A 72,089-nucleotide genomic window follows, 5' to 3' on the forward strand; every position below is an offset into this window, starting at 1 on the left:
CCTTCATTGAGATGAAACCCAAGGAGACTTAGCCTGTTTACAGAAGCCAAATAGAGGCATAAGAGATTTATGAGGAAAACTGTTATATTAATATGAGTGAAATGCTTTGGGGGCTGTCTTCTTGATCTGGTTTTAATCATTCCAAATCCATATGTGGATTTCTTTTCTACTAATGTAACAAATGTATGTCCCTGTTTGATCATAACTCAGTAGAAAGTCAGACTTGACATTCCTGTTTCTCAAGCTTCTTGGTGTTAGGGGAATTAAAATGTTAAACACTTGCAAGGTTTGAAGATGAGGCAAACCCCCAGCTCTCTTGCTGCATTCTTTTTCTTAGCATGGGAAAAAAAGTCACTGGTAGTTATGTCGTATGTTGTGAACCTTTCTCTACTGTTCTCTATAACCTGTTTGTTATATTTGTCAGTGTTTTCCTGTTGTCCTTGAGTTTGTTGCTATAGCCATCTGTAAAGATTTATTTGCACAAGATTGAGAGCTTAAGGGAACACATATTATGAATTCAACTACAGGACTAACTTCAGTGCAAGAAGAGGCAAGAAAACATACTTAAGTCCATATTTAAGGAATTTTATGAAGTTACTTTTGCTGGATGTAAGGGTTAGGCTGAAATGCCATGAAGAAAGTGTTATATGACAGTGGGATTTTATGCAAAGATCTAAGAATATTTAAATTCTGACCCAACCAGTCCTCCTATACTACCTTCCAGGCAAAAAAGAAATGTGTGCTTGTTTGTGAATATATGAGTATATATATATATGTATACACACACACACACACATTTCTTTATATATATTCTATATATACACACAGAATATATACCTGTATTAACATATATACACACATATGTATATACACATATTCATATATTCATGCACATACACACATACATATATACATGCATATATAGTGATTATGTATACACATACATATATTTTACATATACACATATATATGCATATAAAATAATTGAAAACAGAGTCAAGTAAACCTTTACATTAATTAGTGATTTGGTCACAAGGCTCAATATAGAACTCCTATACAGTGGTGTTTTTATTTTCTTTATAAACTTTCAAACAAAAGATAGCAAATACTTTCTTTAATGTCCGGACTGAAATTTTGGATTGTACCATTCCAATCATTAAAGGAGTCAGTTCAAAGCACAATAAAACAGTTAACATACATGGGCACATGTACAAGAATGTATGCAGTGTTATTCACATGCATGCTCAAGAAATAAATAAAATCTGTTATTAATATCTGTTGGAGATCCACTCAACTCACTCAGTCTTCTCAGGCTAGAATGATAGGCCTGGGCTTAGATATTATATGAGATAGAAAAGGAAAATCAAAACAGAGAGATAAATGTCTGTCTCCTTAATCTTTTGGAACACTCTTACCTGTACTTAACTAGAATTGTTGCAGCAGGAGATAGAGATTTTGCTTTGCATATACTTTTAAATAGAGCTTTAAGTCCTCCTCTGTAAAATGGTTTTGGCTCTTTGAAAATGTGTAACCTGATATGGTCTGAATGTCTCCCAAAATCCGTATGTTGAAACTTAATCGCCAATGTGACAGTATTAAGATGTTGGGCCATTAGGAGGTGATTAACTTATAAAGGTGGAGCAAAGCCCTCATGGAAGGAATTGGGGCCTTTATAAAAGGCTTAAGGAAATGCATTCATTCCCTTTTGCTCTTCCACCTCCACCATGTGAGAACACAGCATTTATCTCCTCTGAAGCATGCAGCAACACAGTTGAGAGTGTAGCTCTCACCCGACACTAAACCTGCCAGTGCCTTAATCTTGGACTTCCCAGCCTTCAGAACTGTGAGAAATAAAATTTTTTTCTATAGATATTACACAGTCTCAGGTATTTTTTACAGCAGCATAAAAGAGTAAGACATATTTCAACAGACAAATGTGGAATTTGCTTTTTAGTGTTATCTGTGTAAGCAGAGTGGACAGAAATATCAAGTGTTTTCTGAGACCCTGGCCCAGATCTATTGGTAAAGCAAAATTCAGTGAACTGGACTTCTCAGGCCAATTGAAGATCTATAAAAGAATAAAAATAATAAGGTGTAGGGCTATGTCACTTGGAAGTGATGGTCAGTGTGAAAGTTTTTTCTCCGTTCTACCATATCTCTCTTTTCACCCCTCCCTCCCTACTTTCCTTCCTCCCCTTCTTCTCTTGTGGTATTACCATACCCTCTCCCATAGAAAGTAAAAGAATGAATTGCAGGCCTGCTACTACTTATTGCCTTTCTAATCAATAACTTTCACATTGTGATAATCACAATTGTGAAATCAGTGAATCTTATGTGAAACCATTTGTGAATGGATAATTCTATAGTCAGAAGAAGTGACTTTACTCAATTCTCATAGCTTCCTCAGACAAGATTAGGTAAGCTTAGGATTTTTATTGTTTGTACATGACTAAATTTAAATACGTATTGAGCACCTACTTGGGGTCTGACACATTGGAAGATTTCTTTTTTATTTCTTTCCTTTTTTTTTGAGACAAGGTCTTGCTCTGTCACCCAAGCTGGAGTTCAGTGACAGAATCTCAGCTCACTGCAACCTTGCCTCCCAGGCTCAAGTGACCCTCTTGCCTCACCCTCCCAAACAGCTAGGACTATAGGCGTGAATCACAAAGCCTGGCTAATATTTTTAGGTTTTTTTTTTCAGAGATGGAGCTTTGCCATGTTGCCTAGGCTGGTCTCAAACTGTTCCACTCAATCTGCCTGCTTTGGTCTCCTACAGTGCTGGGATTACAGGTGTGAGCCACCATGCCTGACCTAAAGATTTCCTACTTTCTGATATACATGAAATTACGAATGAAATGGAAATTATGAGATTCCAAGAGTTAGGGATAGATCAATCACAATGCTAGTGCCAGAAATTTTCTTGTTGCATGTCACAAATACTATTTAATTTTTTTCACACGTGTCCACACGCAGGTGTGTATATGAACACACGAATGAGATTGGTTCTATAATGTATTCCACTCTGTAGAGCAATAAATGAAACTGCAGAATCCATAATGTCACACAACTAGTAAGTGATGGAGCTGTAATTTGAGCAGTCTGTCTTTAGTGTCCCTGCACTTAATTATTATGCTGCACTTGACTGATATTCATGTATTAAGGTCAGCTATATGTAAGAAGTTTTACCTAATTGGAAGAGGTTAATAATACAATTTTTAATAAGAAGAATACATGAGTAAACAAGAGAGGGACAGAGATAAACAGAGAAATCCAAGTACTTAAATCCCTTTTATATGATAATTTCTGCTTGTGGCTGGCCCACCTGGGTAGGTATTATACACTGTTCCACTCATGTAGAACAAAAGCCCAGACAGGTTTAGATTTGAAAGTTTAGTCAAGACTTGACATCTTTTCAACCCCAGTGCTTCAATATTAAATTCCTTTGAAATGAAAACAGTTTAGACATTAGGCGTACAAAAGATAAGAACAATCTTGCAAACAGAATTTAAATGAAAAAAGTCTTGGGAGATTGCTGTTTCTTGACTGTGAAACCGTCATCTTTCATTCAGTCTAACTAGATAGCATCTTTTTCAGTGATGACACAATAACAGTTTATCTTTTCTCTGAAATCTGCAGGAATAAAGTTAGGCATTTTTTTTTTTTTCAGAAGCCCTGGCTCAGAAATGTTCATTTCCTCTTGATACAAAAAAAAGAGATAAAAAGAATAAAAGTTTGTTTATATCTTCTCAATTTGTAACAAGACTTACATTTTTGCCTCAGCTTATCCTAACAAGTAACCTAAAGCAATTTCCCAAGCCTTGTGTGTATTTTAGATTTTATTGGTGCAAAGTAATTGTTGAATCCCCAAATTAAGTCTCCTTCGATCTGTAGATAAGAGAGGTATTTTAGATTAAAAAAAATCAACTCATAGAAGTATTTTAATTACAATTTTAAAAAGGCCCATTTGAACTCAGAAGAGAATAGCATTTGTTATGATTCGAGACCTGTCTGATGATTCGCAAAAGACGTCTGCCTTCTGGAGCAGTAGCTATTGAAAATCATCCAATTAAAATGGGAGCTGGGGAAGTGAAACTCTTGGATTATACACAACACCTAGTATTCTGAACAAATGATTGATTTCTCCAGAAAAGACTATGGTATGAATAAAAACAGCTTTATTAAAACATTATTATGTATTATTAATTAATAATTTTTATTTATTATTTATTAATTAGATTGTTAACTTCTTAGTGCATATGCTGCAGAATTTGAGTGGCTGTGTATTATAGTAAGATTTTAGAGAACAATGAACAAACTGTGATTAGGGCAAAATGCACATTTTCAATTTTTGTTTACCCCAGACTGTCACTTAAAATCAAATGTAATAATATTTGATTATTGCTTCCTTTGTAACACACCATAAAGTTGTGTATCTCTATGCCTCTGCTCATGTTCCTCCAACAAGGATTACAATAGCAGCCACATCTGGAACTAACCCAGACCCCCTTTACCTGGCTGGAGTGCAGTCATCCCCAGCTGCTGCTAGGCCTGAAACGAATGGCTTACACCTGAGGTTTTCTCCACAGACTTGCCTTGGCTATTCTGAGATGCCAGGAGAGTTTGTTCTCAAAAGTTCTCAGTGGATGTGCCAAGGCTAGACTTTACTGGAGACCTCATGCTTCAGGAGCTCCTTTCCCTTCTGTATTCTGCTCCCCTCTGTTACAGGGTTTCCTGGGGGAGTACTTCAATAATAAATTGTATGTACTTGAATCTTTGCCTCAAGCTGTGCTTCCAGAGAACCTATCTAAGACAATTACCATTCCTACCCTTTTCCACTGTATAATTTGCTATTATTCTGCAAAGTCTGGCTCATTTGTATTTTCTTTAAAGTTTTTTCAGTATATTTCCTCCACTCTAGTATCCCTAGCAAAACTAATGTTTTTCCCTCTGTTTCTTAATGGAACATATGGTACTTACATTAAGCACTTTTATTATATATTTATCCCAAATTATTTATTACATACCTACTACATGCCACAAACTATTTTAGACATGTCAATAAGACATGCAAGGTCCTGTTCTCTTGAGCTTATGTTCTAGTGGAGGGAGACATAATAAATATAAGCAAATTAGTGTGCAAGATACATTTAGACAAGAATAAATGCAATAATGCAAACCAAGGAAGTATAATAAAAAGTGGAAATTTCCTTAGACTGAGTGTTTAGAGAAGTGCTGTATGAAGGGATAAAATAATAAAATATTCTAATGTAAAGCTAAGAGCTTCTCAAGATCATAATGCATATGTGTTTTGCACAATGAAAGGCATAACACCTTAAAAAATGCTTGACTTGAACTAGAACACACTATTGTTCTTGAATGGATTTCCTCAAAATAGTGTTCTGATTCTTTTTCTTTGAAACTTTGTTATTTGGTTCAATGATGCTCTAACAATGGTACATTGAGACTTTCTCTTCAAAAGGGTATCTAATTAAGAGCCCATAAATTATCCTTACTGAATTTTCAATGAAATATTCATAAAGACTGAGAAAAAGAAGCAAAGATTACAACTTGGCAAGGCAAGTCTTCCAGGTAAGAAATTAGCAAATTCTGATATACTTTATTTAAAAAGTCTACAGAATTGAATACAGAAATATTGGGGAAAATGCATGCATATTTTAATTTAAAAAGGAGTGCTGTCTTACCTAGTAAGTAGGGGGACTTTCCAGTTTGTCGTACTGCTTGCCATAAAGAGTTTCATTAGGAGGGCATAATGATACTAAATGTGTAGGCACCTAATAACAGAGCTTCGAAATATAAGAAGTAAAATTTTATGAGAGGAGAAATAGACATATCTTTGATTATCACTGGAGATTTTAGCACTTCTCTTTCAGTAATTAAACAAGCAACCAGCAAATCACCAAGAATATCAAAGGCTTGAACAATACTGTCAACAAACTTTCACATACTTATATTTACAGAACAGTGTACTCAAAAACCACATTAAACATGCCTTCTTTTTAGGTAGCATGGAGTATTTACTAAGATAGGCCACATTCTGACCCACAAAGCAAATATTAACTGGAATGGAGTGAACTTATGCAAAATAATGTTCTCTGACCAAATGAAGGTATACCAGACATAAATAAGGTGAAATCTGGAAAGTCCCCAGATATTTGAAAACAAGTCAACACATTCCAAAATCCATAAGTATAATCCATAAATTAAAGAAGAAATTACAAGCAAAACTAAGACATTCTGAATTAAATGAAAATCAAAATAAAATATATCAGTATTTGTTGAATGGAGCTGAGCAGTGCTTAGAGGAAAAATTATAATTGTAAATACTCATATTAGAAAGTAAGAAAGTACTCATATTAATGATTTTATCTTCTATCTTAAGATAGAAGATATTGTTTTCATTTATAGATCTTACATATATTATTGAATTCATTCCTAAATATTTCATATTTTCACTTACTATTGTAAGTAATATTTGTTTTCAATTTTAATTTTAATTTATTCATAATTCAGATACAGAAACACTATCAAATTTTGCATATTGACCTCATATTTTGTGACATTGCTAAACTTGTTTATTCGTTCTAGTGGCTTTTCTGCACTTTATTTTCCCAGAAAAAGAAATTAAACACAAAGTAAGCAGACAAAAAGAAATTCTAATAATAAAATCCAAAAGAATAAAATGAAAACAGAAATAATAGAGAAAAACAATGCAACCATAAGCTGTTTCTTTGTGAACATAATTGAAATATATAAAGTGTAGTCATAGTAATCAGAACAAGCAGGAGACATGAATCATGGATCCTACAAGCATCACCACAAATCCTCCAAGCATCCAAAGACTAATAAATAACATAAACAAATTTTGCCAATAAATTGATAATGAAGATAAAATGCACAAATCATCTGCAAGATAAAAACTGTTAAAGCTTACATAAGAAAAAAACAACCTAAACAGTTTTTTATATGTTAGATAAATTGAATTTAGGTGTTTAAAATCTCCCCTCCAGTGAAAACTCTAGGCTGAGATGAATGTAACCAAACACTTATGGAATAAATCACAGTACTTTCACACAAATTCTTCAGCAAATAGTCTTCCAATCTTATTGTAATGAGGTCAGACATATGCTGATATGAAATCCAGGCTTTACAAGGAAAAAAAAATTAGAGATCAAAATTCTTCATTAATTTAGATGCAATGTCCTTAACAAATTTTTGAAAATAGAATCCGGCAATACATACAAAGAATAAGGATCTTACCAAGTGTAATCATATACATATATGTATATACATATATGTGACCATCCCAAATGACACAAAAATAAATTTGGCAAGACTCACACCTTTTCATAATTAAAGGGTAAAGAGACTATCATCAAACTAGAAATTGAAGGGAACTCTCAACCTAATCAAAGGCATGTATAAAAACCTACAGCTGACTTCATAATTAATAGTGAAAAATAGAATACTATCCCTTTACAATAAAAACATTATAAGATGTCTACTCATACCACTTTTATTCTATGTTGAAAAAAGGACCTAGTCAATGCAGTAAGACAAGTAAAGCACACAGATCAAAGAGGAGGAAGTAAACTATTTTAATCACAGATGACATGATTGTTTATGAGGAAAATCCTAACGTACAGAAAAGCCACTAGAACGAATAAACAGGTTTAGCAATGTCATAACATATGAGGTCAATATACAAAATTTTATTGTGTTTCTGTATCTGAATTATGAATAAATTGAAATTGAAAACAAATATTACAATAGTAAGTGAAAATATGAAATATTTAGGAATGAATTCAACAATATATGTAAGAAAGATCTATAAATGAAACCAATAAAACATTGAAAACGAATAAAGACAAAATTTTAAAACAGAGATATATAACATGTTCATTAATCAGAAGACAGAAACTCTTCCCAAACAGAACTACAGATTCAATGTAATCTCTATCAAAGTCCTGACAGGCTTATTTTTTGAAGAACTTGAAAATCTCTTGTTTGAATATATATGCAAATAAGAGGAATTAGAATAGTAAAAATAGCTTTGAAAAAGCAGAACAAATTTGAAGGGCATACCTATCTGACTACAAGCGATATTATAAATGTTTGATAATCAAGAGAATATGGTATCAGTGTTTAAGGGTAGATGTACATATTAATGGAGAGAATACAGAGTTCAGATATAGAAACAAACATATTTGGTCAATTGATTTTCAACTAAGGAACCAAACTAATTCAATGGGAAAAAGGATTTTATTTTAATAAATGATTCGAGTACAATTAGATATCCATATAAAAAAGAAAATAAAACTTGATCCATATCTTATATCATATAAAGATCAATTTATAGGAGACAGTAGATTTAATATATTAATAAAATGTTTAAACTTCCTGTAGAAAACAAAAGAGAAAATATTGAGTCCTTGGGTTAAGCTAGTTTTCTTACATTCAACATAAAAATCACAAACCACAAATAAAAAATGGATAAGTTGTATTACACTAAAATTAAAAACATTTCTTCTTCAAAAGACACCACTAAATAATGAAAAAGCATAGCATACACTGGAAGAAAATATTTGTAAAATTTGTAATTGATAAAGGACTTGGATTGAGAGTACATTTTAAAAGCATTTATAACTCAATGCTAATAAAACTGTGTTAACAAATGAGGAAGAGATTTGCACAGATACTTCAGAAATAAAGCAATGATAATTACAATAAGATGAATGTATGTAAAACATTATGCTAAGTAGAAGACTCTAGTCAGAAAAGATCACACATTATATGATTCTATTTATATGAAAAGTTCAGAATAGGCGAACCTACAGAGACACAAGGTGGATTAGTGGTGGCCTAGTCTTTTGGGGATAATAAACATGTTCTAAAATTATATTATGGTAATAATTGTACAATTTTGTAAATATTATCAAACTTAGGGAACTACATACTTTCAATGGGTAGCTTTTATGGCACCTAAACTAGATCTAAACGTGTGCTAAGTAAATATTCTATGAATGGCAAGTAAGAATGCAAAAATATGTTCAGCATTATTGATAATTAAGAAAATAAAATTAATGCCACAATGAGAAACCACTACACATCTAAAATGGCTAAAATTTAAATTTTGGCCAATAGCGAATGTGAGAAACTTTCATATACCGCTAATTAAAACATAAAATGGTACATCCTCTTGGTAAACAGTTTGGCAGTTTCTTACAAAGTTAAATATATACTTTCCATGTGACCAAGAAATCTCACTCCTAGACATTAATCCAATAAAAATGGAAACCTTTTGAAGCGGAGTCATGCTTCTAGGATAATATCTCAGGTTCATTGCCACATGCCAAGGAAATTAAGGACAGGAACACACAGGAGTGAGGCCAAGAGTGGAGATTTAATAGGTGAAATAAAGAGAAAAGCTCTCTCTGTTGGAGGGAGAGAGGAGCCCTGGAGCAGCTCTTCTGGTACTGTGGTGATACACGCAGGGTTTTACAGGCTAGCTTGAGGAAGTGATGTGTGACTTACATAGGCTCCAAAAGATTGGTGGGACCAGTTGTGTCATTTACATAGTGTGTGAAGAAGCTGGCAGCCCCACCCTAATCTTTTATTATGCAGATGGATTCTCTACGTGGCCTGTAGGTGACACGTTGCCCATTCCCTTATTGCACATGTGGTGACAAAGAAAAGGGAAGATGGATCCCCCATGATGGATATGCCTGGCTCCCAGGAAACCCTTTCCTATTAGCACAGCTGCTGGCATTTACCTGTGCAAGCTTCCAGCTTGCTTATCCATGTTTGCAGCTCGATTTTTCAGGCTACTCTTTGTTAGATAATAAATGATTTGAGGACTGCTTTTTGTTAAAAGTGAAACCTTGAGAGTGGCCCTCACTATCTGCCTAAATAATTTCGTTCTAGGTCCTGTATAACCATGCCCCCCCCGTGCCACCCCACCACACACAAATGTACTTAAAGGTTCAAAGCAGCTTTGTCAGCAATAGCCAAAATTTGGAAAAAAACTCAAATATCTACCAACTTTTGAACAGATGGATAAATTGAGGTATATTTTTATAATGAATACTACTCAGCAATAAAAAGAAATAAGTGATACACACAACAACATAGGTAAGTGTCCAAAGCATAATGCTAAGTAAGAAAAGCCAGACACAAAGAACTGCATGCTGTATAATTTCACTTATAAGAAATTCTAGAAAATGAAAACACTATAAAGAGAAATAGCATGTCAATGGTTGCCAGAGATGATAGGTGAGAAGAGATGATTTAGTGCAAAAGAACATAAGCTAAATTTTTGAGGTAGCAGAAATATTCCATGTATGATATTTGGCTATATGTATTTCTCAGTATGTATATGTGTATTCTAAAACTCATCAAGTTCCACTTTTAAATTTGGTAAATATCATTATGTGTAAATTTTGCCCTAGTAAAGTTTATTTATTTTTATTTGATTAAACAATTGCCATCATTTTTTCTCATAAGATAGTTTATTAATAGTCTCATCTCAGAACCGAGTGACATTTTATTGCTACTAAATAATATTTTTTGTTTTTGTCTCAGAGCCTTCTGATTAAGATGGCTGATTTCCCCTACTTTGGCATGTTCAAATTACAAAAAGGATGAATGCCTTTCTTCCACAGCAGTGGTGATATCTTTTCATATTCCATCATTTTCAAGGAGTCACTTTTGTGATTAAAGCTGTTTACACATTTGAATTATTAGGAAGTTGTATGTAGTGCCTCTATGCCCCAGTTCTGAATCATAATGTCTTTGTCCAAATAGTCTATTTACTGTCTGCATAATCTGGGCAAGTCTATGAGTCTCTTCTTTTGTAAAGTGAAAAAAAAAAAATAAAAATACTTATGTCATCATGGAGATTGGATAAGTTAGGCCATTCCTGCAAAATGGTGAGTACTTAAATGCTAGTCTGTTCTTTTTTTACTTTTAATATTATTACTATAAACAAAATTCAGCTTGTCTTCCCCAAGAGTTATTGTGCTTTTCACACTTGCACTCCGTTCTCAGACATTTGACATAAAGGTATCTTACCTATAAACAGCTACATTTCTTGTGACAATAAATTAGACTCATTTTAAATTGCAAAAGTCACAGGTGCTCCTTTAACATGTTGAGCTTAACAAATAACTGTAATTCCTGAACTTAGCTGAGGTATCAAAATCCCAACAAGCAAAATAAATATTTGATGTCACAAGGCAGGTATGTCCTAATCTCTAACATTTACTAATCTCTCTCTAAATAATGAAATACTGACAGAAGTTCCAAGATTATGTATTTGTTGCTTTTATAAGTTTCCAAGAGGGCACTTAATTTTAGTAGAAAGAACTTACCAATTGCCTCTAATAAGAAAATCATCTTCATTTACGTACTTTCCAATTGCCTATTACAAAAAATTAAACAAATGAAGTACTAACCCAATATTATCTCATTCTTCTCACCCTCATAAGTAAATGAAAGATATGCAAGTGAAAACACTTTGATTAGCATAACAGAGAAATCAAAGTTCTCAAGTTTCTAAATTTTCTATAATGTGGTTTAATAATATGTTGGCCAGAAATTTTTACTGAAGTAATTATAATAGAGAACATAAAATCTATGAGATAATTTTTAAGCTCAAATATTTTAGGAGTAATCTTTCTTTCAATCCTATATACTTTTAACTTTAATAACATTAAAAAAGAAATAATAATAATGCTTCCAAAGTAAAAGAGTAGACAGAAAACTCAATAATTTACATTCTGGATGTGGTAGAGTCTTAAAGTTGAAACCTGAAAAGATAACCACAGAATAAATATTTTCAGTTTGGTAAAAATAAGTGACAAGTTTATACACAAAGGAATTACAGAGATTTAGTTAACAGAATAACTTTGAACTACAAAATAAGGTTTATTGTCTATAGCCATATCACCCTAAATGCGCCCTATCTCGTCTAAATAGGATTTATCTTAGAAGTGAATTTCTATTTTAGTGCTATGAAATATATTAATATGGAATAGCAGATCAGGTGATTCATAAGAGAAAATATGTCAAATTGACTTTAGAAAAGCATTAAATACATATTAACTCAAAAGACTATTTTAAAGCAACAGTCAATAGCATACTTAACAGTGAAACAAAATTGCCTTCTCACTAAGATCAGGAAAAAAGCAAAGCTGTTTGTTACCACTGGCTTTAAAACATTTTTTAAAATGTTATCCAGGAAATAATGGTCATTACAGTGAAGCATAGGATAAATCAAAGGAGAAGAAGAAAAGAATCCTTAAACATTTTTAAAACTAAGGTTATTAACTGAACTAATTAAAGTTCCCTAAGTTTATGGATTAAAGGGTAATTATACAACATTCAAAAATGTTTCTTTTTGTCATCAATAATTATTTAGATGACATAAAGTTTAAAAAAGCATTAATTGTGGTAGCATTACAATATGTAAAATATCCCAGTATAAATGGAGCAAGATTGTAAAGAAACCAAAATCCCACTGAGATACTTAAAGAAAAATGTAGACTAATATATGCTTTCATAATGAGCTTGGATGAATAAGCAAAACAAATTTTATGTATTTATGTATTTATTTATTTATTGAGATGGAGTCTTGCTCATCGTTCATCACCCAGGCAGGAGTGCAATGGTGTGATCTCAGCTCACTGTAACCTCCCTGTCCTGGATTCAAAGATTCTCCTGCTTCAGCCTCCCAAGTACCTGGGATTACAGATGTGTGCCACCATGACGAGCTAATTTTTGTATTTTTGATAGAGACAGGGCTTCACCATGTTGGCCAGGCTGACAGATCTTGAACTCCTGACCTCGTGATCTGCTCGCCTTGGCCTCCCTAAGTTCTGGGGTTACAAGCATGAGTCACTGCCCCCAGCCGAAACTGAACAAATTTGAAAGCTCAAATAGCTTAAATGAGTTTGGTGTTGGCAAAGTGATAGATAATAATATCAAGTGACCAGAATAGAGAGACTAGAAGTAGACTTGGAGGTATATAGTTGGTTAATGTGTCTTGAAGGAGAAATCACAAAGTGAATAGACAAACAGGTTATTTAAAAATTGGTACCTGATAAATTCTGCTTTGTTTTTAATAAAGTAAATCTCAGAAGGACTGAATAATAAAATGTACTTTAATAAATTATTTCAACAATAAAATAAATTATATACTTAGTAATTAATTTATTAAATATGGAAAGGATTTGATGGGTTAAGAGCGATGGAAGAAACCAAAAATTGAAGGGTTTGTAGCATCGATTTTCTGAATAATCTGTTAAACAATATAAATTGAAATACATTTCAAAGAAATCTGACAGAGGATTACTATTCTAACCTATAATGAAATCATACAATAAATCTATTGCATAGTTATAAACCTCAACACATGGTCAAATTAAGTTAAACAGAGTATCTAAAAGATGAACTGTGTCTATCTAACACATTATTTTATAAGTGTTTAATGTTTTAAATTAATGAAATACATAGTTCTTAAAAAATGATTTTTCTCATTCCAATCATTATACACTCATAATGTAAGTAAAAACATTGAACAAATGTAAGAGTACTTAAGACAGGCACTCTCATACTCAAATGGCATTGTACATTTTCACAATCTATAGAGAAAGCTGTTTGGTCATGTCTACCAGTTTTCAAATGTTTACCAGTTTACAAGTTTTCCATGTTTCCATGTAAAAGTTACCAGTTTACCAGTTTACTATGTTTACCAGTTTACAAGTTTTCAAATTATTCACGCCTTTTTTGCAGTAATGTCACTGATAGCAACCTATCCTAAGAAACTAATCTGACAAGTGTTGGGGCATTACTTACAATAAAGAAACTTGGAAATATCAAAATGTGTAACAATACAAAATTAAGTAAAATGTATCCACCTAAGACAGTATATATAATTGGTAAGTATTGCTGTCTATATTCCTTAAAGAGTTGGGTAAATGCTTAGGATGTAACATTAAGTGGTAAAATCAAGTTATGCAACATATACACAGTATGGCCCATCTATAAAAAACAATATAGATGAGAGGAAGGACTTATTATTTAATGTGGTTATTTCTCTTCTGTGAGAAAATGAACAATTTTCATTCTTTTCTACACTGTTTTATAGTTGACTTTTTAAAACTAGGCAAACATCAGCAATACTTATTTCTGAATAATTCTAACCATGATTCACAGTAGAACTCATATTCTCCTACTCCATAGACTTCATCTGGCAGAAGGAGTTCTCTTTGGCCAGAAGTATTTCCCAGTCTCTGAACCCTAATAATATTTTGCTTACAAATTTTGTGTTTTGCTGATTGTATTTTCCTTGTGTAGAATTGTGTATGTGTGTATCTGCCTTATGCATTAAATTATGAATAACCTGATCAGACATAAATCATGGTTTATCAGTCAATTTCTCAAACAAGGTTGAGTGGGTGAAAGAGAGAGAGCAAGACATAAGGCGAGAGAGAGGGAGGGAGCAGAGAGAAAGAGAGAGAGAAAAAAAAATAGTTAAATCATATATGAGGAGAAAACACACAATGGGTGACTCCAAGGGGCCAGTACCTATGTGGCCAAAATGTGTAACAAATTCTGCATTTTACCTTTTCCTTAGTGAGAGGAGGAGGAAGAGAAGACATTATATTTCTGCTATCATTATTCTTAAATTTATCACATAAGCCCTAACTTTTCCTTTTTGCTGTAACTATACATTTCCAATATGATCTTAGTAGTCAATCAGTAGCCCCGTCTATGCCATCTAACTGTCTACGACTGTCTACAACATCTAACACTAAAATCATTTTCTTAGCTTTATTTCTTAGCTTTATTCTCCCCACAAGCATTATACCAGCTTGTGTCTGTTATTCACACTTCAGATTTTGAAGACAAGTATTAATGTACTAGATTCTACTAATTTCATTCCCTCTTCATTCACCAGCATCTATTAGAATAATTTATTCATGGCAAAGTTTCTGTTTAATCTTTCTGCTTTTACTTATGACAAGGGTCTTGTTACTTGAATTTTGTGAGTTCTCTTTATTTTCCTGACTCCAGAATTTTTCATCTTAAATTTATTCTTCATATTGAATTCCTTCATATTGAATTAATTCTTTGGATTATGACCACCTACTCTCCAGTATTTAATTGTTCCAAGACTTAACCACATCCAGTTTCCTTAAATTAGCTTTCCAGGCCCAATGCAAATGAGACACCAATTTTCATTTTGTCATTCCCTTTGGGAAAAATGTGTAAAGATGCCTCTGCTATAGATTTTCTGTTCCTTAACAGTGCACTGAATTCATCGTCTTAGTAAACCAGACCATATAATTTTTTATTGAATTTAAAGCCCAGAGTGTTGCAATTTCACATACTTGAAATCATAATGTATCTTTTTTTCTTTGTTATCACTCTCAAGGAAAACATGAAAAATGTATCTTACAATCTATAGCATCTAGCATCTTTTTCCTTCAAAAACATATATAAAAATGTAGCATTTTGAAAGAAATGACATCTTAAATTTGATGAAATAAAGTATTTTTTGTTCCTCACCATCTATAAGCATGATTTTTTAATAGTAAATGCTCAAATATTGGTTCAACACACTAATATGTTTCAAGAAACATGTCTCATGTGCCAATAACCAAGGAATTATCCCAGTTTATTGATTAGTTATGTTTCACTCCTTGTAACAATGATGTAAAATATAGCAGCTGCAAATAAAAGACTGAAAAACAAATATGCACTTTTAATAAGTTATTCTAGCATTCTAGCATGGACAGATGGAAGCTAAAAATTTCATAGATCATAGTGGGCAGTGCATTAATGTAATAATTTTATAATCAACTGTTCTTGACATGTTAGGTATTTTATAAAATCTCATTTTTCTAACTTGATATATTTCCTGATGTTTATCTTACTCCATTCTTCACGTAATTTTAAAGTGTTTCATTTTTACAAAGAAAAAGAATTATCTCTCTAATAACTATAGTGATAGCAACAATAGAAACTATTGTCTTGCATAGCATGAACTGTGCTGCTCAAAACTGCATACATAAGCAACTGGGTAAAAGGAAGTTAATTCATTACATAACATTCATACGGTCCTTTTAATATCTGAACAAGTTAAAGATTACAGTAATTTACTCCATGACCCAAAGCAAATTGAGACAACGTCTCATGTTCTGGAATTTAAGCATCACACATTGAGGTTCACCATATTACGTATATAGGTTATATTTAAAGAGTGTTTAGTGAAGCATCTTAAAATCTTTAACAATTTGTCAATCTTCCAAATATTATTTCTTTAAAACCTAAAATAAATGACAAGGCACTCACACAGAGTTGAGCAAGTATCTTATTTACTTATTTATTTTTCTTATTTCAACCTCTATTTTAGATTCAGAAAGTGCATGTGCAGATTTGTTACATGGGTACATTGTGTGACACCGAGGTTTGGTGTGCAAACAACCTTGTCATCCTGGTAGTGAGCATAACACCCAATAGGTAGTTTTTCAGCCTTTGCTCCCCTCGCATTCTCCTCCCTCTAGTAGTCCTCTGTGTCTATTGTTCTTGTCTTTATGTCCGTGAGTATGCAATATTTAGCTCCCACTTATAAGTGAGAACACGTTGTATTTGGTTTTCTGCTCCTGTGTTAATTTACTTAGGAAAATGGCCTCCAGTTGAATCCATGTTGCAGCTAAGGACATGATTTCATTCTTCTTTATGGCTATGTAGTATTCCATGGTGTATATGTACCACATTTTCATTCCCCAATTCACTGTTGGTGGGCGTCTAGGTTGATTCCATATCTTTGCGATTGTGAATGGGGCTTTGATGAACATATGAGTTCATGTGTCTTTTTGGTAGAACTATTTACTTTCCTTTGGTATATACCCAGTAATGGGATTGCTAAGTCGAATGGCAGTTCTGTTTTAAGTTATTTTAGAAATCTCCAAACTGCTTTCCACAGTGACTGAGCTAATTTGCATTCTGACCAACAAAGTATAAGTGTTCCCTTTTCTCTGCAGCCTTGCCAGCATCTGTTATTTTTTGACGTTTAGTAATAGCCCTTCTGACTATTGTGATATATCACATTATGGTTTTGACTTGCATTCCCGTGATGATGACTGATGTTGAGCATTTTTTAAGTGTTTTCTGGCTGTTTTGTGTGTCTTTTATGGAGAAGTGTCTGTTCATGTATTTTGTCCACTTTTTAATGGGGTTACTTGGTTTTTTTACTTGTTGAATTGTTTAAGTTCCTTTTAGATTCTGGATATTTGAACATTGTTGGATGCATAGTTTGTGAATATCTTTTCCTATTCTTTAGGTTGTCTGTTTACTCAGCAGGTGTTTTACATAGTGTGACCATCATTCTAATTTGTCTAAAAAAGTGTCTAAAGACACTCTCAAGAGTGTTCTCTATTGTACAATAAAAGCATGTTTTTCCTAGATTAAAGTTTCCCAAGAATGCTCCCAATTTTATAAAATCACTAGACCATTGCTAATATTCATTCTATCATTTTTAATCATTATTTCAACTGACAGATAAAATCTGTTTATATTTACCATGGGTCTAGCTATCTCCTCCCTTTCAAAATGCAAACCTTCTTGGGTAGAACAGTGTTTGTGCTCCTCAGCAGCTGGGTGTGAATTTTATATAATGGAGTTTATAGAGGTATTCAAAGTAATGTGTGAGCACTATGTGTGTGGGGCAGAAAAGTGAGAAAGGGCAGCCAGTGATATAAATTGGTGCACTGGGATCATTGGTGCAAACCAGACATGCTTAACAAACTGGCATCTGGTTACAATGTCCAGTTCCACAGGATCCTGTGAAGCTACTCTCCATCTCATGAACTTTCAATTCAGCTACAGCACATTTTTATTTGTCATCTAGATGCTCTGTGGCATTGGACAAGCAATAATGTCTCAGTCTGAATTTCTGCTCTATAAAAAGTTGATACTAATCTTGACATTACATGTCTGTGTGAGAAGATGTATGTACTTTCACTTAGCACAGTGATTTGTATTTATATGGAAATTAGTTTACTTTTCCTGTGAGTATTTAATATTGAAGGAGTGCCATTGTTTACAAAATGGCACCACCACACCACTTTTCTTATATTCACAGATTAATGAAATTGTACTTTCTGTAATGTCACTCCATACTCAAAACTCACTATTTCACCTTCAAATCTCTCTTTTTGTTGTTGTTGCTGTTTGTCTTCATCTCCTCCTTTGTTCTTTTTTAACATTGAGTTTCTATTCTATACTACTTTCTTTTTGTTTCCTTTTTTTTTTCTTTTTCAACTTTTAGTTTAGATTCAGGGGGTTCACGTGCAAGTTTGTCAGCTGGTTATATTGTGTGATGCTGAGGTTTGAAGTACAAAAGACCCCACCACCTAGGTACTAAGCATAGTACCCAACAATTAGTTTTTCAAACCTTTTCTCCCTTCCTTTCCCCACTCTAGTAGTCTTCATTATCTATTATTGTCATATTTATGTTCATGAGTACTCAATATTGAGCTCCTACTTAAAAGTGATAACATTTGGTATTTGGTTTTCTGTTCCTGCATTAATTCACACAGGATAATGGCCTCCAGCTGCATCCATGTTTCTGCAAAGGAAATCTTTTGTCTTTTTATGGCTGCATAGTATTTTACTGTATATATGTATCACATTTTCCGTATCCAATCCATGATTGGTGGGCATTTAAGTTGATTCCGTGTCTTTGCTATTGAATTCTATCACTTTATAAGCTAAATTAAAATTAATATAATAACTATTCAAAGCATAAAGAAAATAAAAATTTCATTGGAACTTAATTAGAATTTAGAATAAAACAGACTTTTAAATATTCACATTTTTTAAAACTTGGATGTTAGATCCTTTAACCTATTAAATCATTTATTAACATATGGTATAAAATATAATGAATGACCCTATTGACACAAGATCTTAGGGTCTTGTAGAAAGATATGCACATGCAAAAAGATGGCACAGGTAGAAAGTGTGTTCAGGAATTTCACACACCTTTTTTTGGCCATTAGCCATTCAGAGGAGGGAGAGATCAGATGTGCCTGGAGTAGCAACTTGGAGCACAACAGAGAGATAACAGGAAGCTGCATGAATAAGGGAGTGCTAAAATCTTAGGGTCTGAAGGTGAAATACAAGGAGAAGGGCATTTTTGGGAGCGGGCGCAGGGAGGAACCACATGAGCAAACTCTCAATAATGAGAAAAACATAGAAACCAGAGTGGATGACTTTGGCTAGGAGGTGGAGTTCATGAAGGCATAGAGGGATACGAGCTTAATGCTGCAAAGGGTATAGAAAGCCAAACTTGTAGTTTACACATTTATGGCTACATGTACTATTGGGAAAGTAGAGTAGCAGGTTTCTGAGGATTAAATCAATTGTATAAAGTCACTAACTTGTCATCGGCACACAGGACACAGTATTTCTCCTTTTTCAGTAGGCTATGTGGGGCCACTGAAAAAACTGAGTAGGGAGTGGCCTGGACAAAGCCACGTTCTGTACAATGCTGTAGAACAGAAAAAGGAAAAAGAAAAAGGTATGCCTTTTTAATTTTTACTTTTATTTTTTCATGGTGTGATTTTCCTCAGTCTTTGGACCTGCCTTAAGCTATACTAAATGATATTTTCACTCAATTTATTTCTCTGAAAAACTTCATCATGTTACATAAGACTAGCAAGTACAAGGTCTCCAAGAACAATCTTTAAAAAGAATGTGTGACCTGGTGTAGACCAGAGCACTTACTCAGTATTTTAACACAATGGAAAAAAAAAAAAACTGGAGAAAGAAGTGTAAGGTTTGCAGCTAAAGCAGAAAATAAACATTTAGACAGGCTGAAAACGGCATGTAGTGGGATTTCTTACTCATGCTAAGAAACAGCAGTGGGAGACCAGCCAGTCATACTTCTGGTAGGCAGTGATAAGGCTGCTCTTTTGAAACAAGTATTCAGTGAGGATAGAGGCAGGTCCAGATTTCTCAGAGCAATCTGACAGTAGTGTCTTTTGCATCAGCCTGAGGCAGTGATGTGTCTTTGTAGTTAGGGATAACTTTTGTCTGAAAACCTCCAGGAAAAACAGAATGACAGTACCCACATAACACATCACTTTATTATTAATAATTCCCAGGTAGCAAATTATACAAACCTCACAGTTTTACCTGCATGAGAGAGCCTTCTGGATCCCTTCTCTGGTCCTAGTTTTGGCATCTCATTTCTTCACTATGTTTTTTTCAATGCCTGGGCAAACCTCTTACTCTGAGAACCCAGGCATCCTCTCTACAAAACATTTTGCAGGTTTTATCAGGAAAGATAGCAATGCTACTTGCCACCTGCTAATACAGGTTGTATACAGCTGTATGTCCATCATTGCCTCCCCGATGACATTTATTAAGCCTTCTTTTACATTTATTGTTCCCCAGGAAAAGGAATTCTATGCTCACGGGGAAGGAAATACATTAGATTTGGATTATAGCTTCTATTTTTAAAGATATATTGGCAAGTACATAGTAATTTGTTTCCACATAGGAAGAAGAGCATGGTGATACATTGGAGAATCATCTTATCTAATAGAGATAGTTCAACAGATTAACGAATCAATTGATAGATATGGATGTGTATACAGATATAGATATCATATGAATTAACATGTATACAGATATAGAAGTCTATATATTCAAATAAGCATATATATATTTAGAAATATATATTTAAATAATCATATATATGCGGATATATATCTTACTAGTCTTAGATCTCTCTCTAGTTGTTAATATTTTCTCCCATATATTTCCCAAAAGTTAAAATATATAATAATTTTTGTTTCTTTTTCCAATGGAACTTCAGGGTTTTAAGTTAACATAAGTTTTAAACAGATGAATTAAAATGTCAGCCAAAAATTCAGAGCTAAAAACTGAAAATGTTTGCTCTACTTTTCATTTTACCTCCTTAACATCCTTTAGGTATATTTAGTAGAATGAAGAGGCCAGGAAAAGCGCCTGTTTGAAGGAAGATCCTCCTGTATTCAAGCCTTCACCAAAGCTACATGACTTTGAACAAGTTACTTTATCTCTCTAAACAACAATTCTGTCATCTATAAAATAGAGATCTATCATTTACCTTAAATGGTTTTCTGAGGATTAGGTGATATTATGTAAAACATAATAGATAACCCCCAATGTTATTTTTCTTCTTTCCTTGCTTATGAGAAATTAAGCTTTTGGACGAGTTATTGGATGTTTTATAAGCTCAAGATATAAAACAAACAGCTTCTTTTTTCAGATTTAGTACATCTATTCAGAAAAACGTCCACAAGCCTTTTATCTGGAATATATGTATAACAGAACCAATCCTAAAGAACAGCTATGCTTCTGGAAGTAGCAAAAAAAGCCAGAGGTGACAATCTTACCACAGAGATGGGAGGGAGGAGATGAAGACTCAGAAATGACAGCACAAGGTGTGACTGGTCAATCCTCAGGTGAATCTGTTTAAATCTTACTTACCATGTCAACACACAACCAGAGTTATTTTTCTTCTTCAAAAATTCCCTTGTTGCTCTTTCTTTGTTTTATTTATTTACTTATGTATTTATTTATTATTTATTTGTTTATTATACTTTAAGTTCTAGGGTACATGTGCACAGTGTGCAGGTTTGTTACATATGTATACATGTGCCATGTCGGTGTGCCACACCCATTAACTCGTCATTTACATTAGGTATATCTCCTAATGCTATCCCTCCCCACTCCCTCCACCCCATGACAGGCCCTGGTGTGTGATGTTCCCCTTCCTGTGTACAAGTATTCTCATTGTTCAATTCCCATCTATGAGTAAAAACATGCGGTGTTTGGTTTTCTGTTCTTGTGATAGTTTGCTGAGGATGATGGTTTCCAGCTGCATCCAGGTCCTTACAAAGGACATGAACTCATCCTTTTTATGGCTGCATAGTATTCCGTGGTGTATATGTGCCACATTTTCTTAATCGAGTCTGTCATTGGTGGACATTTGGGTTGATTCCAAGTCTTTGCGATTGTGAATAGTGCCACAATAAACATACGTGTGCATGTGTCTTTATAGCAGCATGATTTATAATCCTTTGGGTATATACCCAGAAATGGGATGGCTGGGTCAAATGGTATTTCTAGTTCTAGATCCTTGAGGAATCGCCACACTGTCTTCCATAATGGTTCAACTAGTTTACAGTCCCACCAACAGTTTAAAAGTGTTCCTATTTCTCCACATCCTCTCCAGCACCTGTTGTTTCCTGACTTTTTAATGATCTCCATTCTAACTGGTGTGAGATGGTATCTCATTGTGGTTTTGATTTGCATTTCTCTAATGGCGAGTGATGAATATTTTTTCATATATATGTTGGCTGCATAAATGTCTTCTTTTGAGAAGTGTCTGTTTCTATCCTTTGCCCACTTTTTAATGGGGTTGTTTGTTTTTTTCTTGTAAATTTGTTTGAGTTCTTTGCAAGTTCTGGATATTAACCCTTTGTCAGATGAGTAGATTGCAAAAATGTTCTCCCATTCTGTAGGTTGCCTGTTCACTCTAATGGTAGTTTCTTTTGCTGAGCAGAAGCTCTTTAGTTTAATTAGATCCCATTTGTCAATTTTGGCTTTTGTTACCATTGCTTTTGGTGTTTTAGACATGAAGTCCTTGTCCATGCCTATGTCCTGAATGGTATTGCCTAGGTTTTCTTCTAGGGTTTTTATGGTTTCAGATCTAACATTTAAGTCTGTAATCCATCTTGAATTAATTTTTGTATAAGGTGTAAGGAATGGATCCAGTTTCAGCTTTCTACCTATGGCTAGCTAGTTTTCCCAGCACCATTTATTAAATAGGGAATCCTTTTCTCCATTTCTTGTTTTTGTCAGGTTTGTCAAAGATCAGATGGTTGTAGATGTGTGATATTATTTCTGAGAGCTCTGTTCTGTTCCATTGGTCTATATCTCTGTTTTGGTACCAGTAGCATGCTGTTTTGGTTACTGTAGCCTTGTAGTATAGCTTGAAGTCAGGTAGCATGATGCTTCCAGCTTTGTTCTTTTGACTTAGGATTGTCTTGGCAATGTTGGCTCTTTTTTGGTTCCATATGAATTTTAAAGTAGTTTTTTTTTTTTTTTTTTCCAATTCTGTGAAGAAAGTCATTGGTAGCTTAATTGGGATGGCATTGAATCTATAAATTACCTTGGGCAGTGTGGCCATTTTCAAGATATTGATTCTTCCTATCCATGAGCATAGAATGTTCTTCCATTTGTTTGTATCCTCTTTTATTTCGTTGAGCAGTGGTTTGTAGTTCTTCTTGAAGTGGTCCTTCACATCCCTTGTAAGTTGGATTCCTAGGCATTTTATTCTCTTTGAAGCAATTGTGAATGGGAGTTCACTGATGATTTGGCTCTCTGTTTGTCTGTTATTGGTGTATAAGAATGCTTGTGATTTTTGCAGATTGATTTTGTATCCTGAGACTTTGCCGAAGTTGCTATCAGCTTAAAGAGATTTTGGGTTGAGACAATGGGGTTTTCTAAATATACAATCATGTCTTCTGCAAACAGGGACAATAGGGCTTCCTCTTTTACTAAGTGAAATCCTTTATTTCTTTTTCCTGCCTAATTGTCCTGGCCAGCATTTCCAACATTATGTTGAATAGGAGTGGTGAGAGAGGGCATCCTGTCTTGTGCCAGTTTTCAAAGGGAATGCTTCCAGTTTTTGCCCGTTCAGTATGATATTGGCTGTGGGTTTGCTCTTTCTTTGATCTGAATTCCTACAGTTAACACAACCCATGGCATAAAAGTTCCGTATCTGCTACGTAGAAGTTTTTATTATTGGCTTGGATTGTTATTTAAATCCCACAGCGCTATTTACTCAACTTTCTTTATATCAACCACTTCCCTGCCAGACTGATTTTAAATTCTATGAAGATGAACACTCATACTTATTAATTAGTAAGTCAGTAAATAGACAGAAAATCCCAGCTCCACCACTTATTAGCACATGTTCTTGTACAAGTTTCCAAACCTGTCCACAATTTATTTGGAAAAGTTGAATAATAACAATAACTATCTTACAGGATTGCCAAAGAAGTAACTTTCTGATACAAATTAATCACTCAAAAAATCTTTTTCATTATAATGGTAAATATTTTTGTGCCTACTAAGGGTAAGTCTTGGGCTGGACATTATATATACATTATCTCCAATTCTTTAAATTCTATTGTTTTTATTAATTTATAGACAAGAACACAGAGGCATAGAGGGTAAGGATTATGCGACTTGATTCAATTTGCCACAGCTCAACCAAAATCAGAGACTACAAATTTGTCATGTACATTATACTCACTGCTTGTCTACTATTTTATTCCTGTCTTCCTTTTTAAAGATATTCATTATCACTTACTTTGTAGCAGTCATGTTCTAAGTTCTATATCTATATATTTGCCTTTAAAATGGTTCACATAAATCGTATGAGATAGGGTCAATTATTCTCACTTTCCAGATTTTAAAAACTAAGGCATAGAAGTTAATAAATTGTCCAAGGCCCCAAAGGCAGTAAACGGAACAGCCAGGACCTTATAGCTCTCTGTATCCCTGCCCATCATTGATTGACATGTATTACTGAGCACATCTATATGCCAGACTCTGATCTGGGCACAAGAGGTACAGTTGTGGACAAAACAGTTAAATTCTGGTTGTAGTCAAGTGGGAGAAGATAGATAAAACAAGTATATACATGATTTGTCTCATGGTGTTAAGCACTTTAGAAAAAAATTAAGATGAAGGTGATTAGAAGAGCAGTGTGCACAGGTCAGACTTGCTATTTCTGCACAGTAGACAAAGGTGGGCCCATAAATCCAGTGATATCTCAGGAAAAGACCAAAAGTCAGTGAAAGAGTGAGCCCTCTTGGTATTAGGGAAAAAGCATTCCAGACATAGGGAACAGCAGTGCAAAGACCCTGCGGAAGAACCACAGTGGGTCCATGTGGCTGAAATAGAGTAGGGAGAGGGAGATAATGGGTGGAGGTAGGTCAGAGGTTCTCTAGGCAATGGCAAAAATCTCTAATGACTCTAAGGACTTCTGAGCACAGGAACAATGTGATCTATCAGGCTGCAGGAATAATGGATGGAATATAAAGGAGAGGCAAAAAGGCAAAGAGAGTCAGAATGATCAGTTAGGATTTTTTCAGTTTAGAGAAGATGATAACTTGTATTAGAGAGGAAACTGTAAAAACAAAGGAGCAACAACAAAAAAACTGTCATATAGCCAAACACAGGGGCTCACACCTTTAATCCCAGCACTTTGGGAGACTGAGGCAGGAGGACAGCTTGAACCCAAGAGTTTGAGGTCAGCCTGGACAACATAGAGAAACATAGAGAAAACTCACCTCTACAACAAAAAATAAATAGTAAAAATTTAAAACATAATTTTAAAATCAATCATATATTTACAGACACAAATAGTATATGTTGAAGTTCACAGGATCTGCCAATAGATTGATTTGCAACTGTGAGAGAAAATACAAATCAAGGCCTGACCAACAGAAGGAATAGAATTGCCATTTAGTGAGATAAAGAAGATTGCAGGAAGAAAAAACTTAAAGGAAAATCATGAGGAGTTTATTTGGACCGTGTAAAACAACAGTGTGCAGGTGTTCACTAAAGAGGCAGTACGTGAGATCTGGGAAAAAGAGAGGTTTTCACCTGTCAAAATACTTCATATGCAGCAAAAACAAGGGACTCCCAAACCTCAGTGGCTTATGGCAAACACATTTTTAAATACTCACTCATATTACATAGCCACCTTGGGGCTGCTAAGGCTGTACTCCTAGTTGCTTTGACTATGAGACCCAGAATGACAGAGCAGATGTGTTTAACACTTTGCCAGGCTCATAGCACAAGGGAAAAACAACATAAGTCTCACACTGGTCATGAAGCTTCTCCTGGAGATGGACAAAATAATCCCCATTACCATTTCATTGTCCAGAGTTAGTTGCATGGTCAAATCTGAATTTTGCTTTTTAGATTTGGGGGATATAATTCTCATCTAGGAAAGAGGGAAACCATAATTTCAATCTATTACAAAGATAAAGTAGATAAATTTGGGTCATCACCAGCACAAAGACACTAGTTAAAGGCCTGCATAGGTGAATCACCAAGAAAGTAATCATAGGAAAGAGTAGAAATCCAATGCCCAGGCACTCCAGATTTTACAGGTCTGACTAAATTAGGAGAAGCGTCTGTAATGAAATGGTCAATAGTGTAGAGGAAAACAGAGAATGGTGCCTTGAATATCAAGTAAAATAAATCATCGGAGAAGGAAATAGTGATGAAGAGTTTGCTGATCTAATACCTTGAGAACTGGAAATTGACTATTGTAATAAGCAATGTGCAGGTTATTTGTTACCTTGACAGTACTGGTTTCTGTAGGGGGAAGGAGATGAAAGCCTGATTCAAGAGTAACGTGAGGAGAGGAAATCAAGTATAGACACTCTTTCGCGGAATTTTGCTTTATGTAACAAATTACGATGCCATCAGTACAAACCCTCCCTCTCCCTGTGGGGGAAAAAGAGAAACAATTAAAACAGCAACCCCTATTGATGGAGGCTTCTGGTTCTTAAGAAAAGGACAGCTCTCATAGAAAAACAGCAGCCATTCATACTGTAAATTGTTGGAAGGCAGTAGAAACAACTAGAATAACACTTGGGAAATAATACTTTTCTTTAAAAACGAAGAATGTTATCTATCAGTAAATTTCAATTCACTCATATTGACACCAGATAGTCTTAGAATAAATCATTCCTTTATCTTCCTGAAAAACTGTCTGGCTTCTCCTCTGAGACTTCTATGATACTTCATTTTTTTCTTCTAAAATGATGTGTATTTTCATTGTTTTATTGTAGATGGACATTAAACTATAGGGACATTGCGGTATTGACTGTCTTGGTCATTGTGATCCACCTGGTATTAGATTTCTAAGGTACGATTTTCACCAATAGTGCTAACCAAATGAACAAATTGAATCAATTCGTCTTCCAAACCCTTTGTATACTTCTTGCCTATATTTTTCTCTTTAGAAAATCTATGACTATATTTTGGTCTTTCTGCACAACTGGACAAGCTCAGATCTCACAGCAGGGAGTCAGCTTTTGTGCCATCAGTACTTAGGTATATTTTGTGCAATTACTAAATATTTAAGTACTTAAGAGATTATTGGTTGGTCATCATTTAATTTTATCAGGAATTTTCTCTCATTTTTGTTCTCATGTTTTGTTTTTGTTTTGTTTTTTAATCTTTCTAAATGGGTAAGGAGAACCAATCCTAAGTAACTAATAATAATAGTAATAATAAGAAAAACTACTCATTGCATAATCTGAAAAGAAACTTTTTTTTGCACTTATGAAATAAGCACTATTGTCAAGATAATTGTTTCTTAACCATCTGACATTCAGAAAAAATTATAAAATCTATACACTGAGGTACAAATTCAAAGTTAAGGTGTAATTTGTTATTTTTGCTCCTAAATACGCAAATGTTTACCAGATATAAAAAACTAAGCAGCTATATGTGGTTATTAATCAGAAATGGCTCTGGAAATTATAGTGGTAAAGTGATCTAAATAACTAGACCTTGATAGTTTAGAAACAATTAATTTGATAATTACAATCACTTAGATGGATGAATGATGTAGCACTTCAATCAGTTATCAGCAAGCAAAGATTTTGAAGACTGAAATAATGAGTTAGTTGGATTTTTATTAGTTTAGTAATTATAAACCATTACCAGGATGTGGTGAAAGCAAATTGGTGTTGTTGTTGTTCTTGTTGTTGTCAACATATGACTATTTCATATAATCTATTTATATAATCTATTTTATAAAATGCAACATCTAAATATTCAAAATCTGTCAGGCCATGTATTACAGGATTTGTCAACTTTTTTTCTAGATATAGAACATAAAATCTGGTTTTAGTATATACACTGCTCAGGTTTTTGCAAGTCAACATTTTATCTCTCTTGAGATTTAAGAATTTTTTTGCCAAGAACTATGGACTGTTGCATCCTTGAAGTACTATACAACTGCACACTTGAGACTAAATGGCTTCTCTTTAGCATTTGCCTGTAAGTCATCTGAATGAGAATGGATCAATGTTGAGACAGTCATACTTTCCCTTTGAAAGCTTAGGCTTAATTCTCTAAAAACTTGTATCCATTTAAAGCAAGGTTAGAATCAAGCCCCTATAACACTAAGATGAGGTTAAAATAACTACTATAAAATAACTACTATATTTAAATGTTTCTTTCCAGAGACAGAGGGCAAGAGTCCCCCTTCATGCCCTTCAGAGAGACTGATATATAAAGATAAATCCTTGGCTTTGCTAGTATTGGATTTCAATTTATTAAATAAACAGTATCACAGTCAGATGCTTTCACGAGAAAATGTACAGGGCAATAGGAAAAAGTGAGTCATTTGATCTGACCCATGTAAGTTTATGAAATATATGGCTATATGAAATAAATAAAAGTGAAAAAGTAAAATACAAAAAGTGTGTAGGTTTAGTGGTGGGGAGTTGCTAATACCAATTATTAGATAAATTTTTCCAAATAACTGTTTCTCTGAAGTTGAACACAGCTATGCAGTTGTTTTCTCTTAATTTTTATACAACAAATTAATATTGTATGATCTTAATGTTTTCAAGGAACAAAAAAATGAAGTCAAATAAAATATTTTCTTCTTACAAGGATACTGCTTTACCACTGAAGTAGACAAATGCTTGGCTTCTAGATCTTTTATGCTTGACCAAGTTCTATAAATGAAATGAAAATATTAAAACACAAGAATATTATAAATTAGCCTTTTATTGAATTCAAACCCACAGTCAAACAAATGTTCAATAAACTCAAAATATACCTAGAGCCCAGAGATGTAGGTGAAGAGCAAATTTCAATCTGAGACACTTGTTCTTGTACTCAAATTTTAATAATTCTCTTTAAACATTAGCTGCAAAAGCTAGGGAATAAATTGTATACCCATTTCAAAATTGGGACTAAATTGGGAAGTCAGTAAGGCAGACTAAATGTGAAATTAACCTCTTCAAAAATAAGTTGATGACTAACCCCAAGGGGAATAATGCCCACTTTTTATTCAATATGTCCTAAATGGGACTGGAGAGAGAAAGTTAAGGAGAATTACAGATGTCAAGAGACCTTGAATTAGGTAATAAACATGATGGAAAATGTGATCAAATTTTTCTCCAGCTTAGTGTGTCAGAATTTGGACTAGATTTTCTATAGGATCTCTATGCATGAGCAAATGAATGATAGAATCAATGGTTATTCCAGTGTATAGACCTAAACCATCCTTATCAACAACACGTCTGCAAGACCAATGTGTAAGAAATTCTGGGGTTCAGACTATAGACTGTAGAATATATTTTTTTTGAAATCTGTTTCTTTTCATTAACTATTTGGGTTTATGTAAATGTCTTAATATCTCTGAACTTCACTTCCTTAATAATAATAATACCTACCTTACAATATTGTTAGGATGGAGAAAAATGTATGGAAATCACCTCACATAAATAAAATGTGATTATTATGTGATTATTAGAAAAATTTATCTAATAATTGGTATTAGCAACTCCCCACCACTAAACCTACACACTTTTTGTATTTTACTTTTTCACTTTTATTTATTTCATATAGCCATATATTTCATAAACTTACATGGGTCAGATCAAATGACTCACTTTTTCCTATTGCCCTGTACATTTTCTCGTGAAAGCATCTGACTGTGATACTGTTTAATTTAATGAGGCATATATTAAATCCACAGTCCAAATGCATATTATTCTTATCACAAGGAGAGAAGGGGGGGGATGATACTAAAAACAATTTCAGAGCAAAAGATTGAAATAGCTTGCCTGTCGCCGAGGTGGTGAGGAGTGTTCAAGAATTCCTTCAGCAAACACCATGTTGCTGCACCGACTGGAGACTTTGTGATATGCATTATCCATTTTGGTCTTGCAATCCATCAATCTTACAGTTTACAGTATACTGCAGAGATTATAGTATCCTCAGCAGAAAAATCATAACTACTAGTGAATGGAGTAATGAAATCAGTTCTACTCTACAATGAAAGGCATGAGTATCTCATCTAATGATAAAACTTACTTGCACACATAGATAAGATGCAGACATAGATAGTAACCATTCTGTGCCCAGGACTGTACCATGTGTAAACAAAGATAATAGGGTACCAGAATGCTAAATACTGCAGAATATAAAAGAGATATATAAAAGTACAGAAGATAGTGACTTACTATGGCTTGACTTATGAGCTTTTCAATTTAAAAAGTGGTTTTATTAATGACTTACAATGTTTTTGACTTATGGTGGGTTCATTGGGATGTAACTCCTTAGTAAGTCAAGGAGAATCTGTATCAAGATTCTTAAAAGCAAATTGAAAATGTGCTTTAAACAATGTGGAATATTTAAAATGTTATTTTAGACTTATAAACTTACCATGTCATATTTTAAAAAGAAACTCAAAATGTATACTGATTTAAAATTAGTTATGAGAATATAAAGATAGGTATATAAAGAAATTGTTTCTAAGCTTGGAAATGTCTAGTATTTATTTGCAAACCCACATTTCTATATTATTAAATTTGAGGTAATAGATATTTATACTCCTTGTATTACTGTATCCATAATGTTCTTCAAGGAAGCATTAAAAACTCAGTCTAACACTTTATAGTGCATATTACTTTTTAAGAGTTCAAATGTTCTCATTAATGCAAATTCAGAAGTTCTGATTGGTGTCTATTTTATACTAATTTTTCTTTTTACAACTAGATGAGTTCAAAAGTAAGGAGAAACACCAAGCAAATGCAGTTTCCTACTGAAATGCCTTGACTCTTATATGGCCCTTGTACTAAAAGCTTAGAAAAGGTAGTATTTTTGTTTTTTATGTTTTAAGCATTAATTGCTACTTCCCATGCACTGTAACACTCTTAACTAGGTTCTGTAATTTATTTTTAAAGTAGATCTGTAAGTTACATACCATGAGGACCAATGTTGCCTTCTGCCAATTTGTTAGAAGATTAAATCCTGGGTAATTTCATTTTGTGATGGTAAATTATAATACAATACAGGACAATAAAACTAGTTTTTTAAAAACTTCATGTTTTCTACTGGTTTATGTTTCAATTTTAACAAGAAAAAAAGCATGAATACCACACCCACTGATGATATGAGCAGTCCTTTAGTTAAGGATTTTTATAGCATAGAGTTAAACAGCAATGACAGATTTGAACCATGTAATAAACACTGCTTAGGGCTAAAAATGCAATCATACAGATGCTAGAAGTTAGAGATGCTAGGAGCAAGAAGATAATCTCTAAGGTCAATTGTATTATCTAATCAAAGTTTGCATTACAATAAAATAATTTTGTTCTTATTTTTAATAAGAAAAATAAAATAAAATAAATAAAAATACTTATATTTCTGAGTCTCATATTATATTTTAAATCAAAGAAGCAATGTTGGGCTCTATTTCATGCTATAAGAAATTGCATTTTATGTGCAAATCTGAAATTATCAACATAAAATCTGTTTTCCTGACTTAGTTGAATGCATGTTTCCAAAACCTTTACCTTTGTGTCAGATTCAAAATAAAATTGAGAATTGATTTTCCCCAAATCTTTTGTTGTACAAGCAGGTGGGGTTGTGGTAAAGGAGGCAAGAAAATAAACACAAATTATCCAAAAGCACGTGCCAAGCCACAAACTCCAGCAAAAATAACCGAGAGAGTTTTACTTTGAGAAAATTATGTATTAAAAGTTGTTTACAAATCATTTTATATTTTCAAGTAAATTTCACATATTTTCCAGAGTCTTCCATCTTAGGTGAATGTTCTTTCTACCCTTGAAAATATTTCTTGTAATCTATCACACTAAAGCATGATTCTGCTTTTGTTTCACGGGATTGTTGTGGTTGTGGTGATTGTTTGGGCCACAACTTTTCTCTTAATTCACTGCCTGTCTCTTTAATCATGTCTTTGCAGTCTGTATTTCTATATCCCCTTTCCTCTGCTTGTTCTTTAACTATTGGTGTCTCTAAGACTCCACTCTGACCTCTTACCCTTCAGTGTGTGCTCTATCTGGGTTAGATCACAGATTGTCATAGTTCCAAGTACTATTTCTTGGCTAGAAATGTCAGAACTCCCTTCATACCCTGTATGCTTAATTTTAAACACAATTAACCAAAAATTTTGAAGACCTTCACTTGAAATTTTTACAATAGATTAAAACATTAAGAAATGAATTAAGTATCTTTTTCCCATCTATAAAACTTACATAATTAAGGGTATTCATCACCCATCAGATAACCTGAGGTAATTCTTTCACTTCTTTTTTCCTGAATAGATCTGATCCATCTACTTCAACTACACGAGTAGCTCTGATTCTGCTCTTCAATTTCAATACTCCCAGACAATATAGGAGTGAGCACATTACCCAGGCCTGGCCAAACCACTGCATCACCTTGACAATAAATGTACGCATGTATGAAGTTGTGAATGAGAAGGAAGGATGGGTTGGAAACAAGAAATGTTCCTTGGATTTTTCTGGAAAGTTTGGGAAAAATAATACTCTTCTGAAAATGACCATGTAAGCCCAGAGTGGCCCATCATGAAGTTATCTTTATAACTTCAGAAAGAGAAATAAAAATGAAGTATGCCCAATTTATCATAGTTCATGAGAAAAAATACTTATATTTCTGAGTCTCATATTATATTTTAATAATGTATAAAAATGAGTTTCCACTCTGCTGAATGAGGGCCCTGAGAAAACTCACATATGGTGGCACGACATTATATGCAACAAAATATGATCCTAATCAAATATCTCATTTACATTTGCACTCAAAGTCATCGTATAAAAAACTGACAAGAAGCTCTTAGGAAATAGACAATGTGACCTTGTCATAGATCAATTATGCAATACATGACTGTTTTATATTTCTGGGTTGTTGCCATGAAAAAAAGAATAACTCCAGGTAAAAATGAAATACAGTGCCATTGTCAGAGGTGCTAGAGATTGGGACAAGAAAAACAAAAACATCGACCTGGCGCGGTGGCTCAAGCCTGTAATCCCAGCACTTTGGGAAGCCGAGATGGGCGGATCACGAGGTCAGGAGATCGAAACCATCCTGGCTAACACGGTGAAACCCCGTCTCTACTAAAAAAAAAAAAAAGTACAAAATCTAGCAAGGCGTGGTGGCGGGCGCCTGTAGTCCCAGCTACTCAGGGAGGCAGGAGAGTGGCATAAACCCGGGAGGCGGAGCTTGCAGTGAGCTGAGATCAGGCCACTGCACTCCAGCCTGGGCGACAGAGCGAGACTCGGTCTCAAAAAAAAAAAAAGGAAAAACAAAAACATCTTTAGGAAGTTCTCATCTTCCACATCCTTTGGTCATCTCATCTATGCTTAGAAATTCAAAAGGAATTTACATTGATTCTGTGGCTCACTGTGGGTATTATGTACATTTTAATAATATTAAATTATTCTAACCCATCATATCAGATGCCCCAGAGAGAACACAAGATGAACTTATACGAAATAAGCAACGTCCAGAAATCTGTTGTACAACATAGTGCTTGCAGTTAGTGATAAGGTATTGTGTAGTTAAACATTTAAGAGGGTGGATTTTACGTTGTGTTCTTACAACAAAAGAACAACAAAAGCACACAGGAAAACTTTTGGAGGTGCTAGATGTTTACTAGATATGTTTATCAGCTGAATTGTAGAGATGGGGACTTGATTATATATATATATTTTGAACACATATATGTATAAAATTGTATACATTATGTGCAATTTTATATACTAATTATACACAAGTAAAACTGGAAAAAAACCTTTAGCTTTTGGAGGAAAAAAGAAAGAAAATTAGTAAGAATGAGGACTTCTCAAGGGCTTGAATTGAGCTCCCACAATTCTCATTTTCTATCTTCTCTGGTTTCCCTAAGTTGAAATTGTCCTATTCTTATTGCTGCTTCTCTGAGTATTATTATCTTTATTCCTAATTCCTAAATTACTCTAATTAGAAAAATAAATTATAACTCAGTTGTCTAGAAGTCCTAAATAGCAATGTGCCGATCAGTTTTGCAATGTAGATGGTGGGGGTTTTTCTGGTTATCATTTATGAAATCCTTTGCCAACTCCTATAATATAAATATTTCTCTGGATTTTCCTTTTGCATCTTTACAGGTATGTTTTGACATATTTAATTTTTTAATACATAACTTAACATCTAAATCTTGGCACCTTTCATAGCACAAGGGGGTGCTATAATAATTACCTAGGGTAACAGCTGTAAACTGGGACTGACCTGGGCAAAGTGAAGAGTGGGCACTCCATTTTTATTTCACCTTGATTTGATAATTGCCTGTGGTATAACAAAGGAATTAAAATAATCTATTCCACAGGGAGAGCCAATTCTTCCAACATGATTTCTTTAAAATATCTTTTCTCTTTCCAATATTCTCAATGATACCACCATCATATATCAACTTTTATGTATATATGGGCTCTCTCTAATGCTTTATTTCTATTTGTCCATCCATATTCTTAATTACCTTATCTTTAAACATGATCTTTATTTGACAGAGGATTCTCTCAACTTTTTTCAAAACTTTCTTAACTAATCTTAATCCTTTTCTCTTCCATGTAAAGTTTAGACCAGCTGGTCAAATCACACAAACACACTCACACACACATGCATGTGTGAACATATCTTTAATGGGATTTGGGATTTGCCTGGAATTGCCTGAATGTGTAACAAATATAAGAAGAATCAGTATTCAGGATATAAGATATTTCTTCCTTCCTGTAGGAAATAGCTAAAAAAGAACAGATATAAAGTATTTCTATCCATGAATCTGATGTATCTCTATTTATTTAGATTTTATTAGATGATTTTCAATAATTTTTATGAATGTCTCCATAATGATCATGCACATCTTTTGCTCCATTTAGATCTAGTTACTCAGGTTATTTTGTTTTTAATCATTCATTTTTATAGATTATATATCATATAAATTAATTTCTAAATTTTGGTTTCTAATATTCAGGGATAAAATTGAATTTGACATATTCATTTGTCATTTTCTGAATTCATAAAGCATTTGTTTACCTCCTTATGGAGCTGTGAGTGTTCTTTACATATTCTGTGTATAAGTCTTTTATCAGATTTATGTTTCACAAATATCTTCTTCCAGTCTGTGGCTTATCTTTTTTTACTTCCTTAACAGTATCTTTCAGAGGATAAGTTTTTAGTTTTATGAAATAAAAAATATTTGTTCTTGTATGTACAATGCTTTCTGTGTTTAAAAAATATTCACCTAACCCAAAGTCACAAGCAATTTTTTCTTATGTTAGGTCTATGATCCACTCAGATTTCATTTTAACTAAAATAATATCATTGAATACATAGCATTCAGATACCAGTTCTTCCATTCTTTAACTATTTGACTTTGGGAGAGTTACTCAAAACTCTCTAAACCCAAGTTTCTTCATTTGTAACACGAGGATAAAATAGCACAATCTCCCAAGATTGTTATGGTGATAAAATGAGATAATGCTGTGACATTGTTAGCCTGTCACCAAAAACTCAGTCAGTGCTCATTAACCGGTTGTTCATGAGTTTGTAGAACATAATAAATATTCCAAACATACTAAACATTAAAGCTAAATGTATGCTAATATCTCCTGCATGAAACTTAACTCATATAGTTAATTACTTCCAAAATGTATATATCCTATAATTTAATATCAATTCATATAAAAAGTCTTTTTAAAAGAAGCATCTCTACACTGACAATTTTAAATGGCATGTTCTATAAAAATTAATTTTTAGGTCAATATATTTATTTGATGGCCAGGCGCGGTGGCTCACGCCTGTAAACCCAGCACTTTGGGAGGCCCAGGTGGGCGGATCACAAGGTCAGGAGATTGAGACCATCCTGGCTAACATGGTGAAACCCCATCTCTACTAAAAATACAAAAAATTAGCCAGGCGTGGTGGTGGGCGCCTGTAGTCCCAGCTACTCGGGAGGTTGAGGCAGGAGGATGGCGTGAACCTACTAGGTGGGGCTGGCAGTGAGTCCAGAACCCGCCACTGCACTACAGCCTGGGTGACACAGCGAGACTGTCTCAAAAAAATGAAAAAGAAAAAAAAAAAAATATATATATATATATATTTGACTATTACTTTGCTAGAGTTAGTGATATCATATCAGGTTAATGGAAAAAATAATAAGTACTATGGGGTAAGCAAGTCTGAAGAGAAATGCACTTTAGAAACATTGAACTGTATTATGCTTATGTCATGAAAGCTGCTAAAAATACAGTACATACATCCAAGGTAATGGGGAGGACTCAGACATGGACTTTAGGAACTGCTAAGCAGTTAAAAATAAATCATAACAGTGTTGTACTTTTTTTTTAGACGAGGTCTCTTTTGCCCAGGCTGGAGTGCAGTGACTGGAGTGCTCATAGCTCACTGCAACCACAAACTCTAGGCTCAAGCAATCTTCTCACCCCCAGAGTAGCTGTGACTACAGACACACACTATCACGCACTGCCAAATGTTTTGTTTGGTTTTGGTTTGGGGTTTTTTTTTTTGTTTGTTTGTTTTTTAGTAGAGTCCAGGTCTTGTTATGTTGCCCAGGCTGATCTGCAAGTTCTGGGCTCAAGCATTCCTCCCACCTCTGCCCCAGAAAGGGCTGGGGTAAAAGACAGCCATCCTACCAGACTGACGGTGTTGTGCTTATGTTCTCCCTCTTACGTTCATGTCACAGACACTTGTGCTATTGGTAATCCATCAGGGGAGTTAGCAAGGGAATTGAAACATTTGAATCACACAATATTTAATATTTAAATAAATATTTTACTCCATTCCCTAAATATTTATTATAAAGAGTAAAAGCTCCAAAACAAACTAAATAGCCTATTATTTATCATGAATTCTACTATTAGCCTAGAAGATGATCTACAAATGCATGAATTGGTTCTATTGATAGGAAACGGGCCTTTTCCACTACATTTTCCTGTAGCCCCAAGCAGAAAGCACCGATTTGTGATTTTTCTAATACTCTCTGAATACTGCTTATTAAAGATGCATATTGGTTGAGGTAAATTCTGAGCACTAAGCTTTCTGAAATCCTAAACTTCAGAAGTTTAAGATGACGAAGATTGCTGATGAAACTGCGTGAGGTAGAAACTATCTTCATCATCCTAAACTTCTGAAATTACCCCTGTGGGCCAGGCTGGCCTTTGTTAAGGAGGTAGAATCTAAACTCACAGACAGCATAGTTACAAAAAGCTGATTCTGACTATCCCTTTTAAATCCTTTCCAGAGTCCACACTATTCCCTCACATGGATAAAGATCCTGCTCTATCCGTTCCCTCTACTTTTCTTGTAATTTACTTCACGCTGAAAATGCACAATTCTCATTATGGCTAAAATTCAGAAGCAGGTGTGGGTGGGGAAATGAGTATATACAGTTAAGGCATATGACGCATATTATGTTTGTCTCAAATCCCTGCTTTGACAGGAGAATTTTTGGCAAGTTTTTAAAATTCTGAGTCTCTGTATCCTTATATGCAGAATCAGAATAATTCCTACCTCTTCAAATTATTCCAAGGATTAAATTAGATCAAGTATATAAGGTGGCCTACACACCACTGGCAACATAAAGCGATTTGCCTGACACACTTAAAAACAAACTGTGCATCTTCTATAATGTTATAAGTTACATGTATCAGCTACATCTAACTTCTATAAGTTAGATGTATCAGCTACATCTAACTTCCTCGTGCTCACCTTCTGCTGCTTCTGACTAAGAAAATATCCTGGTTATCTTTAAATTGATATTCATGGTTGTGCATTTAAATAGAATTCTGAAACTTATCTTGGTCCAGCAGGAGGTGCTGGGATGTATTCATTTTAAAATTAAAATTGGAGAAGGTGTTTATCATTTCCAGAGACAAACGGATAAAGAAGAATATTGGACTTTTGTTGACAACTCATCTTTTTGAAATGTTGACAGAATTACTTGCAACCAACCCCCAATTCCACCCACAAAGATGTATACATGGCTGTACTTACGTATACTAAGAGCTAACCCCGAACAATTTAAATAAGTTTCATAGAAATTTTGAGTGAACTACAGATTGAAGTGACAAAAAGCCTCCTGTCCTTCCAAATCCTTATATTACTGAAAACAAGCATCCAAAGCTAGCAACAAAGATGCCACTTAAAAGAGGTATCTGTTACTAGAACAAAGAGTGATTTTCATTTTGTCTGTAGTATATGTCAGGAAAAAATATTTTGCCTCTTTTCCTCCATACCATTGTTCAAAGAGAAAGATTTTCTTTCAACAAAAGCTGCTTTTAATGTAAAATGTTTCACATGTGCCTAGAGCAAAGTAACATACATTTCCTGGAGTGTAATGAGGTACATCACTAGCTGCAATATATTTAAACATATAGGTAAATTATTTTGAGGACGATGAGGCAAATGAAAAGCTTTGAGTGAGGTTAGCATGTTTCACATTTTCCCTGATTCCCCTACAAAATCTTAAAAGTTGGGGCAGCAGACTACTTAAAAAAGATCTCCACCCACATTTTTAAAAAAATAGCATTTATGTATGAAGCACATTCAACTTTCAGCTCCCCCCAGAAAACATTATTTATCTCCATATCCTTAATCACTTGCTGTTTCTAGCCACAGAGGTTGAGAAAGCCTATCTTATTTGAGGCCAATGCCTCCATCAATGCCTTTGATTTCATCTGCCCTCTTCTAGAATCTTTTTCCAGTAACAATTATCCTCTCTCTTTCATCTTTAACATCTCCCTCTGTATCGACTCCTTTCTCCCAGACTATATATATGCTCAGTTCTGTCCCATTCTTAAAAGGAATTCATGTTGTTAATCAAAGCTCCAGTTCTCTCCTTTTTTTCTTTCCATCTAGTCAAACTTGTTTAAAGAAAGGACTAAGATAGTCCTAAGTCAAAAGGACAAAGCTGGAGGCGTCACGCTACCTGACTTCAAACTATACTACAAGGCTACAGTAACCAAAACAGCATGATACTGGTACCACAACAGAGATATAGACCAATGGAACAGAACAGAGTCCTCAGAAATAATACCACACAGCTACAGCCATCTGATCTTTGACAAACCTGAGAGAAACAAGAAATGGGGAAAGGATTCCCTATTTAATAAATGGTGCTGGGAAAATTGGCTAGCCGTAAGCAGAAAGCTGAAACTGGATCCTCTCCTTACTCCTTATATGAAAATTAATTCAAGATGGATTAGAGACTTAAATGTTAGACCTAATACCATAAAAACCCTAGAAGAAAACCTAGGTAGTACCATTCAGGACATAGGCATGGGCAAGGACTTCATGTCTAAAACACCAAAAGCAACGGCAGCAAAAGCCAAAATTGACAAATGGGATCTAATTAAACTAAAGAGCTTCTGCACAGCAAAAGAAACTACCATCAGGGTGAACAGGCAACCTACAGAATGGGAGAAAATTTTTGCAACCTACTCATCTGACAAAGGGCTAATATCCAGAATCTACAAAGAACTCAAACAAATATACAAGAAAAAAACAAACAACCCCATCAAAAAGTGGGGAAAGGATATGAACAGACATTTCTCAAAAGAAGACATTCATACAGCCAACAGACACATGAAAAAATGCTCATCATCACTCGCCATCAGAGAAATGCAAATCAAAACCACAATGAGATACCATCTCACACCAGTTAGAATGGCAATCATTAAGAAGTCAGGAAACAACAGATGTTGGAGAGGATGTGGAGAAATAGGAACACTTTTACACTGTTGGTGCGATTGTAAACTAGTTCAACCATTATGGAAAACAGTATGGCGATTCCTCAAGGAGCTAGAACTAGATGTACCATATGACCCAGCCATCCCACTACTGGGTATATACCCAAAGGATTATAAATTACTCTACTACAAAGACACATGCACACAGATGTTTATTGCGTCACTATTCACAATAGCAAAGACTTGGAATCAACCCAAATGTCCATCTGTGACAGACTGGATTAAGAAAATGTGGCACATATACACCATGGAATACTATGCAGCCATCAAAAAGGATGAGTTTGCGTCCTTTGTAGGGACATGGATGCAGCTGGAAACCATCATTCTTAGCAAACTATCACAAGAAGAGAAAACCAAACACCGCATGTTCTCACTCACAGGTGGGAACTGAACAATGAGATCACTTGGACTCGGGAAGGGGAACATCACACACTGGGGCCTATCATGGGGAGGGGGGAGGAGGGAGGGATTGCATTGGGGAGTTATACATGATATAAACGTTATGCACATGTACCCTAGAACTTAAAGTATAATAAAAAAAAAAAAAAGAAAGGACTATAATCAGTGTCTCTGGTTTCTCATTTCTCTTTTACATTTCAGTGCCTAACAGACAGGTCTAAACCTCACCTGCCTTGCTGTTTCTGAGAGGGTCACCCGTGGTCTCAGTGTCGCCAAACCCAATGTGTTGGTATTAGGAAATTTCATCTTGTGTTCTCTCTGGGGCATCTGACACGAAGTCCACTTCTTATGACTCTACCTCTTCATCACATTGACATTTGAGCTTCTCAGACATTTCACAATGCAGTCATCTCAAAATCAACACTGTCAAATCTGAACCTATCATCTTTCCTCACACTTGTCCTATCTCCTGTATTTCACAGCACAGTAAAAGATACCACCACCCCATCCTGCAAACTTCAAAGTTAGAAACCTCACAGCAGTCCTGGGCTTCTTTTCATGATACTCTTCATCTGAGAACCAAACGTTCACATGACGTATTAGGTATTCATTGTATTCTGTAAAATTTTCTGAATTTTTCTCCATTTTTGTTTTGCTTTTCTCAGGCCTTAATCATATTTTATTTCTAATTGTGTTCTCTTGAAACAACCTGAACCACACCCTGTACTCTGCCGCTAGATTGATCCACATGAACTGCCGTACGCCAAAATCTTCAGTGGGTCAGGAGGAGGTTCATAGTCCTTGGAAATACACTACATAAAAATACAGCATTACAGCTGACTTACAAATGTTATCCAATCTCCATTTTCAATTTTTCTTCAAACGCCATGAGTTGCTGAAAAAGTATCTTTTAGTAACTACTAGAAATTTTGTAACTTTTTAGCTGCTTATAACTAGATTTAACTTAATTGTATTTAATGTGTAATTATTTGCATGCATATATATGCAATTATATGCACACATATAGGCGTATATGTTATATATCCTTGCATGTTATATATCCTTATCTTTATATCTAACTGTGGATTTTAACTTAATTGCACTTTATTTGGAGAATGAAGTTTGCATTATACAAATTTTTGAAATATTTTAGGAAAATTTTTACATCAGAACGTGAACAATTTTGGTCTAGATTAGTGTACCATGGCTATTTTCCAATTGCTGGGGTTAATATTATATTTATATACATAGCATATGAACATTTTTCCTTGTTTTATATGTATGGAGATTATGTAATTATAATTAGTAGAATATAGTTCACATATTTCAGATATGTATTTTTATTCAGATATTACAGTTCAGATATGTATTTTTATACTTTTATATATAGTATAAAAATACATATATTTGCTCAGTTTAGCTTTTTATCATTTTATATAACTTCATTTTATTTATGGTTGTGCTTTTTGCCTTATTGTCCATCTTTCCGATATGAAAACATTCACATCATTTTTCTTTAAGCTGCATTTTACCTAATATATTTTTTCTACCTTTTGACTTTCAATCCTTCTTTCTTTATATATTCATACGTATTTGAAAACACCATTATTACTACATTTTCTCAATATGTAAAAGGTGAAAATCTGCCTTTTTTATTAGAGACTGTATGTACATTAAGTGTGAATTTATGCCTTTCTTCTTATTTTGTACTTTCCACTTGTCCCCTTTTTCCAATTTGATTCTCTTTCTTTTCTTAATTTCTTGACTTCTTTGGCAAGTATTGCATTTGTAATTTTATTTTCTCATTCTGTTTCCCTCTACTTGTTGATAAATGATACGCCTTATGTATCATTTTATTGAGGCATATTTACATACATTGAATAGCACACATTTTACATGTACAGTTTGATTATTTTGAAAATATACCTGCATAATCTAAAATCCATCAATAAATAGAACATTTCCAGAAAGATCTCTTGTGCCCTTTTCAGTCAGTACCGATCACCATTTAATGAAACATCTCTCATCTGATTGCTTTCAGAACAAGTTAGTTTTATCTGTAAAAGAGCTTTATACAGGTCGAATCTACAGTATATTCTCTTTTATATTGGTCTTCTCTCACTCAACATAACGTTTTCGAAATTCACTCATGTTGTGTATATCAGTTATTTGTTACTTAAATTCATGAGTAGTATTCCATTGTAGGAATGTACTTTAGTGCTTGATTTGTGTTTTTGTTTTATTAAAAGACATTTTCCTATTCATGGCCATCAGGATTATTTCCAGTTTGGGGCTATTATGAATAAAACCGCTATAAATAGGTTCAAAGCTCTTTCTTTTAGACCAAGATTTTTATTTCTTTTAGATAAATATCTAGTAATAAAGTTATTGGGTCGTAGTGTAGATGTATATTTAACCTTTTAAGAAGATGTCAACAATCCTCCAACATGGTTGAATTCTTATTTAAAATGCTTTCTTAACTTAAATTCGAAGGACAGTCAATATATTTCACTGTCCTCTCCAACAAAACAAGAGTCATAAAATGCATTAACTGTGATCACTTTTCTACCAATGTATAAGCTTTTCTGGTTCAGTATTTTGTTTTTATTTTCCTCCTTACAAATGTAGGAATTATTATTGTTTTACACAATGTTGTTTCAAAGTTACCCACGTATTTGCCAGTATCTTTGTCCAGCCTTCATTCTGGTATTGACCACAAATCTCTCTGAGACTAATTCCTACCTTAGAATGTCATTCTGTATCTGCTTGTACCCTCATTCTTAAAAGATGACTTTTCTGGATATTGAACTCTCTTTTTTTCCAACTTTATTTAGGTATAGTTGACAAACAATTATTGCATATATTCAACATGTACAACATAATGTTTTGATATGTATATACATTGTGAAATGATTACCACAACCAAGCTAATTAACATATCCATCACTCACACAATTACCTCTGTGTGTGTGTGTGTGTGTAATGAGTACATTTAAGATCTATTCTGCTGGCAAATTTTAAGTATACAGCACAGTATTATTAACTACAATTATTTTCTCTCAGAATTTCTAAGAATTTTCACTCTTCTAGTTTCTACTGGTATTATTAAGGAGTGAATATGAAACTAATTTTGATGAGATTGGAGGTGATTTCTGTTTTCTCTCTGGCTACATTTAAGATAACTATCTCAGCTGGGTGTGGTGGCTCACACCTGTAATCCCAGCACTTTGGGAGGCTGAGGCGGGTAGATCACGAGATCAAGAGATCAAGACCATCCTAGCCAACATGGTGAAACCCCATCTCTACTAAAAATACAAAAATTAACTGGATGTGGTGGCATGTGCCTGTAGTCCCAGCTACTTGGGAGGCTGAGGCAGGAGAATTGCTTGAACCCAGGAAGTGGAGGTTGCAGTGAGCCGAGATTGGGCCACTGCACCCCAGCCTGGTGATGGAGCGAGACTATGTCTATAAATAAATAAATAAATAAATAAATAAATAAATATCTCTTTTTTTACTTTGCGCAATATAGTATCAATGTTGATGTCTAAGCTGGATTCTCTTTCATTAATCATTGAGACTTAGGGGGTGTCCTAGGTTTCTGATTGCTGTTTCACCTCAAATATTCCATTTCCCCATTCTCACACTTAAATCATTCTGACATTCTGAAAAAGCATGTGTTGCAACTTGTAACTCTCTCTTCCCTGACTTTTAAATACTCTTTTATATCTTCACATCTTTGCAATACAAATAATTTTTAAAATTTATTTTCCTGTCTTCAAGCTCTCTATTAAACTCTGCTGCTTATACCATGCATTAAGCTTTAATGTTCTATTAAATGTTTATATATGTATATATAAAATATTTTAGATATAGAGATTTATATGTCATTGCACTAGGCCTGCATTCCAGAGTGAGGTAGAAACACCTTACTGAAGAGGACTGGAAACAATGGCTTTAGTATGCACTTCTGGCAGTATTTTCTTCCATCTTGTTCATAAGCCCTGCAGGATTCTTGCTTTCATGTCAGATTGGCAACACATTTAAAAGGATGTTTTAAATGTCTTATCAAACATTGTAGTTGTTTCATTTGGATGAACAATGTCTAGCCTGCCATATTGCCATAAACGAAATCCTAGTTTTCTTCACAAGTTAACTCTCTCATATATCAAGGGTTAGTGAAGTCATCATGCTTCCTTCAGGAAATCTTTCCTCTCTGTACAGATTGAGAACAGTTACTGGACTCCATAGTAAAGTCTGACATTTTATACTTAAATCAAGTCCCTATGGGTCCTTGAGCACCATTAGGTTGTTGGTCTCCTTGAAATGGAACCATGATATAGATATGTTCATCAATGGCATCATAGATTATGTTAGGGGCTCATTAATCTTTCCAAACTTAACAGCTTTTAAAGTTCCCTCATTCACAGATTTGAAAAGTTCTGACTCTTTCTCCCCTAGTTTCCCTTCAAGACAACCTTTGTACCTCTGTTTCAGTCCCAGGTTCTAGTGCCTTTAGTTTTTAACCTGAAATATTTCTATGTTGTCATCTTAACTTGAAATTGTATAAGTCTATTTTAGAAGCATAAAAGGCCATTGATGTCTCACATCTGGACAAGGCTTTATATTTATCTAGGTATAACATATAGTCTTGAGCTAATTCTTATTTTTAGTCAAGGTCCTTACTGCCATTCATTACTCCATATCTTTCTCGTCTCTAATAGACACAAACTTAATTCAGAGACAGCACTAATACCATTCCTTGTTGCACTAATGCATTAGGTACCCATGTTTCCTGAAATATTTGCCAGTTTTTGCTATAGGATGGGTGTGAGGATTAGAATGAATAAAATGATAAAAACACAAATGAGAATTCTGACATATAATGAATGTTCAACACAAAATACAACTACTATAATAATTGCTACTATTAAGGATATATTAAACAAATAAATTACAATTAATGTAACTTTTATTACATTATTAAAAGATCACAGGATTGAGGCTCTAGTGGAAAGTTTTAAATTTCCCCATGAAACAGCATAGCTGTTATTATCTCATAGAAATAAATTAATCTTAAAAAACTCCAATCGGAGGCTGGGCGCAGTGGTTCACACCTATAATCCCAGCACTGTGGGAGGCTGAGGGGAGGCAGATCACCTGAGGTCAGGAGTTTGAGACCAGCCTGGCCAACATGGTGAAACCCCATCTCTACTGTAAAAACAAAAATTAGCTGGGTGTGGTGGCACGTGCCTGTAATCCCAGCTACTCAGGAAGCTAAGGTAGGAGAATTGCTTGAACCTGGGAGGCAGAGATTGCAATGAGCTGAGGTCACACCACTGCACTCCAGCCTGGGAGACAGAGTGAGATTCCATCTCAAAAAAAAAAAAAAAGTCCAGTCAGAGAGGCATCATACTACCTCACTTCAAATCTTCAAATTATACTACAACACTACAGTAACTAAAACAGCATAGTATTGTCATTAAAAACAAACACACAGACCATGAAACATAATAGATAACCAGAAAAATTGCATACATTTACAATTAACTCATTTTCAGCAAAGGTGCCAAGAGCATATATTGGGTAAAAGGCAGTCACTTCAATAAAAGATTCTGGGGAAACTGAATGTTTATATAAAGAAGAATGAAAATAGACTCCTATCTTTCACCGTACACAAAAGTAAAATCAAAATGGACTAAAGACTTAGATCTAAGACATGAAACTATGAAATACTAGAAGAAAACATTGGTAAAATGCTTCAGGACAGTGGTGTGAATGTTTCTGGTCAAAGATTTATTGAGTAAGACCTCAAAAGCATGGGCAACCAAAGCAAAAATTGACAAATGGGATCACGTCAAGTTAAAAACAAAACAAAACAAAAAAACTTCTGCACAGCAAAAGAATCAACAAATTGAAGAGACAATCTACAAAATGGGAGATAATATTTTTAAACAATTCAACTGGCAAGGGATTTTATAACAGAACATATAAAAAAACTCAAAAACTCAGAAGCAAAAAAATGAAATAATGTAATTTAAAAATAAACAAAAGACCTGAATAAACATTTCTCAAAAGAAGACATACAAATGGCCCATGGGTATACGAACAAAAAATGTTTAATGTCACTAATCATCAGGGAAATACAAATCAAAACCACTATGAGATATAATCTTACCCCAATTAAAATGGTTATTGTCAAAAAGACAGAAAATAACAAATGGCTCTAAGGATGCTGAGACAGGAGAATGTTAATACACTATTGATGGGAATGTACCTTAGTATAGTCACTATGGAAAAAAGGATGGAGAGTCGGCCAAAAAAAAAAAAAAACTAAACTAAAAATAGAACTAACATATGATCCAGCAACCCCACTGCTGGATATATATTCAAACAAAAAGAAATCATTGTATCAAGGAGATCTGTACTCCCATGTTTATTGCAGCACTATTTGCAATACCCAAAATAGGGAATCAACCTAAATATCCATCAGTTCATGAATGAATACAGAAAATGTGGTATATATGCACAATGTAATAGTATTCAGATATGAAAAAAGGAATGAAATCATGTCATGTTTGGCAACATGGATGGAACAGGAGGTCATTATGTTAAGCACAGAAAGACAAATATCACATGTTTTCACTCATAATATAGGAGCTAATAAAGTAGATCTCATGAAGGTAGAGAGTTGAATGATCGTTACCAGAGGCTGCATTGAGCCTCTCATTCGATTATTACATATTGTATACCTGTATCAAAATATCATATGTACCCTCAAAATATTTACAACTATTTTACAGCAATTTAAAAAATAAATATATTTTTAAAAACCTCCCATCAAGAACGTAGTTAAACAAAATTGTGATACGGGGAAAACTTGCTTTCATGACCCTGTCTCCTTTCTACTTTCTCAGTAAACATTGGTGCAAATTGACCATTCGTAAATGCCCTGTGTTTCCCACTTTATTGAGCCTATGGCTTCTGAATTGAAAATAAATGAGGCATTCACTTATACAGAATTATGGAATTTTATTATTATCCCACACCTTACAGTATTGTCATCTAAGAGACAATCCTTAATCCAATTCTTAATCCAGTGAAATGAATCCATATTATCACATTACAAACCTGGGCTGTGACACTAGGCAGACCTGATAAGCATTACAATTCCTTTAATCACTGAGAGTGACCTTGGGGCTGTTTTCTTAATCTCTCCACTCCAGAGTGCTCAACTGTGAGTTGTAGAAAAAATATGTAAATGATAAGGTTGGTGGGAAGATTAAAATGGATAAAGATAGCAAAGCACATATTAGAATCCTTGGCATACAACAAATGTTTGACACAAAATAGGGGCTTTTTGTAATCCCAGCACTTTGGGAGGCCGAGACGGGCGGATCACGAGGTCAGGAGATCGAGACCATCCTGGCGAACACTGTGAAACCCCGTCTCTACTAAAAATACAAAAAACTAGCCGGGCGAGGTGGCGGGCGCCTGTAGTCCCAGCTACTCGGGAGGCTGAGGCAGGAGAATGGCGTAAACCCGGGAGGCGGAGCTTGCAGTGAGCTGAGATCCGGCCACTGCACTCCAGCCTGGGCGACAGAGCAAGACTCCGTCTCAACAAAAAAAAAAAAAAAAAAAAAAAAAAAAAAAAAAAAAATAGGGGCTTTTATTGTTATTATTATTATTGATGTATTAAGTAATGGCCATTGCTATAATTGTACTTTTAGGGAAATCTTAGGTCTTGGGTTCCATTTGAGCTACAAGATTTAAACCATCTCTGCATTATTCTGGCCTAGTCCCCTGCTTCCCAAGATTGCACAGGTTAAATCCACATCAGAATGGTTAATGGTCACACCAGGAACCCCTGTGACAGTTATAACACCACTATCAACGATTTATTAAAGACAATTAACTTAGCAAAAAGCATCTAAAAATGCTAGAGCTAAGGAAAAAATGATTTAATAGACCAAGTAGTTTTTTATTAGAACGGCTCTTCCAGCCAAAAACTAGGTTGTAGGGAAGAGGGGTGTGGAGAAAAAGTGTTAAAAGTTGTTTAGGTGAGCCGGGTGTAGTGACTCATGCCTGTAATCTCAGCACTTTGGGAGGCCAAGGATCACTTGAGGTCAGCAGTTCGAGACCAACCTGACCAACATGGTGAACTCCCGTCTCTACTAAAAAGGCAAAAATTAGCTGGGCATGGTGGCAGGCACCTGTAATCCCAGCTACTCAGGAGCCTGAGGCAAGAGAATCACTTGTACCTGGGAGGCAGAGGTTGCATCAACCTAAGATCACATGTACCATTGCACTCCAGCCTGGGCGACAGACGCTGTCTCAAAAAAGAAAAGAAAAGAAAAAAAGAAAAAAAAAAAAAAGAAAAGAAATTATTGAGGAAGAGATTCCTCAGCTAATCAACATCCACCTTAGAGAAAAATGAGTTATGGCAAATTCTACTGTGTAGTCACACTGTTGATGCACATTTGCCATTACAGCTTATTTTCATTCCATCTGCCCCTTCTTCACTCAGTGAGCAGTGTTAAGCATAAGCTGGCTACCACTCTGTGCAGCACTTCCCTCAGGTTTATTTTAAACCTTTAGAACTGCCTCCCAGCCACTTCTCTTTCCTCACTTGCTTTCATTTAATTTAGTACTTGCCTCCTCCTGGATTATGCATCTTATTTCTGTCTCACATTTAAATGGCTGCCTGATGAAAAACCCTCACTACTTCTGCCTCCTTCATTTACATTTGCATCTCTGTCCATTACCTTTCTTTCAGTATAGGATAAAAGCTCTAGTGGCCTTCAACTTAATTGTTTCTCCTTCTTTTGTATCCTTTTAGACATTTCTCCAATTTCTATGTTAAAACTAATTTCTCTTTGTGCCATCTCCCTGAGAAATTCCATTTGTAATCAAAATCTTACCCATAAACTCCATGCACGTAATGGCCAAATCAACTTCTCCACACCGATTCTTTGGTGCTGACTTCAGTCATTCAGCTCCAGTCATGCATTGGTTTCATGTCAAAACTAATATTACCTTTCCAACCTGGTGTTATTGTATTTAACTCTAGGTCCATTGCTCTGCAAACATTATTGTATGATGCAGTGTGCAGAGTTATTATGACACACACAGGGAAAAAAGGCACTGACATTTATCAACCTTGTCACTGGATAAGGTCTGATTTACTGTAATTAAGGTTGGGCTGTACTGAAAATACATTTTTTAAAAATAGGAGATATACTTAACTCCACTATTCATCCCAAATATCCAGAGCACTGCTGCACAGTCATCAGTGTGAATTTAGGTGTTTTAAGCTACTGTGAATATAAAACTGAAAGAGATTTATGGGCAATAAAAGGAAATGTGGTCATAATTCACAACTGGCCTGTGAGACCCTGGTTCTGCTTTGAAGCCACCAAGACAGTTCATTAGTTTCACTAGACAGCCCTGGAATTGAAACAGAATAGTCAGGCATCACTAATGTGATTAAGGTTCCTGATTTCACAGTTAAAAAAAAATAGATCAGTTGACCCAAATGCGATTTCAAGGTTTTCCTTAAGTATGCATCAGAGGTCAATGACCAGTTCTTGGCAAGGAAAAGAATAACCTGGAAATATTAGCAAGTGTCTAAGGCTAGAACTCCAAGGAAAGTTTTGTGTGCTTATTTTTCTCTATTGAAAATGAAAATTCCACTGGCTCATTGAAAATAATTTTCTGGAATGATAAAATAACTCTAATTATTTTGTAAAGGCAATCCATGTTCATTTTTATACAATGAATCATCATATACTCCCACTGTTTCTTGAATGTTTGATGTAGCAACCAAATGCAATTTAATGAACTTGCATAAATTGAATTCCTACCACATATTTCACAATGCTGACATGTTTAATACATAAAATCACTTGGGTTTCACTAACCACATTAATTTTATTTTTAAGGTTATACAATATTCTATTTCTATTAATTTCTATTAATTGATTTTAATTTTCAATCACCAGAATTATGAATACTGAAAACAGTGTATATGTGCTTGCTGTTAATTAATTTTTCATTTTTTAGGACACAGGTAAGATTAGATTTCCATAGGTTACCAGAGTTTTTAGCAGTAATTTATTGATAATCTATACTTCCCCCATCCTCTCCATTCCCCCAAAATCTGTCGGCCTCCTAGAATCTGAATAGCATTGTATAAACTACTCCTATTTGTAGGTTGTGGAACATGTTACAACAAACTTTCACAGAGGGAAAATTTATTTTATAAACCTAAAATAAAAATTATTTAATTTCTTATTTGATGTATTTTCTATATCATTAGTGTAAATGACAAAATCACTCGATTCATTTTAATTGCCAGGGAAGAAATGTAAACCTCTGTGGAAGAGTATAGAGTTGTCTGAGAGACAAAACAGAGTGAGTGAACTGAGTGCGCTCACACAGCAGTCAGTGGCAGGGGTGTAACTAGAACCTAAGACTGCAGAATTCTAGTTCAGTTGATTTCAGCTCCTTTTTCCTTTCATGTCTTCTTTCTTAATATATCTTTGGCATTGACATATTTAATATTTTCTCTTGATCCTTTGAAAACAACCATGATATGCAGTAATTTGTAGTTTTGTTTTGATTTTTGTTTTGTTTTGAGACAGAATTTGTATTGTCCATCTGGTGGACAATTGCTATTCATGTAGAGGCCACCATCTAGTGAAGGAAACCCCTGGAAGCATGTGAGTTCCGGCAGCCTCCAGCACCTGCCACTTTGTAAATCTGCTGTCTTTTCTACTAATCATTTCTCATTCAGCTGCCTTCAGAAGAAATCTTGCTCTATTTTTTTCTATTATTGGATCCTGAAAGAAACATAAAATTATAACAGTAATAAAAGTGGTAAGAAAAATATAAAGAAAAATGTTTTTCTAAAATACAAATATAAATTTGGGTACTATTAAAAATTAATTTGTCTCAATTAAACATTGCTGATGGGAATATAAAATGATATAACTACCAAGAAAAACAATTTTAGTTTTTATAAAACTATAAAACAGCTTTAGTTTTATAAAAACTAAACATTCAAATTACTGTACTATCCAACAATTGCACTCTCAGGAGTTTATTCCAAAAAAATGAAACCATATGTCCACACAAAAACCTGTACATAAATTTACATAGCAGGTTTTTTTTACTAGTCAAAAGCTAGACACAGCCCAGATGTACTTCAACATGAATGACTGAACAAACAGTGATACATACAAGTTATGGAATAGTACTCAGAAATAAGAAAGAATGAACTATTGATACCCACAAAGACTTGGATGTGTCTCCAGAGAATTGTGCTAATTGAAAACACCTAGTCTCCAAAGGTTATATACCATATGACAGCATTTATATTACAGGTTTGAAATGACAAAATTTTAGGAGTGAGAACAGATTAGTGGTTGCCAGATGTCAGGGATGAGGGTGAGGGGGCAGACAGAAGGAGATGATGTGTGTATGAAAGGGCAACACAAAGGGTCCTTGTGGTGATGAAACTGTCAGAATCTTGACTGTGTAGAAAATACAAGAACCCACGAGTGATTAAAATTTATACAGAACTAAATACACAAATACATACACAAATGAGTACAAGTAAAATTAGGAAAATCTGAATAAAATTAGTAGAGTATATCAATGTCAAAATGCAGGCCATGGTACTGGATTATAATTTTGCAAAGTGTTATCATTGGGGGAAAAACATACACACACACACACACACACACACACACACATATAATAGTATATGTAGCAATACTATCTACCTACATAATTAAAAAGCCATTTATCGAGTTGTTTTAATGATATTTCTAGCTAGGACTGATATAGTTTGGACTGCTATATTTGTCTCCACCCAAATCTCATGCTGAAATGTAATCCCCATTGGTGGAGGTGCGGCCCGGTGGGAGGGATTTGGATCATGGTAGTGGATCCCTCATGACTTGCTTGAGCCACCGCCTTGATGATAAGTGAGCTCTTGCTCTGAATTCACATAGGATCTGGTTATGTAAAAATGTATTCCTGCCTTTCCCCTTATGCTTTTGTTCCTGCCATGTGAGATGCCTGCTCGCCCTTTGCCATGAGTAAAACCTTCCTAATGCCTCACCAGAAGCTGAGAGGATTCTGATGCCATGCTTCCTGTAGACTGCTGAACTATGAGATAATTAAATCTTTTTCTTTATAAATTACACAGTTTCCGATATTTCAGATATTTCTTTACAGCAATGCAAGAACAGCCTAACACAACTGCAAAAATTATTCAGCTAGTAGAAGCTAAAGTGTAAATTAATGTTTAAAAGGTCATTTAATTTGTGAGTTGAGGATCTGCATAATGAACTCTTGATTTTTTCCTACCAACATTTGTTTTGGGAGAAAGGCAGAAACCTGTACAAATAATACTGAATGTGAAAAGTAAAGATTAGAGGTGGTTTCAGGAAGCATTCCTCAGAAAATACTTAATAACAAATGTATTTTAGATTCTGATAATTCAAAATAATGATGGTCAGGAGCTAGACAGGCTAGTATGACTGTACTAGGGAGTGCTGGTTGGGTATCAACCAAAATTCATGTTTTCCCAAGTCCATAGGTAGGAAACAATCAACCTAATGACCAAGAAGAATCTACCATATAGAGGAGGCTTACATCAGACCAAGCTTGTACAGAGGCACACTATAGACAGATGAGACAGAGGATCTCCACTTTTTCCCCACTGTTTCAGCCTTGACTTTTATTTTCCTAACAGAAGAACATCTTAAACCGCTTGGCATGTCTTGCAAAAATCTTTCATCTCTCCAAAGGGAAAATTACCCTTACATGCTAGAAAACTGCTACTCCGTAATATATCAAAGAAGAGGAACAAAAATATTATGATGTGTAAGTATTAAAAACTTTGAGAGATAGCAATGCAATTAAAGATTTGTGGTTTCCAAGAAATTATGCAAACTAAAGAATCTGAATGTGGTGAATCTGACTCTTCCCCACCTTAGATCAATCCTGAGAAAATATTTCTCTACTGGAAATGAGAAACCTAAGAGAACATAGGATAAAAAGAAGGACTTTTTTTTTTTTTTTTTTTTGAGACGGAGTCTCGCTCTGTCGCCCAGGCTGGAGTGCAGTGGCCGGATCTCAGCTCACTGCAAGCTCCGCCTCCCGGGTTTACGCCATTCTCCTGCCTCAGCCTCCCGAGTAGCTGGGACTACAGGCGCCCGCCATCTCGCCCGGCTAGTTTTTTGTATTTTTTTAGTAGAGACAGGGTTTCACCGGGTTAGCCAGGATGGTCTCGATTTCCTGACCTCGTGATCCGCCCGTCTTGGCCTCCCAAAGTGCTGGGATTACAGGCTTGAGCCACCACGCCCGGCCTAAAGGGAGTTTTTTAAGCTGAAGAAAAGGCTGCTAAATGGCCGGGCGCGGTGGCTCAAGCCTGTAATCCCAGCACTTTGGGAGGCCGAGGCGGGCGGATCACGAGGTCAGGAGATCGAGACCATCCTGGCTAACACGGTGAAACCCCGTCTCTATTAAAAAATACAAAAAACTAGCCGGGCGAGGTGGCGGGCGCCTGTAGTCCCAGCTACTCGGGAGGCTGAGGCAGGAGAATGGCGTAAACCCGGGAGGCGGAGCTTGCAGTGAGCTGAGATCCGACCACTGGACTCCAGCCTGGGCGACAGAGCGAGACTCCGTCTCAAAAAAAAAAAAAAAAAAAGAAAAGGCTGCTAAATAATAATACAAAAAACATATGAAAGTATAAAACTCAGTGATAAAAGTATGCTGTCAAATTCAAAATACTCTATTACATTTATATCTTTACTATGAAGATAAAAATACAAAACCATAAAAGTAATTATAGCTATAATAACTTGTTAAGGACTGTGCAATATAAAAAGAAAGATCTTGTGACATCAAAAATGTTAAATGTGGGTAAGGTGGAGTAAAAGTCAGTTTTCTATGTATTCGGTGTTAAAATGTTACCAGCTTTAAATACCTTGTTATAACTATAGGGTGTTTGTGATAAGACTCATAGTAACCACAGTGCAAAAATGTATAGTAGATACTAAGAAGTAAGGAACCAATACATACCACTAGAAAAAAAAAAACATGTATTTACAAATGAAGACAGCAATAGAGAAAGAAAAAAACAATGAATCTATGAAACAATCACAAAGCAATTAGCAAAATGTCAGTAGTAAGTTCTTACAAGTCAACGATTACCTTAAATGTAAGTGGATTAAGTTCTCTAATCAAAGCAAATAAAGTGGCTGAATGGATTAAAAAATAAAGAAGACACAACAATATGATACCTATAGAAGAGTCACTTGATTTGTAGGGAAATACATATCATGAAAGTGAAAGGATAGTAAAAGATATTGTATGTAAATAGAAACCATAAGAGAGCAGAAGAAGCTACAACTATAGATGCTCTAGATAAAATTGACTGACATGTTTAGGTCAAAAACTATAAAATAATACAGAAAATATCTTTATATAATGATAAAATATTCAACTCACCAAGAGGATATAACAATTATAAATATATGTGCACCCAACATCAGAGCACCTAAATATATAAAGCAACCTAAAAAGAGAGATAAGCAACTACACTTTAGACCAAATTTATCTAAGCTATGTACAGAACATCCCATCCAACAGCAGCAGAATACACATTATTTCCTCTATACACAGAACATTCACCAAGATAGATTATATTTTAGGTCACAAAACAAGCCTTAACAAATTCAAGACAAATGAAATTATGACAAGTATGGTATGAAACTATAAATCTATAATAGATTAAATTTTAGAAAATTTATAAATTCATGGAAATGAAACAATATGCCCCTGAACAACCAATTGATTAAAGAAGAAACTAAAAGGGAAATTAAAAAGCATCTTGAGACTGATAAAAATGGAAACACAACATACGCAAAAAACTTATGGGATGCAATAAAAGCTGTTTTAAGAGGGAAGTTTATAACAATAAATGTCTACAACAAAAAAGAAGAAAGTTCCCAAATATACAACTTAACATTACAACTCAGAGAACTAGTAAATGAAGAAAAATCTAAGCTTAAAGCCAGGAGAGGAAAGACAAAATAAAGATTACAGCAAAAATAGGTGAAACGAAGACTAGAAAATCAATAGAAAAGATTAATATAACCCAGTTGTTTTTTTGAAAAAATAAAACTGACAAACCTTTAGCTACACTAACTTAGAAATACAGACAAAAAACTCAAATAAATATAATCAGAAATAAAGAGAATACATGACAGCTAGTACCCCAATAATGTAAATTATCAAAAAATACTATTATGAACAATTATATACCAACAAATTTGATAACCTTCAGGAAATGGATACATATCTAGATACATACTGTCACGTCTGAACCAAAAAGAAACAGAAAAGCTAAACAGGTCAATAACATGTAAGGAGAGTGAATCAATAATAAAAATTGTTCCCTCAAAGGAGAGAGCAGGACCTGATGGCTTAACTGCAAAATTTTACCAAACATTTATAGAATAACTAATATGAATACTTCTCAGACCATTTTGAAATACTGTTGGACTCATTTTACAAGATTGGCTTTACCGTGACATCTAGGACAGAGAAGGACACCACAAAAATAAAACTCAAATGGAATCCAACAGCCCATTAAATAGATTATTCAACATGATTGAGTGGGATTTATCCCAGGCATGCAAGCATAGTTTAACAAATGCAAATTTATAAATGTGATAAACCATATTAACAGAATGAAGCACAAATATTGCACAGTAATCTCAATAGATGCCAAAAAAGCATTTAACAAAGTTCAACATTCTTTCATGACAAAAACTCTCAACAAATTAGGTATAGAAGAAGTTTATCTCAACACAATGAAGGTCTTATACGACAATCCCACAGCTATTATTGCATTCAATAATGAAAAGTAGTAAGCTTTTTCTATAGGCTCTGGAACACAACAAGGATTCTCAATCTTGCAACTTCAAGCATAGTACTTAAAGACCTAGTCAGAGAAATTCATCATTAGAAAGAAATAAAAGACATCAAGATTGGAAAGGAAGAAATAAATTGCTTCTGTTTGCAGATATTATGATCTCATATGTAAAAATCACTAAAAAATTCTACCAAGAAACTGTCACAATAACTAATAAGTAAATTCAGTGATTCTTCAAAATAGAAGAGGAACATATAGACTTGGGGTGGAGCAAGATGCAGGAATAGAAGGCTCTACCAACTGTTCCCACCACAAAGACACCAATTTAATCACTATCTACACACAAAAATTCACATTTACAAAAAACAAAAGTCAGATGAGCAATCACAGTACCTGGTTTCAACTTCATATCACTGAAAGAAGCATTGAAGAGGTAGGAAAAACAGTCTTGACTCACTGATGCTACCCCTCCCCCACACCCAGGCAGCAGTGGCATGGTGTGGAGAGCATTTCTGTGATACTGGGAGAGGGAGATTACAGCATTTTTGAGCATTAAACTCAGTGATGCTCTATTACCAGAGTTACCAGAGGCTGGGAAGGGTAGTGGGAGGGTATGTGTTGAGGGGAGATGGAGATGGTTAATAGGCTAAAAAAAATAGAAAAAATGCATAGGACCTAGCATTTCATAGCATAACAGGGTGACTATAGTCAATGATAATTTAATTGTAGATTTTCAAACAACTAAGAGTATAATTGGATTGTTTGTAAAACAAAAAATAAATGCTTCAAAGGGTGGATACCCCATTTTAAGTGATGTGAATATTACGCATTGCATGCCTGTATCAAAACATCTCATGTAACCCATACATATATATATACACACACATACATATACCCGCAAAATAAAAATAAAATAAAACATGAAAAAAATTAGTAACATTTTTATACATTAATAACAAAGTATCCAAAAAATTTTTTTTAAATCAATTTCCAATAGTGGCAAAAATAGAAAAATATTTAGGAATAAATTTAACCAAGAAGGTGAAAGTTTTATACACTGAAAACAATAAAACATTGATAAATAAATAGAAGAAGAAATGAATTAATGGAAATATATTTTATGATCTTGAATTGGAAGAATTAATGTTAAAATGGTCATACTACTGAAAGCAACCTACAGGTTTACAAAATTTATACAAACTTTTAATGGCTTTTTACATTGAATTTTTTTAAATTTCTAAAATGTATATGGAACCAGAAAGACCCTGAAGAGCCAAAGCAATCTTGAGAAAAAGAGAGTTGGAGGTATCAAATTTTCTGATTTCAAATTATATTATAGGCTGGGTGCAGTGACTCACGCTTGTAAACCCAACTCTTTGTGGGGTGGAGGAAGGTGGATCTCTGGAGGCCAGGAGTTGGAGACTAGCCTTGCCAACAAAGTGAAACCCCATCTCTACTAAAAATACAAAAAATTAGCTGGGCCTGGTGGTGCATGCCTGTAATTCCAGCTACTCCAGAGGCTGAGGCACAAGAATCTCCTGAACCCAGGAGGCAGAGGTTGCAGTGAGCTGAGATGGCACCACTGCACTGCAGCCTGGTGATGGAGCGAGACTCTTCTTCAAAAAACAAAAGCAAAATCAAATAATATTACAAAGCTACAGTAATCAAAATAGCATGATATTTGCCTATAAACAAACACAGAGACCAATGGAACAGAATAGGGAGCCCAGAAATAAATCTATGCCTTTACAATCAATTAATTTTTGATAAAGTTGCCAAAAAGAAACAATGGAGAAAGGACAGCTTGTTTTCAATAAATGGTTCTGGGACGACTAAATGTCCACATGTGGAAGACTAAAAGTAGACCCTTACCTCACACCATACACAAAAAATCAACTCAAAAGGAATTAAAGTCTTAAATGTAAAACATGTAATTATAAATCTACTAGAAGAAAACAGGAAAAGCTCCATGACCTTGGTTCATGGGCAATGATTTTTTTAGATATGAACTCAAAAGCACAAGTGACAAAAGCAAAAACAGATGAATTGACTTTATCAAACTAAAAAGCTTTGGCACAACCAAAGTAACAATCAATAACATGAAGACACCACCTACAGAATGAGAGAAATATTTGAATCCATCCAATTGATAAAGGTTTAATATCAAAAATTATATGAGGAATTCAAGCAACTCAATAGTATTTAACAAATAACCCAATTGAAAAATAGGGAAAGATTCTGACTAGACATTTCACAAAAGAAGACACACAACCCAACAGGTATACGAAAAAAATGCTCAAAATCACTAATCATCAGAGAAATAAAAATTAAATCCACAAAGAGATATCACCTCACACCTATTAGGATGGCTATTATTGAAAAGACAGACAATAACAAGTGTTAGCAATGATGTGGAGAAGAGGGAACCCTTGCCTACTGTTGATAAAAATGTAAATTAGTACAACCATTATGGAAAAAATATGGAGATTACTCAAAAAAATAAAAATGAAATTATCTCGTGTCTGTAATCCCAGCACTTTGGGAGGCCAAAGTGAGTGGATCACCTGAGGTCAAGCGTTCAAGACCCCCTGACCAACATGGTGAAACCCCATCACTACTAAAAATACAAAAATTAGCCAGGCGTGGTGGCAGACACCTATAATTCCAGCTACTTGGGAGGCTGAGGCAGATGAATCACTTGAACCCAGGAGACGGAGGTTGCAGTGTGCCGAGATCATGCTATTGCACTTCAGCCTGGGTGACAGTGCAAGACTCCATCTCAAAAAAGAAAAAAAAAGAAACTAGCATATGATCCAGCAATCCTACTACTGGTAATACATCCAAAGAAAATGAAATCAAGCTCTCAAAGATGTATGTGCACTGCTACATTCATTGCCACATTATTCACAATAGCTAAGATATGGAATTGACCTATGTGTTTATGAATGGATGAGTGGATAAAGAAAATGTGGTATGTGTATATACATATATACATACACACACCACATATATGTATACATACCATATATATGTGTTTATATATATATCTCACAAATATACCATATATATCACATACACACACATATATATACCACATATTATGCATACACAATAGAATACTGTTCAGCCTTCCTTAGCAAGGAAAGAAATCCTGTCGTTTGTGACAACATGGACAAACTTGGAGGTCATTAAATTAAATGAAATAAGCCAGAGACAGAAAGACAAATACTGTATGATTTCACCTATATATAAAATTTAAAATAATTGAACTTATAGAAGTAGAGAATACAATGGTGACTTGGAGAGAGGCGAGTTGGTTGGGAAGATATTAGTTAAAGAACACTAATACCGGCCGGGCGCGGTGGCTCAAGCCTGTAATCCCAGCACTTTGGGAGGCCGAGACGGGCGGATCACGAGGTCAGGAGATCGAGACCATCCTGGCTAACACGGTGTGACCCCGTCTCTATTGAAAAATACAAAAAAAAAACTAGCCGGGTGAGGTGGCGGGCGCCTGTAGTCCCAGCTACTCGGAGGCTGAGGCAGGAGAATGGCATGAACCCGGGAGGTAGAGCTTGCAGTGAGCTGAGATCTGGCCACTGCACTCCAGCCTGGCGGCAGAGTGAGACTCCGTCTCAAAAAAAAAAAAAAAAAAAAAAAAAGAACACTAATACCTACTTAGGAGGAATGGATTCAAGAGATTTAGTACACAACATGATGACTATAGTTACTAAAAACGCATTGCATTCTTGAAAATTGTTAAGAGAGTACATATTAAATGTTCTCATTACAAAATAATAAATATGTGAGGTAATGCATATATTAACTAGCTCAATTTAGCCATGCCATAATGAATACAGATTTCTTAACATGTTGTAAACAATACATATAAAAATAATTTTATAAATTAAAAATATATAAATGAATAAATAAATCTTAACAATTGAATAATCTGTATTTTGTAGGGACAGATTGTTCAACGTATATAATTCATACATTTAAAGTATAAATAACTATTCATTTTAAAAGTGTTATCACAAACTGGTATATACACATAATCAGAGTAGTACTTCCATAAATATGTTGAAATGCCAAAGGTTATAAGAATTGAGGGTGAATGTTAAAAGAATAAATGAAAGAGAGAGAATAAAGGGGCAAATTAATTAGATCATAAGTTAATTATACTAGTCAATTTATGCAATTACATAAATAGATAATAATTTTTGTAACTGAATCAGCAATATTCATCAATTCCTTGCTCCTTCTTTTTTTTTTTTTTTTGAGACGGAGTCTCGCTCTGTCGCCCAGACTGGAGGGCAGTGGCCCAATCTCGGCTCACTGCAAGCTCCCCCTCCTGGGTTTCCACCATCCTCCTGCCTCGGCCTCCCTAGTAGCTGGGACTACAGGCACCCGCCACCATGCCTGGCTAATTTTTTTGCATTTTTTTAGTAGAGATGGAGTTTCACCGTGTTAGCCAGGATGGTCTCGATCTCCTGACCTCGCGATCCACCTACCTCAACCTCCCAAAGTGCTGGGATTACAGGAGTAAGGCACTACGCCCCGCCCCTTGCTCCTTCTTAAAACCTTTCTTTGAAATGACTTGCTCATGATTGCCCTCCTAGTTTTCTAAGCAAAACTTCTCTAACTTATTGATGTGACAATTCCTTGAATGCTTTGGTTTCTTAGTATATTTTCTTCTCTTTTTCACCTTACATACACTTCCTTGGTGATCTCATTTACTCCCATATCTTCAGTTAGCATCTATTCACTTTCTCTTCTTCACCTCTTTTTTTCTAAGCTCTGGATGCGTATATCCGATTTTGTCCTAAAAGATAGCACCAGGTGAACGTCTCACTTTGAACGGAATTGAAATTAAACAATTTAACAATCATATTTTACAAACCAAGAAGAGCCAATTCCAACATACCGTTGCTGTTAGCTGTCACCTGGTTTACTCACACTAGCCTCATGATTGCCTCTGATTTTGCACGTTTCTCACATACGCTCTAAAAAGTAGTTAACATGATTCTTTAGCATGCAGATCTATTATTATTCTGCTGCTTAGAATTTCCAAAGATTCCTTTCGCTATTACAATAAAATTCAAACTCCTTAACATATCTTGTAAAACTCTAGAGAATCGATATTATATAGTCTCATCTTCTACACTATCCCCATCACCTCACATAGGCAGCATGCACTATGAATTCAATTCCTGAATGTGCCATACTTGTTTCTGGCAGAATTCCCCCATTTATCTCATTCTCTATACCTGAATTGTTTTGTTTCGTTTTGTTTCTTGCCATTTCTCCAATTATCCACACTTACCTCATTCCTCAGATCTCAGTCTCCTCTAAGAAATTTTAATTTACTCTTTGCCTACTTCTATGCATTTTGTGTTATTTCTATGTTCTTCCGTGAAAACTTCTGAAAATATACTTGATATGGTTTGGCGGTGTTCCCACCCATATCTCATCTTGGATTGTAGATCGAGTGGGGTACTCATAGGTAGAGTGGGGTGCTGCTGTAAAGCTACCCAAAAATTGGAAGGGACTTTGGAACTGGGTAACAGGCAGAGGTTGGAACAGTTTGGAAGGCTTAAAATGTGGGAAAGTTTGGAACTTCCTAGAGACTTGTTGAATGGCTTGTCCAAACTGCTGATAGTGATATGGACAACAAAGTCCAGGCTAAGGTGGTCTCAGATGGAGATGAGGAACTTCGTGGGAACTGGAGTAAATGTTACTCTTGTTATGTTTTGGCAAAGAAACTGGTGGCAGTTTGCCCCTGCCCTAGATATTTGTGGAACTTTGAATTTGAAGGAGATGATTTAGGGAATCTGGTGAAAGAAATTTCTAAGCAGCAAAGAATTCAAGAGGTGGCATGGGTGCTGTTAAAGGCATTCAGTTTTATAAGAGAAGGAGAGCATAAAAGTTAGGAAAATTTGCAGCTTGACATTGCAATAGAAAAGAAAATTCCATTTTCTGAGGAGAAATCCAAGCAGGTTGCAGAAACTTGCATAAATAATGAGGATCCAAATATCAATCACCAAGACAATAGGGAAAATGTGTCCAGGGCATGTTAGAGGTCTTCACAAGCAACCTCTCCCATCACAGGCTAGAAGACCTAGGAGGAAAAAATAGTTTTGTGATCTGGGCCCAGGGTCCCCCTGCTTTGTGCAACCTAGGGATTTGATGCCCTGGATCCCAGCCACTACATGGCTAAAAGAGACCAAGTTACAGCTCAGGCCATGTCTTCAGAGGGTGCAAGCCCCAAGCCTTGGCAGCTTCCACGTGGTGTTGGGCCTGCAGATGCACAGAAGTCAAGAACTGAGGTTTGGTAACCTCCATCCAGATTTCAGAGGATATATGGAAATGCCTGAATGTCCAGGAAGAAGTTTGCTGCGGGGTCAGAACACTTACAGAGAATCTTTGCTAGGACAGCGCAGAAGGGAACTGTGAGCTTGGAGCCCCCACACAGAGTCCCCACTTGGGTACTGCCTAGTGGAGCTGTGAGAATAGGGCCATCACCCTCCAGACCCCAGAATGGTAGATCTGTGGACAGCTTATATCACGAGCCGGGAAAAGCCATAGTCCCTCAATGCCAGCCTGTGAAAGCAGCAGGAAGGAGGCTATACCCTGCAAAGTCATGGGGCAGAGCTGCCCAAGACCACGGGAACCCACCTCTTACATCAGCTTGACCTGAATGTGAGACTCAGGGTCAAAGGAGATCACTTTAGAGTTTTAAGATTTGATGGCCTCACTGAATTTTGGACTTGCATGGGGCCTGTAGGCCCTTTGTTTGAGCCACTTTCTCCCATTTGAAATGGCTATATTTACCCACATCCTGAACCCACGTTATATGTAGGAAGTAACTAACTTGCATTTGATTTTACAGTCTTATAGGCAGAAGGGACTTGCCTTGTCACAAATGAGACTTTGGACTGTAGACTTTTGAATTAATAATGGAAAGAGTTAAGAATCTGGGGGACTGCTGGGAAGGCATGATTGGTTTGAAATGTGAGGACATGAGATTTGGGAGGTCATGGGCAGAATGATATGGTTTGGGTATGTTCTCACCCAAATCTCATCTTGAATTGTACCTCCCATAATTCCCACTTGCTGTGAGAGGGACGCAGTGGGAGCTAACTGGATCATGGGGGTGGCTTCCCCCATACTGTTCTTATGGTAGTGAAGAAGTCTCATGAAATCTAACGGTTCTAAAAGGGGAAACCCCTTTCACTTGGTTGTCATTTCCGTCTTTCCTGCCACTATGTAAGATGTGTATTTCATCTTTTGGCATAATTGTGAGGCCTCCTTGGCCACATGGCACTGTGAGTTCATTAAACCTCTTTTTCTTTATAAGTCACCCAGTCTCAGGTATGTCTTTATCAGCAGTGTGAAAACAGATTAATACAATACTACTTCTAAGAATTCAATTTTGGATGTAATTTTACTATTTTTCCATTGTAATGTAAGATTTATTATATTGGGCACTGTATCTTTTTTATTTCATTGTATTTCCAATTCTTAGCACAATATCTGGCAAAAAAGTGGACACTGAATAAATGTTTGTAGAATGAATTAATTAATGAGAAAATAACTGGGGCACCTAAAATCTGTAAGACATTTTATGTACATATTTATTTAACTTTCAAAATGATGTTACATGGCAGGTGTTGTTTAATTTCCAAATATTTGTAGATTTTCCAAATTTCCTTCTGGTATTCACTTTCAATTTCATTCTGTTGTTTAATTTACATTTAATTAATTCTATTTTAGTCAAAGAATATGCTTGGATTGTTTAAGTTCTTTAAAACTTCTTGACACATTTTATGGTCTCTTGACAATATTTCATGTGCACTTGACAACAGTATGTTCTGTTATTACTGAGTAAATTGTTCAATGGATGTAAACTTGGTCTAGCTCTGGGACAGTGAGTGCTCTTCACATATTCCATATTCAGGCTCATCTTCTGACTGGCTGTTCTCTTAATTATTGAGAATGGTGCATTGATGTCTGTAACTACTATTGATGAATTGTCTATTTCTCCCTTTAATTCTATCAATCTTTCCTTCATGTGTGGGGTGAATGTTTTTATAAATGCTGAACTTTCCTGATGAACTGACACATTTATTATTAGAAAATGTCTCTCTTTGTCTCTCTTTATCTTAAAGTCTATTTTTTATGATATTACTAAAGTCATCCCAGCTCTGTTGTGGTTACCATATACATGGCATATTCTTTTCATTCTCTTAATTTTAATATGTTTGTTTTTCAATTAGTTTTTTTTTGCTTTGTGTTATTGTCTTTGCTCTTTAACTTATTTGTTTGATTCTAACATGTGTCTCATAGAAAACATATATTGAATTCAGTTTCTTTTTAATCAAGTTTGTCAATCTCCGCATTTTCACTGCAACGGTTAATCATTTTATGTCTAATATAATTAGTGAGATGGCTAGATTTGTATTTCCACTTTTCTATTGGTTTTCTATATGTCTTACATCTTTTTTGTTCCTTTGTTCTTTCTTTATGATCTCCTTTTCTGTAACATAGTTTTTTTAGTGTATATTTGAATTGCTTTGTTATTTTACTCTACTTTTTGAGTTATCTTTTTAGTTATTTTCTTAGCATTTCTTAGGGTTGCTCTGGAAATTACAAAATACATTTTAAAGCAATCTACTTATGATTAATACTAACATAATTTTGGTAGTATATAGACACTTTGCTCCAGTACACTCACTTCTCTGCCTCTCTTTTCTGTTACTATTGTGATTCAAATACAGTTTTATATGTTATAAACCCAACAATGTAATGCTATAAATATTACATGTGAATCTGTCTTTTAAATCAGTTATGAGTAGAATATATGTATTTATATAATATTTTTCATATTTATGGAGTTACCTTTATCTATACTTTATTTCTCCATGTCCTTTTGAGCTACTTCTTATTCTTGAGAAGAGCTCCTGTTAGTATATCTTGTAAGCCAATTCTGTCAGAAACTAACTGACTCAGTCTTTATCTGGGAATATCTTTTATTTTAGTTGGCTGGCAGTGATTTTCCATAATTTTGAATATGGTATTCCATCGACTTATGTCACTCTGTTTTTCCTGCTGAGAAGTCAGCTGTAAATGTTACTGAGGTTCCCTTGTACATGATGGGTCATATTTCTCTTGTTTCATTCAAAATTTTACCTTTGTGTTTAGCTTTAGATAACTTGAATATGATTGGTCTAGCTGTGGACTTCTTTGAGTTTCACCTACTTGGATTAGGTTGAGCCTCATAGACATGTATGCTAAAAAATTTTGTCAGATTTGTGAATCTTTTGGTCATTAATTCATCAAATATTTTTTTCTGTCCCTTTCTTTCTCTTCTGTTTTTCTGAGTTTTTTTTTTTTTTTTTTTTGCATATGCTGATATATTTAATGGTGTTCCGCAGGCCTCTCAGGACCTGTTCGTTTTTCTTTATTCATCATTTATTATGTTCTTCAGTTGGCATAATCTTGAATGACCTGTCTTCACATTCACTGAATCTTCCCACTCAAATCTGCAGTTGAGCACTTCTAGCACTTTCTAAAATATTTTCAGTAACTTTTCTTTTTAACCTGAGATTTCTTTTATGATTGATAACTACTTATTAATATTCTCTATTTGTTGTCATTGATTTTGTAAGTACATTTAATTCTTTAAACATATTTCCTTTTGCTTTTGAATATAATAGCTTACTTACAGTCAGGGACAGCTTCTGCTTCTATTATTTGCTTTTTATCTCTTTAAATGAGCAACAGTTTGATTTTTCTCTGTCTCATAACTTTAGGTGAAGATTTTTTTATTGTTGTTGTTTGTTTGTTTTTAAGATGGAATCTCTCTCTCTCGCCCAGGAGGGAGTACAGTAAGATCTTGGCTCACTACAACCTCCGCCTCTCAGGTTCAAGGGATTTTCCTGCCCCAGCCTCCTGAGTAGTTGGGATTACAGGTGCCCACCACCACGCCTGGATAATTTTTGTAGAGCGTGGGTTTCACCTTATTGGCCAGGCTGGTCTCGAACTCCTGACCTCAGGTGATCCATCCACCTTGGCCTCCCAAAGTTCTGGGATTACGGGCATTAGCCACTGTGCCCTGCCATTTGGCTATCTGAACTCAATTATTGTAGTAATTCCGGATTCTAGATATCCTCCCCAACTCAGACTCATTGTTTCTTTTGTTTGCTTGTTTGCTTTTTAGTAGCTGGCCTGGACTAGTTCTTTAGAAACTGTCCTTTCTACAGTGTGTAAACACTGAAATTGCTACTTACGGTTTTTTTTATTATTTATTAATTATCTATATTTTAAAATTCAATTTCTTAAGCAAAGCTTAATGGTCACCCAGAGAATGGGCAACACTTTTCTTTAAACATCATGAGCCAGTAAGGCTTCCACCATTGGCTGAGGAAATCTGTGTGGGTTGTGACACACATTCAAAATTTAGGCAATTCACACATCTACTTGGACTTTCTTTCTTTCTTTCTTTCTTTTTTTGTAAAGTGTCTCATGGTCCAGCAGGTATAAGTAACAACTGGGAGCCTCTTCATTCTTCCCTAAGTATACCTGCAGCCTTGATCGTGTGTGCATCCCTGCACATGAACTTAGCCTTCCAGATTACCAGAGACTTTTCAAATTCCTCTGTGACTATCTCATTCCCTAAATCCCTCTATTAGGTTTTTGCCTGGTCTCTTCTTGCCCCAGCATCAGAGACTTAATCAACTGAGACATCAACTTTCTCCAGTCATTTGCCACCAACTGCTCTTCACTGGGTGTGGATGTTCTCCATGGGACTTCTGAGCGGATGAGCCCTGATAGAGTTGTCGAGGTGCACATTAAAACAACATGAATCCCATTGTTCTTACCAAGATTCAGTGGTTACTTTCCCATAAATGTTTTCCAATTTCTTTTATGCCTTTGGTTAATTTTCAGAGTTCTGAAATGATTGGTATGGGGAATTGGGGGCTTTATATTGTTGCTCTTGGAGAAGAATTTGCTAAGGTACTCCTTTCACCATTCAAGAAGTTACATCTTACTTGCACTGAATTTTAAACCATGAGTAACAAGTTTCCAGGTAGACACTAAGAGATAAACAATCCTAGATAGTGGGGAAAAGTGAATAGATACATGAAATTACACAATGGGTTCAAGTAACCAAGTAACTACAAATCATTTATTGAAAGCAGAGAATACTGGAAGATAAGGCTGAGCAAGTATATAAAGGTCTTGCATATAATGTTAAGGAAGTAAGATATCATTCTGTGGGTATTAGAGTGTGAATGAAGAATTTCAACTAAGTGAATAAAGGTTAGATATATATTGAAAAGTCATGCTGATATGGAATACAGGTTTATTGAAAGATAAGACCAAAGAAAGAGAATAGTACAAAGACTTTTAATATTCTGAGTGAAAAATAATGAAATTTAAACTAGGCCTAGGGCATGTGGAGGACAATAAATATTAGAAATGTTTAAATATTTAGAGGATGGTATTGTTAAACCTATTCTCTAGAAGTGGAAGCTGAGCTTGTGTAATGAAATAAATACAGGGTGCTAAGATGCATCTCAGGTTCTGGCAGGAGAAACTGACTGCATGGTACAACATTCTCTCTCTTATACAAATCTCAATAATCATTTTAGGAAAAATCAAATAAATATGGTAAACTCTAAGATGGGTACACAGTTCTCAATACATATAAATATTTTCACCCAGTATACATTGATTTTTCCCATGAATATCCAATCTCTTCTGAATTTTTTTATAATTAATAAATTTGTTATTAAAATTTCAAAAGGTTAAATATACTAAGTTTAAACCTGAATATAATAAATCAGGTCAGTCAGGAATTAATTTGTTCATTCCGTCAGCCAACAAGTATTTGATTATACAGAAAATGTGGATACATGATGAGTATCTGTATCTGTATTCTGTCCTTGAATAGGTTATTTTAATATAAAGCAGGTTAAGATATATCTCAGAACAGTTATTAAAACATTTTAAAATAATTGTTTTATTATGTGAAAATAGGAGGGAAGGCCGGGCGCGGTGGCTCAAGCCTGTAATCCCAGCACTTTGGGAGGCCGAGACGGGCGGATCACGAGGTCAGGAGATCGAGACCATCCTGGCTAACACGGTGAAACCCCGTCTCTACTAAAAAAAATACAAAAAGCTAGCCGGGCGAGGTGGCGGGCGTCTGTAGTCCCAGCTACTCGGGAGGCTGAGGCAGGAGAATGGCGTAAACCCGGGAGGCGGAGCGTGCAGTGAGCTGAGATCCGGCCACTGCACTCCAGCCCCGGCGACAGAGAGAGACTCCGTCTCAAAAAAAAAAAAAAAAAAAAAAGAAAATAGGAGGGAAAAGGATTAAGGAGATAAAGAACTCACATAAAAATATAATTATTTTTATATGTGAAAAGTATGCTTAAGTATCCTACTGTGTATAATTTCAATAAATGATAAGCCTTAATAATATGATTTAAAAGATTTGGATATCTTAAAATCCAACTTTAAGGAGTATATTCTCAGAAAAGCTAATAAAGTAAATAACCATGCCTGAAATTTGAGTAAGGCAAATTGCTACAAAACTGCAGGAAGCACACTTCCTGCCAGCATAAATATCAGTAAATTATGAAAATCAGAGAATATCTTGTGGAAAATGAAAAAACAAATTATGCAAAACTCGAGTGTATTTATTTTATAAGAATATACATGTGCTGATAAAGAAAAAAGTTTTTATGATATATTGCTTTGTTTTTTGTCTGTATGAAAATTCATTGCTAGTGAATTATGACATATCTGGATATTAAGCTTCTAGCAATTTTGATAACAATAAAAAGGGAGTTTTATTTTTACACACATAAAATAGCTTATTAATACAAAATTTAAAATTACAATGTTGTCAGTTAAACTCCAGATAGGCCAATACTACCTTTCAAGTAAAGAATAAAAACACAAGTTTTCTCTTTCCTAATTAATAGTGCTAATTTCAAGTATCATTTATACCATGCATCTAAGTCACTAAAGATTTAGCCAATATCAGCAGTTAATGGTTAGTTTGCTCTTTAGGACTGTGATGAAACTCAAAGCAAATGAATAGTTTCAGAAGCTGTATGCTAATTATGTTAACATATTATTTGGAAGGATTGATACTGGTAGAAGCTGTGAATACATTTACAATGATCAAAATTAGTATCTAAGTTACAACTGAACTTCCATGTAGTGGGGAGAGATATTGAATGGTTTTCATTAAATTTATTGTAGACACACTACACTGTTTTGAATCTCCCTATTTCCAAAATATTGGCAATTGTTCCACAATATCTTAGGTATTTAAATAGTCACTATTTCTTAAAGTCAATGGAAACAATAGGCCTATATTGACGAAGTATTATGCCTGCAAAAACAAATTCATCTAGCCTCTACCCTTGTCAGACACTTCAAGAAAGGATTTATTTATTATAAAACTTAATCCAGAATGTTGTAATCATGGAATAAATATAGTCTATTTCCTTTCAAAATTTTAACAAAGGATATTTTAGTTCAAAGATATGAAAATAGTGCTTACCTTATAAAAATGGATTCATAAATAAAGCACAATGACATATAGACCAAAGTAAAATCCTTAGCCTGTAAAAAGCAAACTGGCCAAACTTCACATTTCACTGGGTTTTGAAGAACATTTTGCCATTGCAGCTTTGTAAATAGTGTTATAAAGAAGGAAGGGAAATGCTTCAAATATCAATCCCACTTCCTGAGTCTTGGTTTGCAAATAAATCACAGGTAAGGCCCAAGTATGAACTTTCCATTTCTAATCTAAGTTTCACTGATGACTGCTGACTCACCATGTTTCTGAAATTGTCGCTTTAATAGTGCAGTTTGGTTCTATACATATTTTAAATAATAAAATGCACTAACTTTTCCCTTTTCCTTCAGATCTACTGTTTTCTGAAAGCCCCAGCCCCATCACACAGCTACTCAGTTTTCACTGAAAATTGCAGATCTCAATGTGCAAAAGTGATCATACTCTCCAATAACATATATTGTGTTGGTCCCTTGTTTCTTTCCCAATTTTTTTAAAGGAATATTATTTATATACCTCAGGGCAACATCTGGTGTTTGAATGTTGAATGGCTACAGCTTATGCTATGCATCACTCAAGGTAGTTTGGATCTCAGCTACTACTTACTGCCTGTGTGAGCTTGGGTAAGCTATGTCTCATCTCTAAGGCAGAAAACTGAAATTTTGTGAGAAATAACAATATTATGTAAATTAACTTTTTTATTGTAATACTTCTAAAAGTCATTTAAAATTATATCAAATTCACCTGGATTTATCTTCAGATAAATAAATTTTGTGTGTGTTCAAAATCATACATTAGTTCTAAGAATACAATAAAGAATTTTAAGCAAGAAGGAAAAATAGCCTGGCATGGTGGCTCATGCTTGTAATTCTAGTTAGTCAGACAGCTAAGACAATAGAATTGCTTGAGGCCAGGAGTTCAAGACCAGCTTGAGTAACACAGTGAGACTCCATCTGTATTTTTTTAGAGCCTATTAAATATTTATATAATAATTTTATTGTAATCCTAAAACTATTTTATTATGTATGAAGTGAAAGAGACAGGATGCAGGAGTTCTTTCCAGACGTAAATAAACAGGAGGAGGCAAAGCAAGATGGCCAAATACAAGTCTCCATTGGTCATCCACCCTGCAGGAACACCAAATTGAACAACTCTCCACACAAGAAAGAACCTTAATAAGAACCAAAAATGAAGTGAGCAATCATAGTGATATCTAGTTTTAACCTCAAAGCAAAGAAAGAAGCACTGAAGACAGTGTGGGAAAGAGAGTCTTGAATGGATGACACAACCTGTCCCCTATACCCCTGGAGGTGGCCATGTGTTGCAGAAAGAGAATCTGTGTGTATGCAAGATAGGTAGAGCAGAGCGATTGCAGAACTTTGTACTAGAACTCAGTGCTGCCCTGTGAAGTGAAAAGCAACATGAGAGAGAATTCAGCCAGTGCCTCCAGAGGGAGAGTTTAGACTAGCCTTAGCCAGAAGGGAGTCATCAAACCCACGGTCAGAACCTGAGTTCTGGTTACCACCACTTCAGGGTAAAGTGTTCCAGGGTCATAAATAAACTTGAAAGGCAGTCTATGCCACAACGACTGCAATTTCTGAGCAAGTTTTTTTTTTTTTTTTGTCGTGCTGGGCTTGAACCAGTGGATTCTGAGTGCACATGACCTAGAGAAGTACCAGCTGGAGAATCCAAGGGAGTGCTTGTGTCTCCCATGCCCCTTACCCCAGACAGCACAGCTCACAGCTCAGAAGGAGAGGGGAAAAAAAAAAGAGAACTTTGTTTTGCAACTAGGATACCAATTCAGCCATAGTGTAATAGGGCACTAGGCAGAGTCCTGGGGCCCCTGTTCCAGGCCCCAGCTTCCAGTTGACATTTCTACACACACAGTGGGCCAGAATGGAACATGCTGCCTTGAATGGAATAACCAAATCATGGCAAGATTCATCACCTACTAACTAAGAGAACTTGGGCCATGAATAAGAATTAATGGTACCCAGGAAGTTTTCACTATGGGTCTTGGGTGAGATCCAGGGTTGTGCTGGCTTTAAGTGTTACCCACTGCATTCCCAGCTCTGGTGGACATGAGAAGATACTCCTGCTTTTAAAAGGAGACAAAAGAGTAAAGGTGACTTTGTCTTGCACATTAGGTACCAGCTCGACCACAGAGGGG

Source organism: Trachypithecus francoisi, unplaced genomic scaffold (assembly GCF_009764315.1).
Source record: "Trachypithecus francoisi isolate TF-2019V2 unplaced genomic scaffold, Tfra_2.0 Lachesis_group8, whole genome shotgun sequence".
NCBI lineage: Eukaryota > Metazoa > Chordata > Mammalia > Primates > Cercopithecidae > Trachypithecus > Trachypithecus francoisi.